The sequence below is a fragment of the Excalfactoria chinensis genome, chromosome 3, assembly GCF_039878825.1.
Source record: "Excalfactoria chinensis isolate bCotChi1 chromosome 3, bCotChi1.hap2, whole genome shotgun sequence".
Taxonomy (NCBI): Eukaryota; Metazoa; Chordata; class Aves; order Galliformes; family Phasianidae; genus Excalfactoria; species Excalfactoria chinensis.
This window is the reverse complement of record NC_092827.1, coordinates 80,847,341-80,919,228: the sequence shown is the minus strand read 5'-3', so window position 1 is coordinate 80,919,228 and position 71,888 is coordinate 80,847,341. Positions and strand designations below refer to the sequence as shown.

The window sequence follows — 71,888 nt, the reverse complement described above, 5'->3', positions numbered from 1 at the left end:
GTTCTCAGGCATCTTCAGAGAAGTGTGCTAAGGGGTCATCAGTCAGTTCAACCTCTGTTAGGTTTACTGAGGAGATGCTTTGTGCATTTGGCTTTTAGTGTCTCCATACCAGGGTAGACAGGGGAGAACTGGTGGTTTCTGGACCATCCCTCAGCTCAGACTGTGTCAGATCTTAAATTTATCCTGCTTTGAAGAAGGCAAAATTGTGCAAACCACACAACACTGAGGGGCAGAGCAGTTGCAGAGCACCTTGGTTGTCCTTGTGCCCATTGCATGACTTACTGAGGGTGGTTTCTATGTCAGAGCAACAGGGCAGAAGTGTTGCATAAATGCTTGGTCAAATTCTCATGAAATGTAGGAAGCCATAAGATTTCAAGATAAGACTAAAAAGAGGAAAAACTAATTCTAAAGCATAGGAAAAAGAAGGAAACTTAGTGTTGATCAGCGGTACACATGAGAAGAAACTGTGCTAACTTTATTATGCAAGAAGTAACTTGCACTAAATGGGCAGCCATTAAAAGGGGGAAATGCTCTTTTAAATGATCATGCTTTTCTCAGATAGGAAATATCCACAGGTAACATCGTAAATGGAAATAAGTTAAAACCTGACTACCAAGTATTTTGCATTGGTAAGGAGAGAAAAACAAACAATTGCTTGTCAGGATGTTCACTGTCAGGGTTACACAAGGAGCATGAGCCTATTTTGGAACCTGCCTGCTCTCTGTGTATTATCTCAACTGCACATTACAAATATGCAAAGCAGTCCAGTCGGTGTTTTTGAAGGGTGGATAAAGCAGGCGGATGAACTTGTTTAGGTGGAAACAGAAACTGGTTTCTAATCTGGTCTTTTCTTTTTTTAAGTACTCTTTCTCTGAACTTTTTGTTTCTGAAGTTTAGTAAAACCTGAGATTCACATGCTTCTGCATTTCCTGTTTTTTGACCAGTAGAGGAAACAGAAATACTGAAATACTGTAAGATGTTATTTTTAAAATATTTCCACACTGTACACCAGGAAGTTTTGGAAATCTTGAAAGAAGTCTAATCCTTCCAAAAACAGTTGGAAAAATTTACCCAGTCTTTCAGGTAATTACAGCTGTATCTGATGAGGAGCAAAATAGATAGACACCAGTCTATTAGCGTGAAAAATAATACTTACATGTGCAGTCACAGTTGCCTCTGGAGAACTTAATCCCCTGCTGGGAAATAGGTCTTAACCTGTGCTGCTACTGGAGGCCAAATGCCAAGGAGCTGTGGGAGGAGCTGGAGTCTGAGTGGCCATAGGAAACAACGGGTAGAAGGGTCAGTAGTGGGTATCAGTAGCAGCAGAAAAGGGCATCCGCTGCTTTCTGAACCGTGACAGTGAGAGTGGGATGTCAGCATGGGATGGATGGACAGTTAATCACAGAATCACAGAATGACCTGGGTTGAACGGGGCCTCAAGGATCATGAAGTTCCAATCCCCCTGCCTGGCAGGGCCACCAAACTTCCACATTTACTAGATCAGGTTGCCCAGGGCCCCATCCAACCTGGCCTTGAACACCTCCAAGGACGGGGCATCCACAACCTCCCTGGGCAGCCTGTTCCAAGACCTCACCACTCTCCTAGTAAAGAACTTCCCCCCAACATCCAACCTAAATCTACCCTCTTTCAACTTAAATCCATTTCCCCTTGTTCTGCTATTATCAGCCCTTTCGAAGAGTTTACTCCCCTCTTGGATATAGGTTCCCTTCAGTTACTGAAAGGCTGCAATGAGGTCACCCCGCAGCCTTCTTTTCTCCAGGCTGAACAAGCCCTGCTCCCTCAGCCTGTCTTCATAGGGGTGGTGCTCCAGTCCCCTGATCCTCTTCATCGCTCTCCTCTGGACCCTTTCCAACAGCTCCACATCTTTCTTGTACTGAGGGCTCCATACCTGGACACAGTACTCCAGATGGGGCCTCACAAGAGCAGAGTAAAGAGGGAGAATCACTTCCCTGTTGGCCACCCCCTCCTGATGGAGCCCTGGATACCGTTTGCCTTCCGAATACTGTTTGCCTTCCGAACATTGATGGAGTTTCTCTAAGAGAGTTGAGAAGAAGGCAGGCAGGCAGGAAGGAACTAGAGAAGCCAACAACAGCAGTCCAGAGGTAAAAAAGTTGCAGGGAGTAGAGAGCCATACAGTATATGCATGGGATGGATAGTCAAAATATGTTGTTTATAAGAAAGGAGGTGGGGAGCAGAACACAGGGGGCAGAGAAATATAAGCTATGGAGAAAAGAAGAGTAGAACAAGAATTTTTTACAGTGTTTTCAAGGAGTGTTATACAGAGGTGTGCTATGAGGTAGACGATAGTCAGAGGGTGATCCTACAATGAATTAACTGTCAAGTGTTAACATGATTCACTCTGAAGAGTGATAGATGTATGTATCCTAGAGAACACAGTCAAAGGACAAAAAGAAAAGCAAGACCTTAGTTCAGGTTGCAGTGTTCTGCTTTCAGTCTTTGTTTCTGAAACATGTTCTTCCCTTATTCCTGGAGCTGGATGTTACGTTGTCCAAGTTAACAGGTAAAGGGGAGAAGTTGCTACAGAAAAGCCAGAGTATCACTCAGTAAGAAGTAGCTGGCATATGAAGTCCAGTCTTAGTTTATAGCTGCATTGGTATTTTATGCTTTAAATGTTAACGTAAAGGTAGATAAGGAATTGTTCCAATATGTTTAACATTTGAAAGGGTATTTGGATTAATGGGATAGATAAGTGTTTTCCATGTTGTGAAATATTGTGATATGTTTTAGAAAACTTTCGATGGAACTGTATATGGAAATCATTTTTGAAGTAGTGTGAAGTTTACTTTTTGTTAAGCCATTAGTAAAACATAAGAAACTAAAACCACTCCAAAAAAGCAGAACATTTTGTATCATTGGGCAGATGCATTTTTAAGCTCCCTTAGCATATTCTAGTATGAAAATGTGCCTTCAGTCAGTTCTAATTTTAATGGATTTTGCAAAAAATCCATTTTAAGATGAATATGTATAAAGACATTAAGCTGTTCCTCAGAGGGATATATAATTAATAGAGAAGTGAAAAAGGAGGACTTGCTTTCTTGTTTGTTTGTTGTATGTAGATAATGAGAAGAAAATTTGGCAGAGCTCCGGTCTCCCTAAAACTTGATTAGGAGTACAGCTAGCAGCAGGAACTCACCAAACAACATACAAAAAAATTTACTTTTCCCTGCGCTTGCTTGTTTCCCTCCATAGCCCAGCTTAAGAGGCAGTGATCATCCCCTCTTGAATCGCAGGATATCTGAGATCTCCTCTCTTTAGAACTGCTTTCTTTCCTGCTGTATCTGAACTGCATTTCATTTACTGGAAGTCTTCACAGATATCTTGAGTCTGTCAGATTATCACAGAGCTCATCATTATTAGTCACTCATGAGATGGTATCTTTCCCTATACATAGATATCAGTCCTTAATTGTCTGTGAGTGTATTTTGCCATGAGCACAGCGGTGCACTCTTTACGACTGGCACTGTAAAAACAAGTCTTTTCTTAGTTGGGGTGTGACAGACTGCTGAATGCTGAAAAAAGAAGCTGCAGTAATTGGCTATTAGATCTAGATATTGTTCATTCTAGTACCCATTCCATTACTCATTTTACCTGTTTCCAGTCTATTGGTATAGGTGTCAAAATTGCAGGGCTGACACATTTAGCAGTTGCCTTCAGAGAGGCCCTTAGTAAACAACACAGCCATGCTCCATGGAGAGCTCTAAACACCATTAACCATGAATTAAATATTGTTTAGCTGTCTTGGGCAATAACATGGTTTGGAGTTTCTCTCCAGTGTGTATTAAATTCTATATTAAAGTCTTACATACTATAGATTTTTTGTATGTTTTTAAATTAACTCTGCAAGGAAAATTTTAATCAATTCTGTATTTATGCTATTAATCATGATATTAAGTAGCATATACAAATGACAGCAGTAACTTTAATTACTCTAATAATAAGACTATAGATCTTTAGTAAATATAGGCATGTACATTTTCAATATAATCTATTAAAACCATTTATTTTAAATAAATAATTATTTGTGGCAAAGTTTTTTGGAGAAACTCCTGGAAGGGATGACAAATGTAAGAACATGCTAAGGCAATATTGTATTACAAAGTTCCTTCCAATTTAATTAATGATCTCTAAAGTGTCTACAGTATCCCAGTTGTAAGAAAGAGATACTCTGAACAGGTGAAATGAGAGAGAGAGGATAAGGAAAAACAGAACAATTACCAATAAGTATGAAGCCAATTAGCCATCCGTCAGTATGTAAAGTATCCCTGTGTGTCTAGTAACCAGGCTACAAACATTTAGTTGCTTTTCTGCTCGATGTAAAAGCAGCTAATGACTCCAAACAGGATTTCAGACACCTATTGCATGTGCAGTAATGCTAAAAAGAGGGGAGGCAATCACAGTGGGCAGTCAATAAAGTACAGTGTGTACAAAGTGAAGAGAATAAAGAAATTTAGAGAGAAAATTAAGATGATACTGGGCTCTGATGGCAAGAACTGACTGATGGGATTTGAAACAGAGAAGGACTTTCATGAAGAGGTTTTTTAAGTCTCTAAATCACGAGGAAGTTTTGGTGGGTGAAAATTTTCTTATGTGATATAGAAGTAGTGATGTGAACATTAGGGGGACTGAAGAGAAGGGGGCTGCTGTGGTGGTAAAGCAGATAATGCCTCAGAGTTTTTGATGTGAGATTTGATCAGAAACTGAGAGAATTTTTTAGAAAAAAAGTTGGAGACAGATATGGCAGAATTCTACCATAGCTTGGATGTGTGATGTGATGGGAAGTGAAAGATGATCCTCAAATTATAACTCAATGGCAGTGAAAATTGTGGCACAGCTAATGGGGAGAGGTCAGAAACATTTAAGTGGAGGTGAAAGTCTTGGTTTCAGTTGGAGAAAGGCGATGATACGTGATTGTCTGAATGAACATGGGACAAGATGACTCACGGCAGAAGTAGATTTCTCAACCATTTTCAGTGGAGGGTTTATTACACTGGTAGATGAGGGAAAGAGGTCATGCTAAAGAGGTACAGGGGAGATGGTAAAGAAATAACTGATTGATATGCAACAAAAGCAAAGGGAGATGTGGAAAGAAAGTCTGAACTCTTGATTCTTGGAGGACAGTGATGAGAAAAACTCATCAGAGAACTTCTTGAAAACAGTTCGGTGAGATAAAATACACAGTAAACATCTGAATATTGGATCACAGTGAATGAATGAAAGCAAAAATTAATCCAGTAGTTTACTGCTGTTTGATAAAGTTTTTTTCATCAATGGGAACATGAACTTATAGTTGGAGAATATACTTAGGAGATGGGCCTGTGAACAGGAAAAGGCAATGGAAAGAGGGGAACAGAAATCTGGAGGAGGGAAGGAGGAAGTATGTATGAATGAGAAGTGGCAGGAGAAAACCTGATCAGAGGACAGACATATGTAGAAAAGAAGAAAGGAAGAAGAAAAGTACAAAACGGGAGTTTCATTGTGAGGATTTTGTAAGATTTCAGCCACTGATTTCATTTGGAACCAGGGAATAAAAATAAATAAATAAATAAATAAATAAATAAAATTCAATCTGTGGATATGGGATGGAGAAGAGTGAGCATCCTTTCTTAATCAGAACTGTCCTGATTCAGAAGATAACGACATGTCAAACATACATGGATATATTTCACTGCTGCCCTTACTGCTGCCTTGATAATGCTTCCTGACTGCGTTTTCTAAAGATATCAATGGGTTCCCATTAAAAGTTTCTTTAATTAACATTCTCTGAAAGAAAAACAAACAACAGGCAATATTTCAAGAAATTTTCCCTTTGAAAATGGACATTTGTTCTAAATGCAAAAACCTAGGAGGCTTTTAAAACCTCACATCTTCTAAAAATATATTGATATATGGGGCACAAGATCTGGAATTCTCAGATTTGTTGTCCTCATTTCATATATTCATAAAGGAAACACTATTTCACTGGCTGACAGCAATGGAGAAGCTGCAAATTCATAGTGCTGCTGCCTGCCACCCAGGAGATTAAGAGAGTAAGTGGAGAGGAATAGAATATCCTACTGAAACTACTGCAGGCAAAATGTAATATGATCAGTGAATGCAAATGAACCCTCTTACAGGAGAAGGTGGTGGAATGACTTCTTTGGATAGTATAAAAATTTCACATAGGTTTTAGGCAAATAGATAAGAGCGCATTGTTAATTTTAAGAGACAAATTACTTGAATAATTACCCGACTCTTTAAACACTTTCTTAATTATTCCAAGGCATATCTTTAGTGAAAGTGTGAGAATGACAAGCCAGAAAATTTTAAAACTTTTCAGGTATCCAAACCAGAGTTGCTGATAGCCAAGTTCAATCTGCAGGACTGATGTCTAGAAAAAGTCACATTAATTCCCCAGATAGAGAAATAAAGAATGAAAAATCTGGCCTTTTTAATTATTCAAAGCTTACAGTTCTTTATTGAAGAATCGGCCAGTTGAGCATGCACGTGCATGTCAAAACATACAGATAGATAGACAGACGCATAAATAGACTTGCTTTCTTTACTATCTGAAATATAGCCATTTTCATCAGTGGTTAGTGGTAGGCTTGCTTTTTATCATACATCACTGATACCAGTTGTTAGCTTTCTCTGACACTGGGTTGAAATGCACCAACATGGCATATAGGCTGGAAATGGGTGGCATTGAGCAGAATAGCTTTGCCACGCAATGATATGCTTCAGCTCTGACAGACTACTAGCCCAGTGTCAATCATTCTGTCTTTGCCAATCAAAAGCACATCCTTCTGGAGGCTCCTTCTGTTGACACTGGCACCCCAAACAGAGTGAAAGGTTCATGCAATGACATTTCAAAGATGACACACTGTCAAGGGCCCAGCAAAAAATAGCAGAACTGGACTGCATTTAGGAAAACAAGGGTGGCTAACAGGACACACACGTGATGACTACATCCCCAGAGGGGATGGGTTTGGTGCAAACAACCTTGAAGGACCTTGTTCAAGAAAATCAGGAGTCAGGATTAGATAACAGCATAATAAGATATGGCCAGGTACCCTGAGGTTCTTTCTGTTCCTGGCTGTAAAAAAACAAAAGTCCTTTCACCAGAGCTCTGTCTAACTTGCCAGAGAAAAGAGCAGGAGCTAGAATGAAAAAGTCTTTGGAGTTTCCACAGTCCTCTGTTTAATCACAGGGATTTGCAGGGCAGCTTATGATTAAAAAATCTATAATAGTAATAGAAATTATTTTTCTTCTTAGGTAAAGGTGTGTACCACCTATACCCATTTTCAAAAGCAATAAATAATGATTAAAATCATTTAGATAACAGAATATTTTCATATTTAGAAAGGCATATTCCTGCATGTATCCTTGGTTCACATAAATGCTCTTTACATGTTTCATAAGTCCATTTCAGTTGCTCCACATCTTCACTGCATTTCCATTTATTTCCATTCTTCCTTCAACTTCTTCGGTTTTCACCTGTCCTATATAGAAGGCTCCCTCCCCCAGCAACTTCTTCTAGTCACACCTCAGAGATAGTATGAACATTCATTTTTGACACATTGTTCTGAGGAGCAAATATGTGGAGAAAGAAGACTAAATGATTTTCTTTGTCCCTGTCACCAAAAGACTAGTTGGAGCAGTGAATCTTTTTTTTGCCATGATACCTCCTATTGACTACAGGAAAATAAAATCTCAAATAACAAAACCAAATTTCTTCAAAATTGAGAGTAGTGTCAAAAGTGCTGCAAAGCAGTTGTCTCTTCCCATGGGACACTGGCAAGAACTCAGCTACTCAGTCTGAGCCTAAGCTTTTCTGCATTGATGTCATTAGCAAAATTTTAATTGACCTCAATAAGGGTAAGACTAAGGCCTGTGTAAGCTATCCCCTATAAAGCTTAGTGCAGTAGATAGCTTTGTATTATGCACTGATCATCAGCTACTTGTTTGTCCTATGACTGTACTTTTAAAATTAAAATCTTAAGAAATATTATTTCTAACAAGTTGTTTGATTTAAGAGATAGAGATAAGCCCAAACTGGATGTCCAAGATAAAAAAAAATTGGAGCAAAAATCAGAGTGTAATAGATTTTCTTGACATTTTTCAACATGCTCCTTTGTCTTAGGAAAGAAATATTCATTCCTGAGACAGAGCTCCTTCCTCTGGTCTTATATAAGTTTCTTCATATGAGTTGTTTTCCCCTTTTGGGAATGCCTATCTCATTTGTTTGACTACAGAGGAAGTCTAGGCAGCACACAGGCTAGTTATAAAATGTTAGGTAGACTCATAGAATCATAGAATGTCTTGGGTTGGAAAGGATCTCAAAGATCATATAGTTCCAACCCCTTGACACATGCAGGATTAGATTAGACAAGCAGTGTGTTTGAACTTGGGACCAAGATTTCAGGAAACACATCCTCAAGCATCACAAACTGATGTGGGAAGAGCAAAAATTACTTACAGAACTATTCAACCAAATAGTTTGTGAAAGGTGAACGTAGCAAAATAAGTAAGGTGTAGAAAGAAGTTAATTGGTGCTCTGATTAGTTTTGTAAAAAACAAAGGCTATCATTTAATAGTTTAGGATTCTTTCAACAGTGCTCTTATAACTGGTTACAGTCCTCTATAGCCCTTTCTTGGACATGCTTGCACACTGGGTGTCTTCCGGACATGCAAGACCAGTATCAGCCCTGTATAGTCAAGAATGTATGTATTATGTAGAATTTTTACCATGCCTTTTAACAAAGCACAGATATACAATTTTTATTTGAAAATAAATAAATAAATAAAATAAATGGTACACTGAACAGTGGGTATTTTGTGTCAGAACATGGAACTGTGTGAGCTTCTCCTTAAGGTCTATGAGGTGGTTGTATGCTCTCTGTGAAGACATTTTTAAGCCTAAGAGGCCCTTAACTACATGGAATAATAACTTAGCAATGGCTGAAGAGTTGGGTATTTCTGCATGTACAGTCTTCCTGATGATAGTCTATAGACAGATTCTTCTGTGCCTCGTTTGTGCAGTGTTCTGGTTTGAGGCATATGAGGAATCTTTTTGGCTTAGCAACAAATTTTAACTTTGAGCCCCACTGCAAGGAATAGAATGCAACTGCTTTTATTAAAACAAATTGTTCAGTTGGACAAATGTAATGGCATAAAAATAGCATGCTGCTAACTTGCTTTTGAAAAGAAACTTGAAAGAGACTGTATACAGTGCAAATATTACATTGTACAAGCTTTACCTTTGAAGAGATGAAAAAAATATTGTTATGCTTAGTATTTTCATCTGTCTATTAACCATTACAAATATAGTCCTTGTTAAATACATGGGATTGCAAGCTTTTTACAAAGGAGTTTCTTTTAAAATTGCTCAGGCACATAAAAGGTTGGCTTATTCTACAGACTAGAAGTCAACTAACTCAGAACATGCGTTTGCATTAGTATTAATGAATACTATTTTTTCACAGCCTGCATACCAATTATTTCTATGTATACAAAAAAAAAAAAAAAAAAAAAAAAAAAAAAAAAAAAAAAGGAAAAAGAATGAAAGAAAAGAAGCATGAAGATTAAAGATACTAACTTAGAGGGATGTCTCAGGCAGAATGCATTACAAGGTCAAATCCAGCCTAAACTTCATTTTTTCTTTTCATTAATGTTTTTAGAAGGAGTCTTCAAACTTGTAGGTGGTGACTCAATGGGATTTGATATGAAGATGTGACACCTCATCTTAAATTCCCTAGCCACATTTCTTAAGTTGACAGGAATGTCAGGAAGTGTGCCTGATAAGGCTTGCTGTCCTCTCCGAGCTGACTAATCATACATGAAGTCTTGGCAAGAGATAACCAGATTACAGTAGAGCCAAAATGACATCACATCAACTCAATTTCATATCCTGTAGACACCAGTGCCTATCACCACTCCAGGTTGCTAACATCCTTGACACACAAATGGTATTTTCAGTCTCCGATGTCCCCCTTTTACCCTGTGTCTGTCACTCTGGGGTAAATCATGAACAAATTTGTCACTAAATGTAAAGAACCATTAACTCGTGGGCACTTTGTCATCTGAAGCATAATTTTATGTGCATGGCTCGCCAATCCCTGAACTCTAGCTATTTGCATAACAGTTTCCTATATGAATTTATGACGGAGGATAGTGCTGAACTTGTTAAAATTCCATGTGAATCTCAGCACAGAAAATGGACTGGTGCTTTAAATCTTGGAGAGTTGTTCACATCAATAATGAATTTCAAATAATTTATTCACTTCAAGTGTAAGTGGTTGGCATACAGTCCTTACAGCTGGTTTGTTGAGATAATTGATTTCCATATAGTTTAAAGATGGGGAAAAGAAACATATGACAACTACAGCGGGTTTTGAGGCAATTGTGAATGCCATATCAGTTTAATTATAGCTCCATCTTTAGCTGACATGGGTTCTATCCTATTGGAATTAAAATATCCCCGCAACTTGAAATGTAACAGTGATGATTTTTTTATGTTCTTCTACCTACCTTGTATGCTAGCTTAGGGCACTGTTACAAGTACACTTATAGCTTTTTTCAGTGGATAGTTAACATGACATGCAAGACTGGTCTGCATGACACAGATAACTCCAGGGAATAGCAACAAAGTAAATGAGATGCATTAGTATCTGGATGTGAACTGGGGGATATAAGTTCTTAGAACTTCTTGTTTAATTTATAGAATTGTGTTGGTTTTTTTCTCCTGTGCATAAGATTTCAAAATGGTAATCATATTCAGGAAATGAGATGTTCCCACTTCAGGTACTAATATCAATATGTAGAAGATAATCATTAACCAAATGTACTACTCAGCAGTGCCTGTTACATGTAAACAAGCTAAATGAGATGATAAAAGAAGAATTTACCTAAAAGTAGCTCTATCGGTGACAGAAACATTGGGAAAACAGGAAGGATTTATTTTCTGTGTGTTTGTTTGTTAGTTTCTTACTGGCCACTCAGTACAGAGCAAAAGTTTATGGAACAAATGGTATTAAAAAAAAAATTTGCATTGTAGCTAACACTATAGTGTACAAAACACCCCAGCTGTATGAATTCCAAGCTGACTACTCTCGCATATTACCATTTAGGAGCTGGGCTGCACATCCTCATGTAGAGGACATATGCAAAAGCTGCTCCAAAATTAATGCCTCCCATTATGTTGGCCCATAATGGCAGAGGTAGTTGGTGGTGGTGTAGCAGTGAAGGTTGAGCCTTCCCACCAATATTCCTTTTACATTTTGTTATTGTGCAACAGATGGCAGCAGAGGGGCAGTCTGACAGAATGGTTTTTGACATGGTGTGCATATGAAGCAAAGGTGTGTCACTGAATTCCTCTATGCAGAAAAAAAATTGCACCCATTGACATTCACTGATGCTTGCTAAACATTTATGGAGACCAAACAGTGGTTGTGAGGGCAGTGAAGTGCTGGGTGGTACGTTTCAACAGTGGCAGCAGTGATGTGAAAGACAAGCCACGTTCCAAGTGGCCATGCGTAGCTGTCAAAACCATGAAATGAAGAGTATCTCTATCAGCTCATCCACATGAATAAGATGATTGCAAACATGGACTGTGTACAGAGCTGAATATCTGATTCAGTGCATTGGAAACAATGGTGGCAACGTTGGAATATTGCAAAGTTTGCACCAGGTGGGTCCCACAAATGCTCACATAGGAACAGAAAGAACACCATATGCAAGTTGGTCAAGACTTACTGAACCAATGGGAGGCTGAAAGTAACAATTTCCTTCATCTACTTTATTTTATCACCTCATTACCAGTGATTAGACATGGTGTCGCCTCTACAAGCTGGGGTCTGTTTCTGTTTTAAGCTCTCAACTTCAGTTACTGAACAGCCATGCTCACTTTCAAAGGGAAAGATAAATATGTGAAGCACTAGACCTATGTCATTTAAACACATATGTCTTTAAACAACATTTCTTGTCTGTTGTTTAAATTCTATACCTGTACATAAGAATAAATAGACTATTAACCATTTTATTTAAATGATTTTATTTTGTTTTATTTTAAAGCTTGCATAGAATACAAATATTATATATTTGGGTGTTGCCTCGTTTAAATTTAGAGAACGAAAAGGAAAAGCCCTGTCTCACATTCAACTTTTGCCCTCCTGTGCCCAGGAAGAATACCCTAAAGCTTCTTTTCTGTTCTGTGATGTAAAGCACTGAAGCACTACATGCAGTGCAGTGCAGAGAATGCAACAGCGCTAAACTGGTGTCTAACTCATTCTGCACACATAGTGATAGTCATGTAGACGTCAAGAGTGTCAAGATGCAAAAGTGTTGCATTTTATCATATTTAAACAGCAACTGGATAGCTAAGTTGAGTGGGTTATATCATAGAAATCCACAGAAGTAAAACACAGGATTGTGAAATAAGTGTATCTCACTTATCCAGATACAGAACTAACCTTTTCCCAATCATCTTTCAGCATGAAAGCATTATTATTGCTGGAAAGAATAACAGAAGGAAGCAGGCACTTGGTACGTAATCCATGTATTTCATTTTTTCATATGAAATTCTGTACAGACAGACAATCACACAGGGAAACAATAAACAGAATACTTTAAGCGCTGAACATAGTAATATCAGTTTCAAAGAATGTATTTACATTTAACACTGTATAAAATAAAACAATTTAATTCCCATATGCAAAAATAAATAAATAAATAAGGCCTTTTCACTTTTGCTTATGAATCTCCTTTACATCCAGCACTGTATGTCAGTGTGTGAAATTCTCTCTGAACTATGCCACATTATGCCAGTTGCAGAAACAAACTGATGCAGTCTGAATGACGGGGTACATATACTGATGCAAACTGCTGACTTTTTTCAATGGGGAGTTGATCCACTTGGTGATCTTTTCCAAAATAATTCTTACTAACTTCACAATTTCTAGCTGATTACACCTGTGTCCACTATTTGTCTCTCCTATTTAAGCAAACAAAGAAAACAAAGAAAAAAAAAAAATGAAGTACTGTGGTTGGTATCTATGCATGAGCAGGAGGTCTTGATTTATTTGCTCTCCTGTTTGCATAGCTCTAACGATGGTTATTTAACTAGATTATTTATTATTCATAGACCTCTGTAAACACCAGCCGTACATGCTGTTGGTATGTTTGCAGTTCTGCACATGCAGCAATGGGTTCAGACTCTTTCAGAAAACATTTTGTAGTCACTTGATTACCAAATTAACATCTTACTGACTAAGGAATAAATTTGAAATCTTGACCCTATATTTAATTGTCCTTCGTATCAACTGATTTCAGAGTAACAATTAGGAATTTTAATCTTCACATCTGCCTACAGGTTGGGACACTCAGTTTTATGAAGAATCAACAATGTTGTGTTCAAGCTGCATATGCAAATAAATAAATAAATAAATAAATAGATCTATATAGAAATTAGATGGCTGTTTCTTCCTCCCTCCTTTTTGAATGTTTTGATCACAAAATATCTGCATCTTGATGTAGTTTTCAACCAATGTGAGAAGTGTTTTGTTTATAACTGATTATTTTGTTTTGCTGCTTTGGTTGATAATAAGAAAAGGGCAGCAGCTAAGTATAGAAAGACTAATTTTCACTGACTTTTATTTATTCACCTGCAAGAAGTTGTTTTCCAATTACTTATTACCTGTGGAATAGTACTGAAATTAAAATGAGAAGAATAGTCAATACTGCATACATCAAAAATTATGAAAATCTTCACTTGCTGAGAATAGTGAAATGTTTATTGGTTTATAGACACAGAGTCCTCCAGGGAGTGCTACAAATCCACACAAACTCCCTGCATCTCCGACATTGCATTTAGAGCTCTGATTTAGACAAAATATGTGTAAAAACTCCTGTAAGCAGGCAGCTCTCTGGTGACTATACTTCTGCAAAGGTTCAAGAACATAAATTATTCCAGCACAAGTCAGGAATAAATTATGCTCACTTCATGGACTCTAGAGCTGCTTGATCCACATAGCAGCAAACAGAAAAAAAAAAAAAATGATATGTTTTAGAGTTAGGGAACAAAAGGTTATTAAATCATCCTACATACATGTGTGCATTCTAGCATAGTTTTTTTAAGTAGCATAAAAGCAATGAAACTGACAGGAACTTTTGATAGCAGGACATGAAGTGATGTGAGACTTGCCTAGTACAGCACTTCCTGAGGTGCGGCAGAGCCAAAGCAGCCACCTTCTTCTCAGGAGAAACAGCTTTTTCCCTCACAGAACATACCTTAAGTCAGGTTGACTCTGTATCCCCTGCAAAGATAAAAGCACTGTGTTCTCTCTTCTTGTTTGTATCTCGTAGACTTTCAAAAATACTATAGACATTTGACAAAACAAAAGCAAAGAAAACAAACCAAAATAAAACTAAACAAAACTACCAACCAAACAAGTAAAATCAAAAACTGTTGCCAATATTCCATCTCTGACAGTGGCCAGTAGTGGGTGTTAACAAAGATAGCCAAAATAAACACAGCACCTACAGAGTGGTTCATCACTTGCTACTGTTATACACCCAGGTAATGCATCTGGACACTGCATTCAGTAACTGGAAGAGCTTCCAAGAATTTGCCTCTTTAGAGTTTACTCATTTTTAAGCCTTTGTAACACCTCATGGCAATGAGTTTCACAGCTTGGATACTCAGTCTGTGAAAAAATAAATAAATAAATAAAATCTTCTATTTGTTTTGGCATATTCCCTGATAGTTTCTTGTGTTCCCACTTCTTCTTCTGTTGTGAGAAATTAATAATTGTTCATATTTACCTTCTCTGTGTCTCCTGAAGTAATAATCCCACATATTAGCCCTTGGTCATTTCTTTCCCACATGGAAGTCTCATTTGATTTAAATAGTCCTCATTCAGAAGATATTCAATGTAGCTGACCATTCCTTCTGTCTTTCAGTATACTTTTCTAGCCTTATATATATTAGTTTTGAGTTCAGGTGGCTGTACAACACAGATTATGTGTCGACAGACTAGTTTCTGAATTGTTTAGTATCCTCCTAATAATTCATAATTGTTTTTGTTGCTGCTAAGCAGGGCTGACATTTTTATCAGACTCTCCAAGATCTGTTTCCAGAAATGAAATAGCTCATTTAGTGCTAAGTGCCATTTAGATGTACTTGTTTTCTCTACATGCATTTGTATTATTGACCTAGAATTTATTGACTTCTATCTTATTACCCAGATGCTCTCTATCAAGGGATTTTATTTTTTTTTTAATTCTTCACAGTAAGTTTTAGTTTCTCTACCCTGAGTAATTCTGTGTTAATATGGATTTCTGTCCAGATTCCTGTGGGTCTCCAGTAGTAACCTCTTTTCCTGTTGAAAACTGACCATTTATTCTTTCTTCCTTATTTGTTTCCCTTGTGCTTTTCCCAAGTGCGAACATTTCATGTTTATCTATAAAATCAAGCCTGATATGTACTGTCATGTTGCAGTTAGAAACATTGTTTTAGGTGATGAAATATGCAATTAGTCTTCCTTGCAATTTGTCTCTTCTTTTTCCTTCCTTCCACATTATTTCTTGATATAGCTCTTTCTTTTACGTTTCTGTTTCTTTTTCTATCGCTTCCCCTCTCCGTGTTGTGTTCATTTTCTCATACATCAACTGTCCCACCCAGTATCTTCTTCAGTTCAGCTTTCCTACAGTGTCTCAACCCTTTCTTCACTACTCACATCCCTTTATGCAGAGCTAGAATAACTGCATATGTATCATTTCTCTCCTTACCCTATCCATACCTACTTCTCTGGAAGTAGAGCCAACCAGATGCAATCTAATGTGATCCAAAGATGCTGAAAGTAGTGTAATTCTCTCCAGTGAAGAAAGTAGAGTTGGAATCAAGCTTTCGGATGAAGTATACTGATTTATATGAAGTTGATTTACTGGTAGATACTGCACGTATTCCCAGCACGGGTAGACAGTAGGGACACAATGTTCCATCTCCTGTTGATCTGTTAAGACAGATGATTTGGTCTTCATGATGAGGAGGGGTGAAATGCCTAAGTGGGTTGAGGTGTACCAGACTGAACTACACTTTTCAGGCTTATCTGTATCTCTGGTGAATTGCATGCCGAGACTGAATAGCTTTGGGGAGAAAACTTTGAAAGTTATGGCATTTACATCTTTCCTAACATTTGGCAAGTAAGGGATAGCAGAGCTGTCAGCATTTACAGAGAATGAATAAACCTGTGCACGAGGCAGGAAGCTGATTAACTCATCTAGGCTTGCTGAAGCTGCCTATATAGGAAACAGCAGCAAAACACAGCGCACTGAATACTGAAATAATTATTCTGGAGTATCATGCTCTTTGGTCCTATGACTCCTGCAAAGAAGAAGCAAACACAGTACTACATGTGTGACAGTATGATTGTAAGAAATTTGGAGCAATCACTGAACCAATGACATTTGTGGAGCCACTCATGGCAAGACACCATGATGGAACTTCTTACCCACCCAACTTTTGATGTACCTCAAGCCTACATCCTCTTAACTGGCTTTTGTATTCCAGAAATACCTTTTTTTCTTCACATATCCAGCGTACTTGTTTTATCAGTCATCATCCAGGAGCTGTGTTGCATCTGAGAGTCTCAGTAACTGGAGTATTTTTGTGAGGTGGGAATATATGGTGGTGGGTGAGAAAGTGGAACACATGATTTCCGTGGTTCATATTTTCGCCATTCTCCAAGTACTTTGCTAAGTACTAACTCAAATAACAGATAACAGGACCTAACTCCTTGATCTTCACAGTAGAATATCCACATTTCTGATACCACCTCTGAACTTTTTTATATATTCAAATATATCTTACTACTTCAATGACACTGAACTCAACAGAGATGTTTTGCACCAAATTAATTCTGTAAGAGTTGTGGACTGATGATACTCAGCACAATGAGGTATTCAGTGCAACCAGAGACAGTATGGAGGAGTGAAGATCCTGAAGTCAGCTATTTCAGTGGAAGAAGCCGAGGGAGTCAGCTGCTATGTGTTAGAGAGGTCGTAACTGTGATAATGACCAAACCTTGTGGCCGTGCTTCTTTTGCCAATGATTGTTTCCTGTGAGGTAAATTCTTCTTCAAGGATATTTCTGTTGTTGCAACACTTACACAAAAAAGTTCTTTGTACCAAATAACATCATACTTTTGCTGGAGGGTGTTCATGGTTATTTTTTCTTCAATGCATCTCTAATTTTGCCAAAGCCACCCGCCTTCTGCCATCTGTTAAGTGTCAAGAAGGAAGAATGTGGCTCTAGACAGCTAGACATTTTGAAGGACAGAAGAATATGTGGGGAGGTGAGAAGAATATGGAGGCAAATTCAGATCAACACTTTACAATAGCCTCTTTTATAAGATAGCCTAGGAATCATAATGGGCTATTATGTCTATAGTATCTAAACTAAAGGAGTTAGAAACCCACAGATTATGTAATTGCAACAATACTAAAGGGATACTAAAGCCTGTCTTAGTCTAATATATCAGTGACAGTAATAATAGAGTTATTGTAGTTACTCTTTTTAAACAGCACGTTTAGTCCTCGCAGAAAATACACATAGTTCATACTTCCTGTAAGAACAAAGGTGTATTATCATTTACCTTAACTGTTTCCATGTTTTCATTTACTTCCAATTATTTATTTAAATTGTGGAAAGAAAAACAAATACACAACATGTTAAGAAATGGCTTGACCTTCCTTCCATAGGCCACATCCTATATTCCTTGCATTCTTCAATTGCACTCCAATTAGCTTCGCTGGGAGTTGTGTTTGTGTGCATACCCGCATGAAATGAATATATAACTTGGCCTCACACAGCTCCACAGCACTGAACTGAAATCCCAGTAGAATTTCAGCTATGGTAGCAATCATATTTTCATGATCAAATGTGGGTCGCAAGAACATGTTTAACAGTTTGTAGAAAGTTTTCTTTAAAAGTTTGCAATCCCTAAATGTTGTTTTACACTTTGGTCCTTTGGTTAGGATTTAGTGGACTATTTCATATTTACCTTTCTATTTATTTTGTATAAGTGTACTTGTCTAGCACACATTTTTATGCCAGCCTTGCTTTGCATTTTTACAGTCTGCTAATTAGACCATTTTAACTAATTTGTTTGCATTTTGTATGAGCAAGTTGGGCTTTTGGATTGACTAATGTAATTGCAGCCAGTTTCTGCCAAATACAAATTACTCTTTCTAGTGTGAGCTGGAGAGAAAGGTAAATATTTAATAGCCATCAATACCCTCACAGCATTTTAGAGTGTGTTTTTTTCCTATGGAAAGTTTAAATAATTTCTTCAGTGCTTGATTGCACTTTAATGTTAAGAAATTATTTTTTAATCTTTTTTGAAATAATAATGAATTAGACATTTCAGCATCTCCATAAGGGTTTTATTTCTGTGCACTTTGCAGTTTTAAATTCCAAGCTTTGAGATCTGGTACTTCCACATCTAAAATTTACTCGTGTAGCTCTTTATGTATGGAGTGGTGTCTTCTGAAGTAATTTTTCTGGAATATACTTGGGTTTCACTGTTTATAAGTGGATAAGACAAGTCTTACCTCACTATTGAATTGTAGGTCTCTTTCTTATTTTTCCTTTTTCCTTTTTTTAGAGAAGCATAGGGGAAGGCAGAATCTGGTTACCAAACCTCAGCATTATTGATTTCTCTCTTTTGTACAGCAAGCCATATATTCTTCATCTGTGCAGAAGTGGACATAAAGGCTGGAATAGCAGAGACTGAAGCAAGATAAAGTTTATCCATGTTCAACCTGAATATTCCTGGAGTACTTGCTACCACTGAGATGGAGAAGTCATGCTTGTCAGGGGACAACAGATCTCCTCCTTACCTCCCTCCTTCCTCAGACCTTCCTTCCACCGAGACCTTTGCAGAGGAGAGCAGTCCGTCCGCCTCACCTGGGTGGTTGGCACCAAGATGCTCCTTTCAGATCACACTCCTCAGATCAGGGCCAACATTAAAACTCTGACAGAATTTGGTGACAGAGCTTTTTGTCCTGGTGCAACCAGCTGCAGTGTTGTCTCTGAATTTTACCTGGGTTCTGAGTGTTTCGGACTCTAATTTCTTTTCCTACATGAAGCTTTCAAATGCACAGTGCCTCAGGACTTAAGCACCTGAATTTCTTGCTGGATCTGGTGCACAGTGCTACTCTTGGCTACGCCAAAGTGTTAAGATAGCAACAGTGTGTGAGGAACCTCCATTCTGTGAAAAAAATATAATAAAGAGTTTTATGCAGAAAACATCAGTGTATCTTAGCTGCCAGTTTTCCACAAGGTGATGCAATGTGTTTTCTTATTAGCTAGCATTAAAGAAAGCTTCCTCTCTCTCTCTCTCTCTGAAATAACCAGAAGGTCTTCTGTTGACTATAAAAAATGTTTTTAGGGCCATCTTTGGCTTAAATTATGCCTGAAGGTAAAGGGGAGAATGTCACCCCATCTATCTCACCAGTTCCTAGTGTTAGAAAGTAGCAATTATTTTCCCAAGTTTCAACTGGAAAAAAAATAAATAAATAAAATAAAGTTAAATTCTCTGTTTTTCATGCCACCATAGTGCATTTCTAACCTTACCTTATCTCTTGTCAGTTGTCTCATGCATCTTGTAGCAGTCCTTGGAGGCTGTGGGAAGAAGCACCTTCTTTTGGCCATCTTATTGTTTCATCTGATGAAACTAAAATGACAACAGATCAACATTAAGATCTGGAACTAAGGAGACAGAAGCCAAAATATCATTTAGCTGAGCCCTCAACATGTCAGTGCTCATTTTCTTTTCCGGTAGGTTGCATCTTCACATAGTTTTAAACCAGCCATAATTAGTAATTAATAGAGGGAATACATAATCACTAGCAAGTGACAACAGAGGTTGATGTCATCATCAATGCAACCAGAATTTCAAAACTACAGTAACCAAATTCCCTCTCTCTGCCCCATCCCTGTTACGTCAAGCTTGCTGTAGAGCATGAAACAACATGGCTTCCATGGATGCTCTATTACTATCACTGCACTGCCAAAATTAATAATCTTTTTGTTTCTGTTATTTGACTGGCCTAGATGGACAGGCAGATTATTTAATCCATGAATGTGCTGTCCTGAGAAAGTGAAACTTCTGTTAGTAACAGGTAAGTTTACCTTCCTGAGCAGTGCTTGACAAGTTAGTGTTCTTGTCTTGAAGTGTTTTTACATTGTTTTCAGGGAACAGTACTCTGTGGTTGTAATTTATATTGAATTTCTAGAATAAAACCTTTTGGGTCCTAACCACAGGGGCAAGCAGCTTCTTGTGTGCCTTTATATTTGTTATTTTAGTACCGGTATTTTGTAACTAAAGAGGGATGATTTTCAAGTGGATTTGAGTATATATCCAATAATTATCTGAGTGTCTCTTTCTGGAGACATGTTGAAAAGTTAGTGAGATTTTGGTGCCTGTGAGAGGATCTAAGAGGATGGAAGCTTTGATGATATCGGTATGATCATGCAATAGGTATGACTAAAATAGCTTCACGGATCATCTCTGGAAGTGAGAATTTAGACTGTTTTGTCAGTTCTGACCGTTCTACAATTTATCCATGCCTATATTCCCTTTGCTGCTAATAGGATTAATCACACTAGTGCCACAATGGCACTTTAGCCTTAAGCAGCTGGCCTCCACACTGATACACAAGCGAGCATGTCAGCTACTGCTGACTATGATGCAGAGAACAAATTAACCAACAACTGGACTGACTCTGTTTTCAGCCATAGATAACTAAAATCTATTTTAATCATTTCAGTCACAGGGAAGGTATGTTCTAAATGTGTTGTGTCAAAACATCCTGAACAGTGACATGTAATCCCAGGCACACATTTTGTTCTTGATTACATTTGCAAATTCAACCTCAGTCCTTTCAAGGCATTTTGAATTTAAAGTAATATTGTTAAATGCTTATGTTCTTAGTATTTAACTTAAGCACTGCCTCAATAAAGGACGTCAGTATGGTAATTCATTTATTTACCGAATGTTCTGTCTTATCAACTGACAAATTTCACAGATCTGACTCCCCTCAGGAGATTTCAGTATTCTCCAACATACAATAGCAGGAGAAAAGGAGATCTTAAAAAAAAATAAATAAATAAAGTCTTTTCCAAACAGTTAAATGAATATGTATCCTATCTGAAATGTGGATGCCTCTCACCAGCAACATCACAAGACCCTCCAGTGTCTGCTCTCTGCTTCTGAACCCACTGTTTCCATAAAAGTTGATGAGGATCAATGTCTGCCAGGTCCTGCTAAAACCGTGCAGGGAAACAACTCCCAGATATCTAATTTTCTAAAGCTATAATAGGGTTTCTTACACTGACTCACCCTGAATGCTTCTGCTGTGTTAGCTTGTGTACCTAATTTCCAGAATTTTACATTTCTATGCAAAACTCTTCTTTGGAAATTTGTGGTTATTTCTAAGCCTTGTATTTTTCTACCGGAAGAGAAGCTTGAATGTGTGGGATGGTGCGTGAGTGTCTCAGTGTTGCCATAACATTTCCAGCAGGAAAATTTTTCATCTGAATGCTAAACATAGAGTTCTTAATAGTTAGTTCTTAAAAATACACATCCTCTCATAAATTTGTGCTCTGCCCATGACATTTTTCCATTAGGGATAAACGCACTTAGAAGGCACATTTCCATGTGAATGGCAAGATACTTTGCAATCATTGTGTGAACTAAAAGGGGAAATATTAATCATCAATTTTAGACTATTTTATTTATACCAAGAAATAGACAATTCTAATGCTAATTAAACTCTTGCAAGTATGTGAGCAGTAAAATGTTGTCCAAGATCAATTGTTGGTTCATTTTATGTCATTTGCACCTGTATTTTGGATTGAATAGACCAAACTGAAGATAAATAGGGGTAGAATATGTGAAAGTGCTTGCAAAGCAGAGATGTGAGTAGTTTGAAAGAAACAAAAGCTGAAGAAGAAAAATATATTCCGATTAGCTTGTAGTGTTGGTGGGAGAATTTCTCCTCACCTCCTGTGGGAAGTGGTACTAAAATATCTGTTCTCATAGAGTTCTACATTAACACAGGATTCATGCAAAAGTGGGAGCTTCAGTCAGTGTCTGAGTTTGTATCTCAAAGGATTTAGATCTACATCTGGCCACTACCTAAGTAATGCACTTTGACACAAACTACTGCTGGCATTGCTGCTAATTATAAACAATTGTTTGCAAAGTTGAGCATCACTTGAAAAGGTGATAAAGGCACGATGAGCATGATCCAGACTTTTCAGTTGTCAACCTGTTCTGTAATGGATGTAAGGTATACTTCTAAAAAAAAAAAAAAAAAAAAAAAAAAAAAAAGGAATGCCAGTTATGTTTGCAAGTGGCTTCAGATTAACAAGGGCACGTATAATCCAAAGTACTATTTAAAGGTCAGAGAAAAGTGTAAAGGTTAAACCCTGCTGGTTTTTTTTTCATGTTGGACTACAGGGAGTTCAAAAAGAAGCCCAAGTCTACTCTCAGTTACACTAGTGTGAATTTAGTATTCACAAGGGTTTGGACTTAGTTGAATTGATATGGATTTACAGCACAAGGGCTATCAGCTGTGACCATGTAGTACTGCAGTGCTGCTTTACTTCTTGACTGGGAGAACAGGTTTTGTCCCACTGCCACTTTCCCCTATAAGGGAAATATATATACATCCATGTAACTTTGCCCACAGAGTTTTCAAAGTAGAAAAATTACCTTAGGTACTCTGAATATACAGTAAAGATTGAGAATAAATACATTGGAAATGGTGACTTCTATATTAAATAAGCATATCTGATGCTCAGTATGTGGTAGTAGGAATTTCATGATCCCATCAGCAGTTCTACAGCATTTTTAAATATGGTTCATCTGGTGGATTACATTTTACATGGGCCAGTTTCTTAAGAGTGAGATCATCTTATTCCTATTCCTATAATTACCTATCAGGAGACACACCACTGAGAAGAAGAATGTCTTATCTCAAATGAGATTTCCAGCTAAGATCATCTTAGCAAATACATAAAAGCACTGTGACTCTAGGGTGACTTTACATTTTCTTTTTTACCTCTTTTTCTATTATTAGTTATAATAAAACCAATTTGGTAAAAAGTGTCCACCAGTATATGAGAATATTCACATCTGAATCTCTTCTTCCTGTGGAGATCCTTTAAGTATCCTCCTTGGGCCCCACTCACATTTCCTGAGGACAGCAGTTCTTCCAAGGGGTGTGTTGGTTCACGGTCACTCTTGATACAAACCACAGATACGATGCTGTTGAGCTGTAGGGCAGAGCCTTCACCTCTCTGGCATCAACACTACCCACCAAGAGCTCATCTGTAGTTGCTCTTTCATGGCCACATCCCTGAGCAGTAACTACTGGAGTAGGTTGCTTGAAGAAAATGTATAGAGTTTAGTAATAAATACACAAGGAGAACACAAACCACATTCTGCATATTCCCCTCAGTCATTTTCCCAGGATGGTATCTGGAGAATTAGCTGAGTTAAGAGCAACAAGGAGCCTTGTACAGTCTTTTAATTCCCAGTTGGTCTTACAGGCTCTTTACAATTGCCTGCTTCTGTGTCTTTTCCACAGTTCCTCCCCGACTGGCTCCTATCATTTCACATTCTCTCTGTGCTGTGTCTCCAGGTGCCCCTTCAGCACCTCTACTGTTCCCCAGAGCTTCTGCCCTTGCTTGCACCGAGCTATCCCACAGCTTTCTTCTGTTTATGTTTGCACTTCACATGTGGTTCTCACAGCACAGTTCCTTATCTGATTTCCAAATAACCTAGCACTGCAGAAAAGGTTCTTACAATTTCCCCCCCCCCCCCCCCCCCCCTTTTTTTTATATATTTTTCCGCTATAAAACTCTCTGAAGGAATCAAACAATGCTTAAGTCCAGATCCATTCAGACAGAGGGACCAAACATAAGAGGCCAACCTCAGAAGTGGTGGTTGTTTCTCAGTACACCCAAAATATTCCTAAGAAAACACTGCATGGTTCTGAAAATGAAGACTGGTCTCATGATGCACCTTACAACTCATGCCTTGATAAAGTGCAAGACTCTTCCTCTCTTTGATCAGATATCTGGAAAGCACTTCTGGCAAGAATGTTTGCCTGTGTGACATCAGTTTTTGTGTTTATTTTTTTCCTTTTCAGTCTTCACTAACATTCATACAGAAAGTTAAAACTACTGATAGAAAATAGATCCACAAGAATGAGAACTTGGGCAATGTGTATTCATTTTAAAAGTTGAGGAAATATTGATGGAAAGCACTTCTGCATTTTCCATTGGAATTACTGAAAAGATTTGATTAAATGTATAAACTTCACTTTGCTATTGAAGTTCAGAAAGCATGTTTGGAATAACAATTATTTTATTAACATACCGACATGATCTAGTCAAACAAAATTAAATGTGTTCTGGGGTAATAAAATGTAAAGCCTTATTTAAGTACTTTTGCTTTTTAAAAACAATGAAGAGAAAGGGATTTCTGCAGAAGTAGAATGATATTCCCACAAAAATGGCAAATTAAAATCGCTAACCTCAGCCTTGCCATAAGCATCCTTTTCCTCAGTAATGAACCAGCTGTCCTCAGAGGCAAATTTTGGTTTCTCTTGGCAAAAATACATAAAATACAATGTTACACTATTATTAAAATATGATAAGTTGTCCCTAAGCTGTTCCTACTTAATATGGGAGTAGAAGACCAAAAGGTTGCTCTCAGAATTAAAATCCTCAGAGTTTTCGGGACACAGGGAAGCTTCTGAGGGAAAAGTTTAATTTTAAATAAGGAATCATATTATAGATTCAGAGGTGTCAGTTTGTACTAGGTTTTCCTAACTGTGAAACATGGGCGATATTTCTTACCATGCTCAGAGCAGCTGACACGCTTTAGTTTGAAGAAACACTCGATTTTCCTTGTCCCCTTGATTGCTTCAGTGCACCAGGGTCTGCAATTTCAGCATTTTGTTGTGACATAGTTGTTATCTGCTACCTCAAAGTTTTGATGGTGCCGTGTATGTACATGATGCCTCATAAGCAGTAAGGTTCAAAATTGCTGAACTTGTGCACTCATGCATTACTCTACTACATGCATGAATAATCTAGTTAATGAAAAGATGGCCAGGGGAAAGTATAGCCTTTCTGTAAGCTTGGGATGTGAGGGGTAACACGGGCCATGGTTGGCACTGGTAAGACCTAAAACTGCCACTGACCCACTGCATGATTCTAAGGAAGTCATTTCACCTTTCTATTGTGCTTTTCTTCTCAGCCTTCCTCTCTCCAACCCGCCAGCCCTTCACAGCAAGATCTGTCTCTTACGATATGTGTCTCACAGCAGGAGCTCAGCTGGGGTTTCCAAATTAGAGCTGATTGGGAATATTTCAACAAAATGAATTTTCATTAGAAAGTGTACCTTTGTTTCTGTGCAGTTCTACAGCGTGGTTGAGAGGATGCTCACCCAATATGAGGGGATGTAAATTCAAATAACGACTCTGAAGAATATGTTTTTATAAGAAGTAGATCATCCGTAGCAGGAGCTGTGGAGTGCAGCCTGCCCTAGGATAATTATCAGTCTGTGGATGAATTGGCACATTCATCTCTAGCTGGAGAGACAGCAGGTTAGGAATCTGAACCTGAGTAACCTGTATGTTATGTTGGTGAGATAGTATGCAGTCTCTTTCTCCCCCACCACCTCCCCTCTCTCTCCCCCCTCCCCACCTCCCCCCCCCCCTTTTTTTTTTTTTTTTTTTTTTTTTTTTTGTGCTGGTTTATCTTCTGAAACTTTCTAAAAGGGCTGGATTTGCTGCAGGGAAAGGACTGGAACACCAGTGAAATCCTGTGATGTTTCATGGTGTGTCTTTAATTAGTCTCACTTGATTCTACTCTGAACTCTACAATCTGTTAACTGCGAGATCAGACATATTTTATCTTGTAAAATATTTATAGTCTAAAGGCGACAGACAGGTTCAGAGTAAATCATGACCAAATACCTGAAGAGAGCTAATGATGAATCTGACAACTAACGATGGGATCTGATGACTACTAGGAACAAGCTGTACCAAATCTTGGACACCTGCAGCACTGCGTTCTGTTCTGGGGCCCCTCAGCATAAGAAGGACATGGACCTGTTGGAGCTGTTCCAGAGAAGGCCATGAGGATGCTCAGATGGCTGGAGCACCTTTCCTGTGGAGACTGGTTGAGAGAGTTGGGGTTACTCAGTCTGTAGAAGAGAAGGTTCCAGAGAGACCTCATTGCAGCCTCACTGCACCCAAAGGGAGCCTGAAAGAAAGATGTGGAGGGACTCTTTATAAAGGATCATAGTGATAAGACAAGGATTAATGGCTTTAAATCAGAATAGGACAGATTTAGATTAGCTGTTCACAGTGGGGTGGTGAGACAGTGGCATAGGCTGCCCCAGGAAGCTGTGGATGCCCCATCCCTGGAGGTGTTCCAGGCCAGACTGGATGGGGCTTTGGCCAACCTGGTCTACTGAGAAGTGCCTTTGCCCATGGCAGCAAGTTTGGAACTAGATGGTTTTTAATGTCCCTTCTATCCCAAGTATTCTGTGATTCTATGAAGACATGAAGGAGATGGCAGTAGGCCTGTGTGAGCAAAGAGATAAGTAAAGTAAATCATAAGAAAGTACAGTAGAGAGAACAGAGGAAAATAAAGCATGGAATTAGGGAGATGGTATGGGGTTTTAGTAAGTTTTACTGTGTTGTAATGAGAGAAAAGAAACAAGTAGGAATTTCCAAAAGTGATAAAATTACAGCTTTTAGAATATTTCCCTAATAGTTAACCAAGCACTAATGTGAATGGAATACTCCAAAGACAGAAGCACTCTAGAAATCTTTTGTTTTTATTTAAAAAAATGTGATGAAGCAGATCTTCCCTTTCTGCCAGCCTAAGTTGCTAACAGCTTAGAACACCAAAGCAGTACCAAAATGGCAGCACTGAAGGTGTGTTTTCTCCCTTTCGTAGCTCCACTTCAGCTTCTTTCACTGACTGCCAGTCTAAAAGAGGTTGCATTTTTAACCCACAGAGCAGCTGAGTCATATTCAATTCAAATGCTGGATACTCTGTGAATAGTTCACAAGAGTATGACTATACTACCTCTGTGACATCTTCAAAGAATACGCGAAGTATCATTTGCTGAAATAGCAGCTCTGTAAATGCGTCTCCAGAGGGCAGGATGGTGACCCTTATTACTTCTTCAGAAACAAACAAATAAAACCAAACAAAAAAAGAAAAAAAATCCACTCCTTTTACATGGCATAAAAACCCAATGAACTATAGAAGCTGTTGTAGAAAAAGGGTTTGCCCGTGAACCTCCTGCTTTGTAAACTGAGATTTAAAAGAGAAAAAAACAAAAAGACAAACAGGCACTGACCTGTGAGCGAGAGTTAAGCAAACACGTAGATGAATTCAGAGATGCCAACCTGTGATGGGGAAATACCCAGCGTAAGCACTGAAGAAATGTTTACAGAGGAAAGATCTGTGGATTTTCAGGCAGTGGAACAGCGGTGGTTACCTCTTGCTGAAACACTGTAGCCGCAACGAAGTGGCAAAGACGACAACTGACATGTCAGAGACACGTAAACCCATCTTACAGGGCTGACAATTTGGTATGATTGCTCTCCAAAGATAACTTTATAACTTGCTGAAGTGTGATTTAAGGATGCCCTGGAGCAGCACTAACCTGTGTACCTTTCTTGTGGATAACTTTTATAAGCTATAGCTTTAGTTAATAGCTTATGCAATTTTTCATTTGACCTACGGGTATCCCATGTGGGTGGGATTTTCAAAAACACCCAAGCCCAGACCCACAAAGGGATTTACACAGGGATGATTACACCTATAAAGCACACAGGGAGTGGAGCAGAGTCCTGGCTCCAGCTTAGCCTGTGACCTAGGAAGGAGGCAGGAAAGGGGCTGCAACACCCTTAAATGTTCACACAGAAATCTACCCGTGTTCAAGCAAAATTGCTCTGGCCATGTGTTGACGTCTTCACTCTCTTCCCTCTGAAATGAAGTAAAATTAGGTGCTGGCCAAGTGTTCTTGAATAGACCAGATTGAATCTTTATTTTTCCAGTTTAGCTTTGACCCTTTCTAAACCATATTTACTAAGAAGTATTTCATCAAGTAGACTACACCAGCTGGAAAAAAAAAAAAAAAAAATAAAAATGTGTGTTTTTGTTTTGGTTGTTTTGGTTTTTTTTTCAGATGAATTATTGTATATAGACACAAGAATAAAAAGAATGATAAAAGGTATAATACAATATCCAGTCTAGTCCCACTGATGTTAGATTGCTAAATCTGAATCAGCCAACTATCTCTGTGTGCAACTTGAACTGTAGATCTCTGAATACACCATCCCTTTTTCATGCTAACAAAGAAGGGTTCACTCTTCGTAAGTGAAAACAGTAGTATAAATCATATCTTCCATGAAAAACAAGCCACAAACAGCAGTATTTCTTCTGTAAATAAGCCTTTGAGGAAGCTGATTTATTTCCATTTTTTTCCTTTTCAAAGCTGAACTGTACCCTGTGTCATCCGGAAGGTGGTTTCAAAGGCCATAAATGGTCAAACTAAATAAATAGCAGAGAATATCCTTACAACAACATGCTATAAAATAGGCAGAATACTGTCAACTTCTGCATGAACGCTAGATGTCAATTGGCTTCCTCAGACCCAGAGACTTTTCAGAGTATCTCTAAAATGTAAAATGAAGGTTGAATGGGCCTTGTGGATAGTGGGCAGTTACCTCCTGCTTTCTGAAGGCAGTGCCTCTCAGAGCCATGTCCTGGCCCCAGCCAGTGGCCAAATTTACACTCCTAAATGTATGAAAGGCAGTAGAGTGTCTCAAGGCTACTTAGACCTCAAACCAGGCTGATCAAGTGGTAGCAGGACATGCTACATGTTATAGCATGCTATGTTATAGAACATGTTATAGGGTGCTCTAAGCTTATATAGTTCATTTGCCTTGAAGATATTTGTCAGAACAGCTGATGAACAAGCAACACACTCTTTCCTAAGACTGGCATGATTTTAAGGTAGTCAGAAAATAACCTTTTCTTCAGTGTATTTTGTAGGCATAGTGATTTCAGGTCATATCCTGAAGAAAATCATCACAAAGTATTTGATCACTCAACTCCTAAGAGTGAAATGTGGGTCCTGTGGAATCTGAATGGTTATAAGTGTGCACAACATGGAACAATATGTTTGTAATGGGGTAGAAGTTGGTACAGTGAATGGAAAAAGAGCAAAGCAGATTCTAACCTAAAGATCTTGCACCCTGGCTCTTGATAAGAAGTCAAATAAAGAACTTCATTCTGTTTGGTACTCCAGAATGTGAGACCTCTTGTCCTCACTGATAAAGAAAGCAACACTAATACATAAGTAGCAGAGAAATCAAAACAAAATAATTTCAGACACTTTCTACTTCATAGGAAGAACTAAACCAGTGCGGTTGTCCCTCAGCATCAAAAACCAAAAATAAATGAATAAATAAATAAAGAGAAGATTCTCTGTCAGGTGAAATGCACCAATCACCATTTGCTGCAAACGTATGTTGTTGTTCTAGTACTATATTCTTTTTGCACTCTGTAGCTCTCAAATGAGGAAAAATCTGAGGATGACACTTTAGGATAATAGAAAGGGGAAGCAGGTTTCTTTTTAAACCTCCCTAGTTTGGAGAAGTAAGAAGATGTGTCTTCATTGTAAAGGCAGGGAAAACAAAGGAAAAGTGACTCTAAAGTAGCATCTGCATTCAGATTTGAAGTTAATCTTTTCAAAACCTTACACATATATTTTGTGGGTTTAAGAATTACATTGGAACAAGATAATTGTGAACTACTTGAAAAGGAACAGAAACATGAAAGCAGTCTGGGGCAGGTGGGTTGTATTTCTGAGTCTGCCTTAAAGTCAGTCATTCTTCCTCTATTTCAGGATCTGGTCTAGAAGAGGGTACTATTAGTATTTCCTCTCACCTAATGATTGTCAGTTATTGTTCATTTTAATCAAAGGTGCCATCAGAGGCTGTTTCTTAGTGTATATCATTTCTTTGGCCAGCACAAAGGGATTTGTGTTTTTCTTGTCATCTTTGGTGCAGAAATAGTATAAATACATTCAACGTTGCAGTTATAAACAAAGTCTTTAAAATAACATGTAAAACACATATAGTATTAACCTAAGTAGTGGAAATCAGGTAACAAAGCACAAAGACAGAAAGAAGGCATAAAATTAGCCTTGGCCAAATGGTTTCTACCTCATTTCTTTTTGTCCCGCTCTGACTGGTGTAACTTATAATTAGGCTCTGCCTGCAGTGGTGTGGTTCCAAAGAACTGTGGATTAAGGAGAAACTCTAGAATTTCTCCATAACTTGACAAGTTATAACCTGAAAGCTACACTTAGTCCATTAAAGATTTTTCACAGTGACATTTTAGTGCAGCTAGGGAAATACACCACTTTGCCATTTATCATTTTCAGGGCATGGACAATGAAAAGGAGGTTACTATGAAGAACAAAATAAAATGGATTACATGTATAGAAGTGAGGTGAAGAATGGTGATAAATATACACCACTGAATGTCAGCAAATGTCACTTGAGAAGCCATTTGCAGCTACCAGAACTGCCTTCCAAACCAGCAAAAGTAGCAAAACCAGGCAAAACAAGTTGGGTGTACTCACTTCCACATGAATAAGCAATAAACCTCTCTGAAGTTCCACCAGAAAGTTGTTAAACTTGATAGATGAATCTTTTCAAAATTGCTCTGTTGCATATAGTATATGGCAACAAAAGACTATGGATGGTTTAAAGTGAAAAAGAGAAAGCCTTGCTGAGAACACAGTGATTTAAGCATTTTTGTTCAAACATTCATATTCTGCTTTGTATTAAAGGGACAGTTTTAACAAAGGAATGATTCATCACATCACTTTTTCTTCCATTGCTCTTTTTTCACGTTTGAGTTTCATCTGACATTCAGTCTATTGCATTATTACCATTACTCCTTTAAATCTATTTGCCTTTCTCCTTTAAATCTATTTGCCTGTTGGAGTAGAAGTCCAACAGGAGTTTTACTTTAATCAGTTCAGGGCTGGTAGGCAAAAATGTTGACCCAAATGAAAGCTTATCTGCTGTGAAACTTCTAATGGTAGCTGTCTAGCATACTAGGTACATGTAAGCGAAAGATTTCTCTGGTCTGTCGAGGAGCATCTCATTTGTACATCTATGGATCAGCTTCATTGTGATTTTTGACATGTTGACGTGGAAAAGGCTCTCATTGTGAATGTTATGATATTTGAGAGACAACGTGAAGATTCCTTCAGGCTTCTTTTCAATCTGTCTGTCCGCTGCCTCTTGAACCACTGCTCTTCAATGATAATAAACTAAAGTGAAGGTCTCTGACTCAGAATATATCTCTGAGGAAAAGTGAGAGTTCTTAAAATTTCAGAAACTCAGACTTTCGTATTTAATTTTCCATGAGATTCTTCCTCCCAAATTCTAATTTATCTTAGTAAAATCAGAAACAGACTGCATCATTTGGATTTCATGAGACTGATATCCCCAGATGCCACACTCATGCAAATTTCAGATCAATTTTGTTTTCATTAGTGAAAAGCAGTAACATAAACAGGGTCATACAGAGATTCCTTTATTCAAAATATTTCCTATGTATTAAGATAAACAGCTTGTAGAACAGTTTCTGTTAAATTTCTTACCGTATATTCCCATTAAATATATAAGGATCAATCCTACAATGACATCCTAAAACCCAGGAGTTTAAATCTTTGAACAGAACAAATTTCTTCTACTTACAGAACATGTAGATGGAATACGGGCGAACCTTCCTTTCTTGGGCAGGGTGTTTCAACAACAAAATTTCTTTGTAAGAGTCTTCACTCTATTCGTGTAAACTCAAAATCAAATTTGATCCTTTGTTGTCAATCTGAACCCTTTATTAAATTAAATGTAAAGCTTGTTTTATAGATGAACAATGAGAATCAGAAAACAAACATTAAATCAATGAGTTGTACTCAGCACTGCATGAACTTTCCCAAACTGCTCCCTGCCCTCTCTCCCTGATTCTTTGAAAACTGAAGTAATCTTTGAGGCAAAACAGGCATTTGACAGCATCCATCATACAGAAGCTCTATAGCAGTTGTGCAGCTTCCGTTAGTCTTGTTTTGAATCTCTCTGTCAGTTTGAGTAGACACAATGGCATCTCAAGTAGCGATATGCTGAGGAGACAAGGACTGTGTCAGGTGCAACAAAGGGGAAAAAATGTATCAGTTTGTTACCTCGCCATAAATATGAGAGCTCCAAAAAGTTTCTCCTTTTACATATAAATGTGTAGTTCAATCAGAAACACGGAAAAGCTTATTTACTTTAAATACGTGATGTTTAATCTATGTTATGCAATAGTACAATTAATGCTCTTAAGAAATTCTGAGATGTATTATATATGTACACAGTCATTTTCAAAACAGACAAAAAATACACTTTCTAACAGGGGATTTGAAAAGAATTCTACACCAAGAAGTATTCCCTTAATTCTTGAATAAATAGGCAGCACATAAGTAAATATGCTGATCTAGTAAAAAATACCAAAATGAAACTTCTGGTTTGAAGCCTTCTTAGTCTAATGGTTTCAACTTTTAGTCCTTCCTTCCTTGGTCTTAGGCTTGAAAGCTGCTATCCACACCCCAAACTTGGTGTAAGCTACTGATTGTGTTAGGAAAGCACCCGACGGCTTTGGATCAGGCCCTCTGGCCTCTGGTCTTGATCCTGCAGGCATGGATCAGCCCAAAGCCAATCTACACTGTACTGTACCTTCAAGTCCCTGAAATGCAGCTGTTGAAATACATGCAAAATCTCTGAAGCTCTTAATCAGATGGGTCTTTGCCTTTGGAAAGAATGGAAGTTTTGCCTAAATAAAACAGTGCACAATTTGGATCTGTACAGATGGTAATAATAAATAATCATAGTTTCTGTTATAAGGAGTTCTCTTTAATACGTTCATCTTTCTAAATAGAAAGTTCTGGGACAGGGAGGGGGGAAGATCATTTTTTGTCCTTTTTTATTTTAAAGGCTAAACACTGTAATGCTAGCTAAATAGAAATTCTTGTCTGTTAATAGGTTCCTTTAGTTTGTAATAAATAGGAAAGCTAATTACAAAAATTTGGTAGTTGGTATGCATTAGCTTTTGTGAGTCCTTTCTTTACAGGCTTCATTGACATTCAATATGGCAAGCTTCCTTTGAAACATATTTATAAAATAACTACAGTATAATTAAACCAACAAAGCCATCTTTTAAGTAAGCTTAATAGCTCAGTTCTCCACTCTGTACATTTTTTTATTTTAAGGAGGAAAAACAGTTATGCTCCAATTCTACTGTATATTTCATTTGGCATCTCATATTTCCTTTCCATTTGCGATCTGTGCATATCTAATTCTTGACAACTGTGATTGCTAGTAAGTGTACATGAAAAACATGCTTCAGAGGATCTTCCACGGGAATATTTTTGTTAATGAAAAGTGAAACATATCTTGGCAAATACAATATATGTGATACATATATGCATATATACATATTTTAATAGCTAATACTGGTGTCATTAATAAGCAAAAATGGATTCATATATATGGCAGGTAATAATCGAAGTGGATGCTATTTAATAAATGTAACTTAAAATATTTTAATTATATAAAAGCAATAGGTAAATAAAAGCAATTACATTTAATTTTGCTTTCAGCCCGTGAACATTTTCTATAAGCTTTAATAGAGGTGAGAGCTTGTGCAGAAGGCTAATGGTAGAGTCGGTGTTAGCATTATTCATTAGGGTGTCTAAGTAGTACTTATTCTGAGATATTTCTCTGGAAGACGAAAATGTTCTTGGTAAGGGTACTTGGATCCTGATAACCCTAATTCATAACAATATCCCCCTCATTCAGAAAATTAAAGTTTACAGAGTCCTTGGCAGTTTGAAAATCTTCCTACTATTTAGAATCAAGATTGTGTTTACTAAGGACAAGCTAAGAAGTGATAGCTCACGTTATAATAAGTGGAACCTCATAACTGTTTCTTAAACTCTGTCCTCGATAGGCATAATAACACTGAGACCACATTTACGATATGGTGAATAAAACAGTTGACATCATTGTTATAATCTTTATTTAAAACTGTTACCAAGGTTACAAATTACCATCACTGTGTGCAACAGGTCCCACTGAAGCAGTATCATTACAGATTAACTGTAATGTGTAGGATTATAATAAAAGGCATAAGGGATTATGCACAAGCAAAAAATGCTAGAAATAACACAAATACGTCTACATTATACAGCACATCGCTTTGCAAAACCCCTGTTCCTGATGCTGAAAATACACAATGTGGCTTTTTGCTTAATTTGGGCATTTAGATGTTAGATGTTAACCATATCCTGAAGCGCCTTTACCAATGTCAGAACAGAGGGGGTAGGGTTTATCTCAACCTATAAAACCTGTGGAAATGCTCTCACATATTCTCCGCTCTTAGTAGAGCACCTGGTTTACAGGAAAATATGTCTCCATTGTGTGAGGCGGGGCTGCAATACAAGAAAACAGCCTGTGGCTGCGTGACACACAGCCTCCAGGCTCCATGCAGACCCTAGCCTGTACCAGTGGGTCGGTGGACACCAGCCTTGCCCCACCACAGAGCCCTGGGTATGGTGGCTGCCACCTTCCCTGGCCCCAGAGGTGGGGGGTGGGGGGGGGTTGTTCTTGAGTTACAGGGAGGCAAAAAGGGAAAGAGAGGGGGTAAGTGATCTTCCACTGGCCACCCCTGGCTGGCACCTCCACCTCCCCACTAAGTCCTGTACCCTGCCCTCAACTTAATGACACAAATCCGAGCTCTTAAAGTCTTTGGGACTGATCGTACTCGCTCATTTATAAATAATGATCTCCATATAGATGTATAACAACAACATACCAGGAGTGTTTGGGAAGAAATCCGATTAAAGTCTATAGCATTTTTTTTCCCTCTCTCTCCTAGAGCAAAAGTCTGGCCACAGGTCAGCTGCAGCGGTCAGCCTAAGCCGCGGGGTTAAAGGGAAGAAAAAGCTCCAAGCGAGCCACTTTCCCTCCGGCAGGGGCTGCCGGCGAACGGTTCGACCCACCGGGCTGCGGCCGCCGTCCCTCCCTCCAGCCCGGCCTAGAAGCCTAGGTCGCGCCGCCGGCGGGCGCGCTGAGTGTTTTGCGGGGTGGCAGTCGCTGACCCGCTTGGAGCGTGAACTCCGCGGCCGCAGCCGATTTCCCCCCGGCGCCAGCAGCCCCTGAGCAGAGGCGTGGGGCCGCCCCGCTCCGCCCGGCCCGGGGTGGCGGTGACGCAGAAAGATTCTTTCCTTTCCTCTTTCGGGCGATTTAGGGGAATAGAAAAACAAACATCGGGCCCCTTCTTGAAACCGGAGGAGAAAGCTCAGAAGGGAAAGAGAACAGGGCACATCCTTTTAGAGGAAGGACAAGGGTTCTCTCAGGAGGGAAAACAAAAGATGACAGTGGTGGCTGTAACCCCACCATGAACTAGGGACCTCCCGGGCACGCTCGGAGCGCTAACCTCCCCGGACTTCCCATTACCTCTCCATGACACTTCACTAATGCTCACACAATGGCCAACTGAGCAGTTTAAGTAAAGATATTTTAACCTGAACTAAACATTGTCTCCAGACAATAGGATGCAAAGCAACATCTGGTAGCACACATAAACAATGCTGGGCAACAGCATATGCTCAACGTCTGGAAGTTTATGTCAACACTAAGCAGCCAAGAAGGCTGTCGCTGCTCGGTATGAAATCTTCATAAATAGCAGTTTGCTGCTCTTCCAAGGTGAGCAGCTCAGAACCTTCCTCCCGGGACACCCTTTTTAGCTTGAGGTTACGCGGCAAGAAATCTTCGGGCCCCACTCGTGCTCCCTCCCTCCCTCGGAACGAGAAAACACGAGGCGGCCCCGGGGAAGGAGTAGGGGCAGCCCCGGGCTCCCCGTCGCAGCTGCGGCTTCAGTGGGCACAACCCCGGCCGCAGCCGCTCTTGGAGGTGGCCGACGCTGAATGGCCAGCTTCAGGGAAGCGCCTCTTTCAAGAGGAGGCTCTAGGCTAATGAAACAACGGGAGATGACTATTGCAAACAGCTGTTCCTCATACATATTTCATTATACAATCAGATAATGCGTCTTACCACCTTCTCAATTATTCACAGATAAACATTATCAAGACGTTTTGACATCTGTCTTAGGGCCTGCTATTAATTTAGTAATCACCGTGGTTAAAAATATATGGGCACTGCACCTCACTAAAACTCTGATTTCACTTACGGGGACAACTTCCTTAGCGGCTCGCGCTAAGCAGGACGAACTACATCAGGACAAGAAAAGCCCTGAGACGGGGGTGGGAAGGGAACATCCTTACACTGCAGCCCTCGGGTCGGGCTGGGGGTCGTTTGTCGAGCCCAGCGCACAGACCTCGCCGGCAGGGATGAAGCGCCGGAGGAAGCCGGTGCACCCTGCCCTCGGCTGTCCAAGAAACCACCCGGAATAGTCGCGTTTGCTCCTCCGGTCGGGCTCTTGGCACCTGCGCTCCCGCCCCTCGGAGGGCACTCATCGCGGCTCAGCAGTATCTGCTGCCTCCCGCTGCACCCCGGTGCCGGTGGCCGCTCAGTTCCCCGGAGACACAGAGCCCGCGGCTGCCTGGCCGGACTCTCGCTTAGAGAAACGTCGGGGAAGTTGGACACAAAGTTTGTTTCTTTGCTGCTCGGGTTGGTTGTTAAATCACAGGGTTTAGAGTGTCGAGGAGTCTGAAAGCTGCCTCTTTGGTGTCTCTTTCTTTGTAATAATCCCTTTTCTGAAAGGACATCCCCAGCAAACAGAGGCATACGTTCACAACCACTAGATGCGACCCCACGAACGAGCGAAAGGGGAGAATCGCACCTCGCCCACTTCGTTTCAGAGCTCTATGGACTCAATGAAACCACCGCCCTTCTCTTTCCCCTTCCTCACGCTGCCGTTTTTAACCACGAGCTTCACACGAGAGCAAAAACTCCCTGCTTCACGAACCCCCAGTGCCCAGCTAACGGGATGCGGGCAGGAGGACGAGCTCTTTTTCCCGTCCTGCCACAGCAGTTTCGTCTGCATACTTCTTCCCAAAGCTGAGCTCTCGCCGCTGGAGCGGAGCTTTTCTGCCCATAGGCACGGAGCGCAGCTTTCGGACTGTCCCGCTGCTCCCTCCGATCGCAGCCGTTGCCCCGGCGGTGACACTCGGAGCTGTACCGGCGGACGTGGCTGCGGGGGGGCTCCACTCAGCGCGTCCCGGCGTGCGGCTGTTTGCCTTAAAGCCTCAACGGGAGTCACGGGCGTGAATTTCACTTTAATTTTGCGCCAAGAAGAAAAAAAAAAAAAAAAAAAAAAAAAAAAAAAAAGGAAAAAAAAAGCTCTTGCAGGTGGCAGAAGACAGAGAGGATCTCGGGTCAGTAAGGAGAAGATGCTCTGGGAAATGGAAATCAAATTTCTACTGCTCGCTCCGCAGAGCTGAGTGCCTCTCCTTCCCTTGAACAACGGGAGGATGAGAGGTGAGCTCTAAGTGTCTGTTTCGAAACTACCTTGAAGCCACCATTCTTAAAGCCAGAACCAAGAAAATGGGGCTGTGGATGTGCGGAGGGGAGACCCTTCCACCCCAGCACCACTGATCGTATTTTCCAGTTCCAGAATAAAAGCAGAGCTGCGCTGCTGGCAGCTCCCTGCCAGACGTTCCCGCTTCGGTTCTTCTCCCCTCTCGGAGCCCCTCCGTGCCCACCTGGCTCTTGACCTCAGCCCTCCGAAGCCTTTTTGTGGTGTCAGTGTTGCACTCTCTGCCGGCGCCCCACTTGCTGTCCCCACCCCAGCCGCAAGACGTCCTTCACCCTATTGATTGCACTATGGCCAAACAGGGCGAAAAGACGAGAATTGTATTCGACAGATGCTGCTCACTCGTGAATAACAGGTTCAGTGCATACGGTATCTCTCGCCATTATCCTGTAAGTTAATATTGAGTAGCAATAGCTGTCTAAATATCAAAATCTATTTATAGGGGATGCAGAGCCATGACCTCCCCATCTGACCTTCAGTAACTGCAGGCTGGAAAACAGGGCAAAGGGGGGGGAAAGGAGGAAAAGCCCGATATTACAGAGATGCGCAGGGTGGGGCTGGGCCGACCCGTCTTTGTTCCGCAGTCCGCGGGGGAGCTGGGACCTTCGGGACAGCACCGGCCCTGAGGGCCCCTGGAGGAGCGGCTCTGGCTGACTTCGTGTCCCCGCTGGGAGCGCACTGTGGCTTCGGCCTCATATGGCCATCTACAAAAGTTGGGGATTTTTCATGTTTAAAAAAAAAAAGGAAAAGAAAAAGAAGCCCCCGTGGCAGCCCCCCAGGCACCCTGTTCTCCTCCAGGTCGGGAGGGAATGCTTCGTGGGGTCCCATGGGATCAAGCACCGATATTACAAAGCTCATTCCCCGCAGGGAGCGATCCCAAATCCCACCGCACTTCTGCCTTTTGCGGGACCGTCGGAACACGTCCAGCCCGAGCTCACCGCCGTGTCCAACTGCCAGGCCGCCCTTCCCCCGCCCAGCCCGACCGCTCCCGGCTCGAACATGGCGCCCGCGAGAGCGGGGAAGCGTTTCTTTCGCTGTTCGACGGCTGAGATGCGCTCCCTGAAGGTCACGGCGGGCGCCGCGCCCCTTGGCAGCCGTACACGGCGGGGCCGCGCCGACGGCAGCGCCCGCAGCGGGGACAGAGGGGAGGCGGCACTCCCGGAGCCAGAAGCACCCCGCGTCACCTCGGCTTGCAGCTTCACCCCCGTGCAGGAGGGAAACGCACCTAGTTTCCCTTTTTGTTTTAGTAGGGGAAAAGAAATACGGGGCCTCCGAGGGTGTCGTGCCTCGTAGGTGGAAATGAAATGGCTCCAATCTCGCCCGTGACCCCGTGAGATTTCGGGAACCCCAATAAAACGAGAAGAGTGATTTATTTCTTTTTCAAACTAGTCCTTGGCGTTTTCGTCCCGCTTGGGGAAAGTGTCTGGGGGGAAAAAATCCCCCCTAAACTAAAGGCAGAGCACTCGGAAACGGTCTCCTTTTAAACCTTGGGGCTCGGTACTGCATCAGGCTCAGCGATATTGCATTCCTGAGAAAATAGAGTGGGCATTAGGAGAGGAATCTCCTCTTCCTAATGAATATTTACCCCGAGGTCATTACATCCGTAATGGTCCCCGCTCAGCTCACCTTGCTCCCCTCTTTCCCTGCCAGGGGCTGGGATTTCAAGCACAATGCCCTCGGTTTTAAAGTGCCGCGTACCATTTAATGGCGGGGTGCAGGCGAGGTTAGAATATTATTGACTTCCCGCAATATATAAGATGGATACATTTAAGACTTTTAACTTTTCTGTTGCGGTGACACGCCGTATTTTTATGAGATACCTATTATGTAGACAGAAGCATTGTGCTGGAGCTGCCTCACAGTTGCTGGATCGTTTCTATCAGATGAAAGATTTTGAATAGTTTTCTTTCAACAATGCATCCTTTTGGTCTCGATACAAAGCATGTAGGCATGGTATACACTTAAACAGCTCTGTCACGGAGCGAGATTAAACAGAGTATATATCGGATTCTGTCGGCAGCATAATGCGCGCGGAGAACAGAATGGAGCTCCCCTCGCCGCTGAAGGAGCCCATTAAGGGCTGATGTCCTGGCTGCGTCTCCCACATTTCCCTTATCTGCGAGATTCGCTAAGCTGTTAAAAATCTTTACAACCGGGCTTTAAAACCGTCCGTTTCTTACGGAAGGACCGAGTTTGATAACGGAGTCCTTTAACAAAACCGCTGCGCTCTGCCCAGGGGGGGGTACATTACGCGTAATCTGCGGGTCCGTCTCGACGGCCGAGCGGCGTGCAGGAGGGGCACACGGCACCGCCGCCGCTCAGCCCCGAGCCCCGCGGCCGCCCCCGGCCTCACCTCGAAGCGGGCACTGCCCCCCCGGAGGGGAGCGGGCGGCGGGGCGCTGCACTGCTTTGAGCTGCGGGCGGGGGGGGGTTGCGCGGAGCCGGCCTCAGCCCCGTGCCGGGGGCTGCGGGCGGAGGGCGCAGCCCGCGGGGGCTCCGCGCCGCGCGGTTCCTCCTTCAGTGCTCACTCAAGCGACTTGAGCGGAGTGCACGTGCTGAGCCCAACTTTCCTCTCCCCCTCTCCCAGCTTTGTGCTCTGCGCTGATTGAGTCCCCATATTAAGCTCGAGATCCTTTCTAAGCAACTGCTAAGAAGTCAAGAGCATCCTTGCCTGCTTTCTCTCCGTGGCCTTTCATGCCCTCAATTTGTTATTCTACTGACACTTTTCTTAAAGTTAGCGCCCAGCATTGAAACATTAGCGACAAAAGCCCTGGAAAATCTCTCCCTCCTCAGCGCTAAATCCCCTAATGGGTCAGTGCGCCTCGAATTTTTATTTGATTTCCAATAATCTCTCGCGCCTAAATATTAAACCTCCCTCAGCCCAGCACCTCACCTATGGGATATTTTTTCAGCTTCGCTTTGGAAAGAGCGGACGCTCCGATCTCCCCCCACGTGCACCCTCCGATTTATAAACGAGGGCATACAGATGTATTCGTGTGCATCAGCCTCCCCGGATCTGCGCTAACGCTCTCATTCTGGATCAAAACAACGCATCCCGGCGCTCCGCTCCACAAGCTCATCTATCGAACGAAACTGCGCTACAGTTGCGCCTTCTCCAGCAAACCTCCATCTCTGTTTTACACAGTTGTTAAATATCTCCTCATTTCATTTCTCAGTTTCAATATGCATCACGGTAAATGTTACTTGGGAGGTCTTTCGTGTCTCCAAGCTCCTTCGGCTCATCTTTTCCTTTCTTTTAATCTTGTTATGCGAAATTACGTACAGTTCTCATGAAGTCCAGCGAGTATAACTTTCTTTTTTCTTTTTTTTTTTTTTTTCTTTCTTTAAATAATCTAGATTTTTTAAAGTTCTAATCTTGGAGTTTTACAGAAAATCCCATTTATTTAAAGTCCATGTTCCTACCTCGTGTTTTCTGGTTGAGGCTCTCTAAGTCCTCTTCACTTCATTACGCGGATTGCGCGAAATGATTCTTCAGCTCTGATTTAAATAAGTTTTAGTGTGAGCTCCGAATGACCATTATCCCTTAACCTGAGGTCAAGTGAACGGGAATTTACATGACAAAGAATAATGCCCATTTTGTCCGATATGAAACAACTTCACCTTCGGCATCATTAAGAAGAATTTAGTACTTCTTTCAGGGGTTGGGATTTGTTGGTTTTGTGGAGGGTTTTTTTTGGGGGGAGGGGAAGGAGGAGGGGGTTGTGTTATTTTGTTGTTGTTGGTTTTTTTGTTTAATTTTTTTTCCTAGTAAACAGTTGGCTATGCACGGTGCCATTTCCCTTTTCTAAATCCCAATACAAAGGCCAACTTCTCTCGCTCTCGAATTTCGGCATTATTTGTAGAGCAGAGCCTTAAGTAGAGCACATTTGCACCTGCTGGTATTTAAACTTCAGCATATCGGCTGGGGAGGACTTATCAGTGCGGCGCACTGCCTCGAAACAAATTAACACTCTCCATTAAAGTCAGAGCGGGGAGGAGGGAGATGTGACCATTTCAGACGCTGTCCCGGATGATGTCCCCAGCATATCGGAGGGAATCACTCGGTGGCCGTATAGCGGCAATCCCGCTTGGCCTCCCCCTCGCCCAGACACACGATCTCCCAAATTTCAGCTTCTTTCCGGACACTTGAACGCTATGAGCACTTTCCTGCCCAGAGCGGTGCCCTGGGGTGAAGGCTGCAAGCAGGCAGACAGACGTACACACGGCTGCAGCCCGGGGTTCATATCCTCACCCCCGTCAGAGCCCTTTCCCCCAAATCTGTGCCGTGCTCTCGGTGCTTCTCCCTCTGCTACGGTCACTCGCAGCGGAGCTCGCACACACGCACACACACACACACACAAAGAGGAGGCGAGGAAGTGAGCTTAATCCAAATATCAAACTTACCGTCCGCAGAGCGTCCCGCCTCGCCAAAGTTCAGCTCTGCAGCTTTCAGAGCTGCGCCCGGGGGAAGGGGCTGCTGCGGGCTGAGGGCCACACGCAGGTGCCGGGCCCACGCCTCTGCCCTCCCGGGGTCGGGGATGGAGATCCCTGCCCGTCTCAGGCAGCTCGGGATCGAGCGACCCGAGAGGGGCAGGGATCCCCATCCCCGGGATGCCCTCGGGCGATGCGAGGGAGGGAGAGGCGGCCGTGCGCGCTGCGGTGGGTGTCTGTGCGTGCAGTGCTTGTTGACGGCTGCGGCGGGGAAGCGGCAGCTTTTCGTGTTTACAACCGGCTCCGGCTCCGAACGGGGAGATGCAGTTCAAGCAGCGCTCCTGCGTGTTGTCTAGCTCTTAACCGGAGCTTTGCTCAGTCATCGAGAGCAATAGAAAGTATATGGAAATCAATATATAGACAGTGTGGAGGGCAGATAATGGATTCGAGTCAGTGAGTGTTATAATCTGCATTATGGGCTTCCTATTGTTTAGACCGAGCACAAATTTCCAAAGGCTGAAATGTTGCTTGGTTGTTGTTTTTTTTTTTCCCCTCTCTCCCTTCTTTTTGGAGGGCTTTGTGTGCATAGGGGGAGGGGGCGTTAAATCCTCCTGCCACCATTATCGCCCCCCCCACCCCCCTCTCCTCCCGCCCCATCTGATTTTAAAGGTAGTGCTTTCACGGCGAAGCTAATGACTTTCATTTAATTGAACGTGCCCTGATGTAGCGGATTGTTCTCTCGGCCCGGCGCCTTTGTTGTTTTGTTGTTTTTTTTTTGGGGGGGGGGAGGAGGTGCGGAAATAAAGCCAATCAAACCTTTTGTCACGGCCCTATTCTCCCTCAGGGTCTCCCAAACATTTGTTTGAATCATTCACCTCGAGAACCGAAAATACTAATTGATTTTAAAATGCCAGCCCGGAGGGACGGGGAGCTGGGCTGGATATTACCGGCGAAGAGCGAACCTCCACCTGCCCGCAGCGGAACCTCAGCACCGCTGCCCTCGCCCGGAGCCGAGGCCGGGGTCGGGCTGCTCCCCACGGGACAACGGAACCGCATCCTCGGTCCCCCCTCTGGCCCCTTCCCCTCCGCGTTTCCTCGGTGGTTGCGGCCCGGGCAGGGGTGGGCTCCGCGAGGCGGGGAGGGGATCCCGGTCCGGGCGGCGCGGCCTCATTCAGGGAAGAATTTTGATGCGATTCATTAGAAGTAACGAGTTGACATAAGGTAAATCTACATCGAGGGGGCCTTTCTTTGAGTGCACGGGGAAGCTTCATTAAGCAGCGCTAACAAGGCGTGCAAATGCTCTGATTGGGCAGCTTGCTCGGAACGCCGGGGCCTTAGCAGGATGCCCACCTAATGAGGGTCACCACAAGAGACTGATAAAATATTCACATTTTCCATCGCACCGGGAACTTTGCACTGAAGGAGAAAGTTGGGGCAACTGCGCGGCTGTATGCCCCAGGGCGACAGAGCCGGGTGGGAAAGCAATCGGCCTCGCAGCCCGGCGCTCTCTGCTCGCTGTGCTCCGGACGTGTGCTCGTTGGAACCTTGGAACCGGCGGCACACTACTCACGCCTCCTCTTTTTTTTTCTTTCTCCTCCAGTCTAATTATGTTTAATGCGCTGATAAATAAATAACTTGTCTGCGAGGATCCACGCTTTTCCTCTTTTTTTTTTTTTTTTTTTTTCTTTGTGTGTGTGTGTGTGTGTGGCAGAATTATTAGGAGCAGCCCGACGGCTCTAATGATGCGTCAATCACCGCCGCGTTGCCTCTCGCTGCGAACATGTCACCCTCGGTACACAGCACCTCTCCGCTCCTCGGCGCCGCACTTAAGGCTGTCCCCTCCTCCCCCCGCGATGCATTTCTCCAAGTTTTCATTGCTAGGTTACGATTTCTAATTAGAGCTAAGTATTTCACTTAATATTTAATTTAGACGCCCAGCACGAGTATCATACCTAGATCAGTCAATCAAGTGTCCCTTGCTGATAGCGCGGCACCGAGAGGAGTTGGGCTGCGCTGGGAGCGGTGCTGCTCTGCGCGCAGGTAACGGGCGGTGTTGGGGGCGGCGGAGCGCGGTGTGAGGCTCCCAAACCCACTCCGTGCCGCGAGCCGCGCTCCTTTCCCCCTCCTTGAAAAATAAATCGAAATGGGTACCTCGTGCTTTCCTCCCGCAGCGGCTGTGTTCCCGCAGGACGAAATGTATGTGTGTGAAGCGGTGAGGGGGGAGGCGGGAGGGGGGGTTGGGGGGTGCACAAAAGTTTAACTTGGGAGCTGCGGCGCTGCTTGGGAGCAGCCATAAAATCCCCCCCTCGGCTTCTTAAGCCAATCCAAACCGTTAAAGAAAAAAAAAAAAAATTCCCTTGCCCACATGTCGCTGAGCACAACCGGTTCAGCACACATTGCATCAACAGGATTGAGTTACGGGAGCCGAATGGGCCACATCTTACACACCCATCAAATGCGCATTCATTTATCTCGGGAAATCGGGGCAGAAGGGAGAGAGAAAGGAAGAAAGAGAGAAAGAGAGGAAAGGAAGCAGGAGGACACACGCGTTTGTCAAGACGGCAGCTATTCTGATCTGTCAGCCCTTACCACTGCAGAATGACAAAAAAAATCAATTACATCCTCATGAAAATAATAATCATAAAACCGGGCCGGGCGAACGCCGTGGCTCCTCCATCCCCTGCCCCTCTCTCCTCTTCTTCCCCCCACCTCTCCCTCCCCGTATCCACGCTCTCCGCCCGCCGCTGCCTCGACCCCACGGACCCCCGCTCCTTCCCGGAGTGGAGTGAGCGGCCCCTGCGAGCGGCGGCGAAGTCCCTCCCGATCCGGGATGTAGGGGCACCAACGAGGCAGCAGAAAATCGCAGCCTCACGGGAGCTGCCATCAAAACAAGCGGTGAAATAAAAGAGCTTCCCTCTCTGCTTCCTTTCCTCTCCCCGGAAAAGTCCTTCAGGTCGGCGGCCCGGCACACACAACTTCGCTGGGCTCCCTTCGATAGACAGCACAGGCTCGTCCCGGCTTATTGAGGGGGAGGTGGGTTTTTGTTTTTCGGGGTTTTTTTCTCTCTTTTTTTGGGGGGGAGGAAAAGGGAAGGGGGGGAAACGGGGGGGGGGGGGGGGGGGGGGGAGGAGGGGATGTGTCCCTGCCCTGCAGAGCCACATGTCATTCTAGCAGCTAAAACAATTAATCATGTGGGATCAGGGTGACTGCAGACGGCGGCCGGCAGCGCCGAGGGGGCACCACGCCTGCCACCCCCCGCACCCCCAGCCCCGGTGCCGCGGGGAGGGGAAGGGCCGGGGCCCTATTCTGCACCCCCGGGACGGTCCCCCGTGGGACCTCCGTCCACCCGTAGGAAACTTACAGGATCCGGAAAGGATTTTCCCAGCCGAGAGGGCAGTCTCTGCCCAGCCCCATCCTTCGCCGCGCTCCCGCCGCCTCCGGCCGCGCCTGCTGTGCGCGCAGCCCCACGCGGCCCCGCGCTCCGCGCAGCTCCGCGCCGCTGCGCCCTGGGGGCCGCGGGGGTTGGGGGTTGAGCATGCCCGGTGGTTGCAGCGCTGCGCCCTCCGAGTCCGGGCTCGGCATTAGGCGATCCCATTGACAGTTTGCAGCCAGCAGCTGCAGTCATTAAAAGCCATTTACACCCTGGCCTCCTCACACAAAGATAGAGCGCCAACAATTATCTGCTTGCACATTTCAGGACATGAGAGTGTGTCCCTAACAGGCTTAGGGGAGCGCTGAAGCAGCGACCGGGAGGGGAAAGCACCGAGGCCGCTGCCCGGGCTCTGTCCGCCGCTCTGTGGAGATGCTGGGACCACTGCAAATCTCTACGGATGTAGCTGCGGGAGCTCCTGGCTGGCGGCGCTCCTTTGCTCCGCAGGCGCTGGGAGAGCGGGGTTGCAGGGGGAGCTCTGTGTTGGCCGATGGGGTGAGGTGTGGCTGGTTTAATACGGGCTCGAGGCCGGACACATAGGGATACGTGCACACAGTTTGCATGCGTTGCGATTCCATAGAGAGCAGTGCTGAGAGGGGAATTGCTTTCAGCAGAAATGTGGATCCTGTGTGACTTGTGTGTCTGGAGAGAGAAGGAAAGAAAGAGAGAGAGGAAGAGAAAAAATAAATAAATAATGAAATAAAGAAGGAAAGGAAAAGGGAGAAAAAAAAAGAAGATAGGAGAAAAAGAAGGACAGAAGGAAAAAGGAAAGGAAGAAGGAAAGAAGGAGAGAGGGAAAGAGGGAGAGAGCGAGAGAGAGCAAGAGAAAGAAAGAAAGAAAGAAAGAAAGAAAGAAAGAAAGAAAGAAAGAAAGAAAGAAAGAAAGAAAGAAAGAAAGAAAGAAAGAAAGAAAGAAAGAAAGAAAGAAAGAGCAAAGAAGGAAAAAAGAAAGAAGGAAAAGGAACAGGAAATAGACAGAAGCTCTGCAAAGTTCTCCAGGAGCCCTACAGGAGGGATGCAGCCTGCAGCAGAGGAGCACTGTATGATGTTCCGGGAGATTAAAAAAGAAATGCAGGCCCGTTTGGAGTGTAGAAGTACACTTTAAGGTAGTTTAATTCGCAGCTTGTGGGGGGAAAAAAAATGGAATCAAATATTAAGAAACTCCCGCAGGAATTCACCCCACCCTCCTCCCTGTAATCCTTTACATAAAAGGAAAGGATTACAAAGAAAAAAATTTTGCGTGTGTGTGTATTAAAATCTTTGGCTAAACATATTGTTGTCCAATTAATACCTCCGAGTTGGGTTGTGTTGGGGCTGAGCTGTCTCCTTCCCTCCTTAGCGGTGTAACTGGAAACATGAGCCGGGAGGGAGGGAGGGAGGGAGGAGGGAGCCCGAACTTTTCCCCAAGTCTGTTAGCAGAAGTGTTGAAGCGGATCGCTAAAATGAAGCGGGCGAGCTATTTCCACCGGGAGCGCGGAGCCGCGTAGCACAGCGATGACAGTTTAGTGGAAATCAGATGAATGTGTAATACAGCGAGCTCCTTCCAGTCCAGCAGCTCTCCCAACTGCACCTATTCATCTGCCACTTGGAATTATTTCCCGAGGAGCGCGCCGTGAAAGGCTCGCAAACCGGTTCGGAGCCCCGCTAAAGAACTTCTACCACCCATAGCAGTATGATGATTATCCTTCGGATAGGGCGAGTCACGCTATGTTTTCACATTTTAATTGTAATATCTCTCGTCCCCCCCCTCCTCCCCTCCATTGATGTCTGAAAGTAGTTTGGGCTCCGAGCCTCACCCCTCGATCTCCATCGGAATGCAGAAAAGATCTTTAAAAAAGTTTTGAATTCCTCAATGATTTTTCTTCTAGAAAGGCGGCTTAGGATAATTATTTCAGCTTTATTGAGGGCAGATTAGTTGAAGTCTGGATGCTGCGTTTCAATACTCGTTGTACATGCCTTTACAATGTCGGTATTGTTTGCTACTGTGTGTGAACCTATTCAAAATATACACTTTTTAACACCAAGCAAAGTCCTGTCTAAATATACACAGTAAGTCTGGAAAGATGTCCATGACCCGTACAAATCTCTGTAAATCACACTTCCATAGCTACAGAAACCAAACAAAAGAGTTACCAGCTCAAGATGCTGATTAAATCTTCTTAAAAGCAACATACCTAATAATAAATATAGTTGCGCGGCAGCGGGGGCAGGCGGCCCGGCTCGCTCTTACCGAGAGATGGACCCGAACCGCCACATGGAATTTCTTTGCTTCTAATTAAAAAAAAAAGAAAAAAGAAAAGAAAAGATAAAAGAAAAATAAATGAAAAAAAAAAAAAAAAAAAAAAGAGAGAGAGAGAGAGAGACAGAGACAGAGAGAGGGAGGATAAATAGAGGTTGCAAAAGCTCTTTCTCTCGCCTCCTCCCTTCACACTGAATCCAGGGAAGTTGGTGGCAAGAATTGCGGGGAAAAGGAGAGGTGCGGTGTAAAACCCCATCTGGGCGGGGGTGAGGACCTGCCGCAGGGCCGGGCTGCGGAGGAAGGAAGGGGAGAGCGGAGACGGAGGGTGGAGGGGGAGAAGAAAACAAAGTGGAGTGCGAGAGGAGAGAAAGGAGAGGGAAAGGGAAGGCGAGGGAGCGAGGGGAGGGCGAGGGAAGCGGCCTTGGGACGGGGGGCGGCGGGGAGCGGCGGACGGGGAACCGGGAGCGGGGAGCGGAGCCGAACTCCGCGGTGCGTCCCTGTGGGGAGGGGGCGCGGAGGGGAGAAGGAGTGGAGAGGCTGCGGGGGAAGCGGGGCTGAGCCCGGGCTGCGCTGTGTGCGCCGCTTCGGGGAGGGTCAGCGGCATGAGGATGGGTCTAATGATCTCATCTTTCTTTTCTTCCCCGGCACTATTAGTGCTCAGATAGGCAGAATGAAGTGAAACTACGTGCAAATCATGTGTAAATTGTCTCAGTTAGGAGCCCTTTATCCGAACGCGTATCCCAGCCTGGCCCATTTACTTTCCCCCCGTATCTCCTTTAGCTTTAACGAGGCTCGTTAAGATCACAATAATATTCCACCCTCTAATTGCTCATCCCATTCAACAAATATGTGCACACCGCTTTTCGCATTATTTGATCCCTTATTTAGGAGGGGTGTGGAGGGAGGGGGGGGTGGGGAGCCGGGGAGAAGGGGAAGTGCTGAGATGAGGAGTTGCGAAGATTAAAAAAAAAAAAGAAAAAGAAAAAGAAACCCCACCACGCTTTTCCAGCAGCCGCCCCGCTTCCCTCCCCCCCGCGCGTTCGGGCGAAGTGGTAAAAACCTCTCTTACGTACTCCGTAATGATTGGCAGGGCTGACAGTGATTGGCAGCGGCTGCCATGGCAACGCCACAACGACACGCAGAAGACCAATAGAAAAGCGAAACAAAATGTTTCGGCGCTGCACTCACTGTGGATTTAGGGGAGATATTATGAGGCTGTTGTCATTAGGGCGACCGCTGTCGAATCACTGAATCCCGACTCGGCGGCGGCGCGGGGCCGGGCGCGTGTGAGCGCGTGAGTGTGTGCGTGAGTGTGTGCGCGTGTGTGTGCGTGCGTGTGCCCCGCGCCTCTATGTGGCTGCGTGTGCGTGTGCGGGTGTGGATGCGTGCGCGGTGCGGGTGCCCTTTCCTCCCTTCTTCCTCCCTTTCTTTCTTTTCTCCGTGATTGCTCTCCCCCTCTCCCCGGTCATCCCATGGTGTTCAGGTCCCCGCTAGAGCTCTATCCCACCCATTTCTTCCTGCCCAACTTCGCCGCCGACCCGCACCACCGCTCCCTCCTTCTCGCCAGCGGCGGCAGCGGCAGCGGCTCGGGCTGCAGCCCCGGGGCCGGCGGCGGCGGCAGCTCCCGGGCGCCCCACGAAGAGTTGTCAATGTTTCAGCTGCCCACGCTCAACTTCTCCCCGGAGCAAGTGGCCAGCGTCTGCGAGACGCTGGAGGAGACCGGAGACATAGAGAGGCTGGGGAGGTTCCTCTGGTCGCTGCCGGTGGCGCCGGGGGCATGCGAGGCCATCAACAAGCACGAGTCCATCCTGCGCGCCCGGGCGGTGGTGGCCTTCCACACGGGCAACTTCCGCGACCTCTACCACATCCTGGAGAACCACAAATTCACCAAGGAGTCGCACGGCAAACTGCAGGCCATGTGGCTCGAAGCGCACTACCAGGAGGCCGAGAAGCTGCGGGGCCGCCCGCTGGGGCCGGTTGATAAATACAGGGTGAGGAAGAAGTTTCCGCTGCCCAGGACCATTTGGGATGGCGAGCAGAAGACGCACTGCTTCAAGGAGAGGACTCGCAGCCTCCTGAGGGAGTGGTACCTGCAGGACCCTTACCCCAATCCGAGCAAGAAAAGGGAACTGGCTCAGGCCACGGGGCTCACCCCCACGCAAGTAGGCAACTGGTTCAAAAACCGAAGGCAAAGAGACAGAGCGGCGGCGGCTAAAAACAGGTCAGTGGGGCTCGGGCCCGCTCGGGCAGCGCCGCGCCTCCTCCTCCTCCTCCTTCTCCTCCTCCTCCCCTTCGTCCGGGCACCCCTAGACTGTCTTGCCTCGGCGGCCGCGGGGATGCGCGGCGCAAAGTTGCGCGCCGCGCCCCGAGCCGCGCTCCGGGCTTCGGTGGGCTCTCGGGGCGCGGGGCTCCACGCGGGCGTGGGCAGCTCCGCGCGGCGAGGCGGGGGCAGCTCCTACTCCGCGGCCGCAGCGGAGCGCCTCCAGAGGCGCCGGGGCTCGGATGGCTTTGGGTTTCCCCCCGCTGTACGGCTGCGGCGCGGCCCCGCCGCCGAAGGGCTGAGAGCAGCGGAGTTCGGCCGGGCGGCTCCGCAGCGCTCGGTCGCGGTCCTCGGCGCGCACCGCGGGAACATCGCGCACTAGCAGCCCGAAAGCGTTTGTTTCCTGGAGAAACGGGGAGAAAAGCCTTTGGGAGACGGGGAAAGGTCCCTCTTCCAGTCTCCGTTTTCCAGCTCTCAATACACGGCGAACCGGCTCTCCGGCCGTGCGTTCGCTGTGCATTGCGCTGGCATTTGTTTGAGCGTCTCTCGGTGTCTTTTTATGATTATTGCTGCCTTACCACGTTAAACGCGAGGCTCCCTGCTATTTATTTCTCGTCACCCTCCGGTAAAGTTATTTTGCAAATGAAAACGTCCCCTTAAGCCCGCTGGCCACGCCGCTTTTAATTTAATTGAAGTTTGCTTGCCGCTGGAAGCGCGTAAACAAAACTTCTTGTTCTTTTAAATGCTGTCTCTGAAATTCCTCCTCATTATAGCAGTGGTGCTATTGATTCAGGATTCTGTAGAAGTGTAACCCCAAAGTGCCTCGCCAGTTAATTTCCATTAAATGGGAAACAGATCAGCTCAGGGCTGTAAATAAACAGGAGTTGCCCACGGATGCTTTTGTTGACTCAACGCTGTTGACAGCAGATGAATGCACCAGGAATTGTAAATGGGGGAAAAATCAAAGACGCTGAGATTAGAAAACGTAAGATAATGAGAAGTGCCGAATAAGGCTGCGCGGTGCTGCTGTGTGCGGGCAGCTCCACGGGCAATGCCATGCGGGGAGCGGAGGGGCGAAGGGTGAGCTCTGCTCCCGCGGGCAGCGCCGGGGTTAGGGCTGCGGCCGGCGGCTCCGTGCGGGATGCGGAGCTCTCCTCCTATCCCCGATAGAGGCTTTCTTTGGCTTCGGGAAGAGCGAGCGGGCACGGAGCAATATCCACAGCGCGACAGTGGATGTGAAAATTATTTATTACCTCTTGAAATGAAAGACAGACAGACAGAATGAAAGAAAGACAGGAAGACATGTTCGAAAGCAGTGACCCCTAAGTGTTGACGCTGAAAGCTGCAGTATTTTAAAGCTGAATTTGGCTTTCAGATGGAAAAGGGGTTTCAATTCCGAGCGGTGAGAAGCACCGCTCTCCGCACTCGCGCTGTTTTATTGCACTCACAGCGCTGTGCCCCTGGGACAGGACCCCCGTCCCCGGCCGCTCCCTGTCTGCAGCCCAGCTCTCGGTGCCCGGAACCCGCCCAAAGCGGCGACCAGGCCCGCATCAAGCCCAGGCTGAGGACGGGTGCGTGCCCTCCCGCAGCGACTCAAGCTCACTGTCCCCTTCCCCGCGGGGCCGCGGGAGCAGCGCGGAGGCCGTGCGGGGCCGCTGCGTGTCCCTCCACGCGCCGTCCCCTATAGAACCGTGGCCCTTCTATCTGCGGTACTCTGGCTGCCAGGCCGGGTCGGGCTCCGGGGGCCGGGAGCTGCCGGGCCGGGCCGAGCCCCGAGAGCGCGGCCGGGTCCGGAGCCTCCGCCCCCCCCACCCCACCCGGAGCGGGCGGTGTCTGAGAGGGCCGCGGTGTTGTTTTGTCTCCCGGCGCGCTGCAGGCTCCAGCACCAGGCGATAGGACAGAGCGGCATGCGGTCGCTGGCAGAGCCCGGCTGCCCGACGCACAGCTCGGCCGAGTCCCCGTCCACGGCGGCCAGCCCGACCACCAGCGTCTCCAGTTTGACAGAAAGAGCCGAGACGGGCACCTCCATCCTCTCGGTAACCTCCAGCGACTCGGAATGTGATGTATGATATCGGAAAACAAACAAACAAACAAATCACAACAACAACAACAATAAAAAAAAAAAGAAAAAGGAAAAAAAAAAAAAAGGAAAAAAAAAAAGAGAGAGAAAAAAAAAAAGAAACCCAACAACAACAACAAATCCAAACCCATCCAAGCGAGCATCCTCTCCCCGACCAGAGCAGAACAATCCGAGGCAACCTAGGAGCGGGACACACACACACACACACACACGCACACACACACAGCGCGGAGGGAAGCCGAGGCCCGGCCCGACCCAGGAGCAGAGCACACAGACAGGGAGCAGAGGAGCCACCACAGCACCGCCTGCCACCGCCACCACCAAGAGATGGAGCTCAAACTTCAGCAGTCACAAACGCTGGTGCTGCAAGCAAGGGGGGGGGGGGGGGGATTGAGGGAGGTGGGGGGGGAGGGGGGCGTCGGGAAAGAATAATTATTATATATATAAAAAGAAAAAAAAAGGCAAAAAAAAAAAAAACACAACAAAAAAAGCAAAGCAAAAGTGACAATTGTATTCTTTTTAGGACGAGCACGATTTCTCCTTTGCGCTTTTCCATGGACGCATTTTCACCCACTTGCATGATGATGATGATGATTAAATTTGTATCTGGGAAAGAACAACAACACAAAAAAAAATCTCTATAGTAAAGGAAAACAGAATCAACAGACAAAGGCAAACTGCGATCGAATTTGTACAAAAAAAATTATTAATAATAATAATAATAATTAAAAAAAATAATTACAAAGGAACTCCTTGAAGAGGGAAATAACAAATGTTTATCACCTTTCTGTTGGTCCTCTCTCTCTCTCTCTCTCTTTTTCTCTCTCCCCCTCCCGTTCTCTGTTTATTTTGTTGTTATTTTGGTTAAGTCCCGGCGAGGGCCCCGCCGAGCGGCACTGTTCTGCTTTTCGTTCCGCAGACAATCATTTTCTTCGTAAGCACCTTTTTTTCTACACTTCTGTCACTGCCTGTGTGGGTACTGGTTATAAATGTGGAAAAAAGAATAGTTATGACTGTAACAGATTTTTATTTTTATTTCAAAATTTTATATGAATTATGTATATCTTAATGATGCGGTCATTTTCCCAGTTTGTAATATATGTGTAGAAATGCTTGTATATGAGATTTGCTCCGCTCTTTCTTTCTCCCCCCCCCCCCCCACCCCCCTTTCCCCATCCCAACCCCCCCCCCCCCTCCCTTTCCCCGTCTCTCTCCTCCCACCCTTTCTGTCTCCCTTTTTATTTTCCTTGACTCGGTGTTCCTTGCACGAACTTAGCTGTCAGCTCCTGACGGGCTGGGTTTTCTAAAGGGACCTCAGCGATAGAAAAAAAAGGAAGAAAGAAAGAAAGAAAAAGGAAAAAAAAAAAAAAAAAAAAAGAGGAAAAAAGAAAAGAAAAGAAAAAAAAAAGCAGCTTAGGGTGCAACTGTAGTTATCTTATGCAAAAGCTATTTTGAGTATTTCATAGCAGCTTTGGGGGGTCTCTTCTTAAACTCCACGTAGGACGCTTAAACTATCGTTTCCTTAACTGCGTGTTTATCTATATGTACAAACTTTCTAAATCAAATACAGTATTCCATTTTCTTATCTATCAGCGCTGTCGGTGTTTCTGTCCGCACGGGGAGCGGCTCTACCGGCCCGGCCCGGTCCGCAGGCCCCCGTTCCCAGAGCACTGCGGGCCGAGAGCGGCGGCGCGGCGGTGTCCCCGCGGCTCCCTCGGGCGCCGGTGCCGCCGTGCTTTCGGGTGCGGCAGGGCGGCTGCAGGGCCGCTGTCCCCCGAGAGCGGCTCGGCCATAGCGGGTTTGTTTTGTAGCTTTAAATGTAAACAAAAACATAAACTCCTGGCCCCGAGCGGGCTGCGGCTCCTCCCCTCGAACCCGGAGTATATTGTACTGTGTTGAAAGAAGCCTTTATTTGCATGGGTAACAGTGTTTCAGCATCTCTCTCTTCTCTCTCCCCTCCCACCCCCCTTTATTTTTTGGTAAATTTTCCTCTCTCTTTCCTTCTTTTTTCCCTTTCTTTTTCTTTCTTCTTTTTCCTTCTCTTTCTTCCTTCCTTCTTTTCTTTTATTTTCTTTTTTTTTTCTTTTTCTTTCTTTTTTCTTTTTTCTTTTTTTTTTTTCCCCACTAAACTTTTGCTTTGCCCTGGGCAGATTTTTCCGCCGTGAATTAAGGAGAGGTAAATTCGAAACCTGTTTTTACTTGAAAACACGATTTTGAAACTTCCCGGGAATTTAGGGAGAAACGTGCCCGGAATTTCTTGACCATTTCCAAACTAATTCGGACTTCGGATGCACTTTTGTGCTGCCTGAGCCCTTTTCCCTTCCTCCCTCCGCCTCTTTCGGGGCTGCTCAAGGCCGGGTTACCGAAAACCTCTGGGCTTCCCCATGTATCCCCCTGCCCTGAGAGGCGGCCGGAGGAGCCGCCCCAGGTGCGAGAGCTCAGAGCGAACCCGTGATGGAGACCGTCAAGGAATAAACTGCAATGTAAATACTTCCCTCCACCTTTTGTACCCCCGAGGAAGCGCTGCGCGTGTCTGCGCGGAGCCCTCACTGCCAGTGCGGCGGGGGGGATGTCCTACTCCGGCTGTCCCCGGTGCTGCCCCTCCGGTGCCGCAGCCCGGCTCGGCCCAGAGGCAGTGCCTGCGCTGCCCACCCCGTCGGGGATCGCTCAGCGACATTCCCCCCCTACCCCTGGCGGCTCCGGCAGTTCGTAAGGAAATAACGCCCGGCTGTGCGGGGCCGGGATAGACGGGAGTTGCTGCTAAAAGGGATAACAATGGCGCTTCCGTGAGTCGCCGATGTGCGAGAGGGGCCTCGATGCCCTCCCTCTCACAGCGCTTAGAGGGGAGAAAAATGTCCCGGGACGGGATGAGGGCCCCCATTACCGGCACCAGCGTCCAGACCCGGGCTGTTCTCCCCTCCATCCGGCACCAGACAGGCCCTGGGAAAATCTCGGCCCTCAGTCACCTCCAGGTGCCATTGGGAGTGCAATCTGTACTGATGCTGTGCTGTTTTTTAAACACAGTATTTATTCTCATCACCGATAGCAGTTCTCATCCCGCTTTATTTTTAACGGGACTCAGTACCTGAAGGGTCTCAGAGGCGTATAAGTTTGGGATGTTTTACTTCCCCTTCCCCCATTTCCACATCTCGGAGCTGTTAGGCAGAAGGCGTCGAGCTTCAGCAGCAATCTTAGGGCTGAGCCTTATGCTGACATTCGGGGATTCATTCCGGTTCAGCCCCCGTTGTGCGGGGGCACCTGGGGGAGCCTAGAAATCTCTTTCAGTTCTTCTTCTTTGAGGCTCCAGCTTCCCTCGAAGATCTCTAGTAGCAGATGTCCCTCATTTCTCCCTAACCCCTTCCCCTAAAAAAGGGAGAAAATAAGAGACCACTGTTGCCAGACACTCAAACCACAGCTAAGTGACCGGGGCCGGAGGCTGCTGGCCATTGTGTGCGGTGAGAACTCCCATGCGGCCCGGACACGCGTGGGGGCGGCAGGGGGCAGCGAGGGCCCCCCGCGGGTCGGGATGCCGGGGCGCGGCTCCGAGCAGGGCCCAGGGAGGGAGAAACGAGGTTGTTTTCGGATTTGCATTGAAAACCTGAATGGCTGATTGAGGTGTAAATCTATGGAAAGCCGCGTTTAAGCCTCCTCACCCGCTAAGTCCGTCTGCCCCGGTAAGATAGGGCCTATCGGGACTCACCAAAGTGGAGGGCCGTCTCTGCCCTCCGCCCGGCCGAGCCTTATCGACAGCCGCTCTCCGGCATCACTTTATTGCCCGCGACAAGCCCGGCCCGTGATGGCGATGAAATTAACTCGGAGGCTGAAGCGCGTGGGATCGATACTGGGGCGCGGGCCCGGGGACGGGAGGCAGATGGCCGCGGCTCGACGGCAGCGGGGCCGCTGAGGGCTACGGGGCTGCGGCCTTCGGTCCGGGGCAGCTCCTATAGCTGGGCAGTGAGAGCCGCCCTCAGCCTGTCTGCCCGCTGCCCTTCGTGTTTAGCGTGCCGGGCTGAGGTTACTGCCCCAGCCGACGTGAAAAGAAATGCGGACGTTGGTGCCCTGGTATTGCTCTGATTTCCTCGGTTAGCTGAGCACAACTTTCTATTCGTGTTTATTCATGCAGTTTCTCATTGAGCTCCACATCGCGCTGCCCTGGATTCTGAGTGTGGGGAGAGGACGGACAAACGTCGCCTTTTTGCAGAGCGCACAGACATGCGGAGCTCCGAATGCATCTGTGGCCCTGAGCAGCCCTGCAGGGACACACACAACTCTGTAACCGGTGTATAACAAAATAAAAAGGAGGTAGAGCGGGAAACAGCAACCAGCTGCAGCATGGCCAAGAGATGGAAAGGCAGGGAGGCAGAGGGGGGAGAGAAAGAGTTGGGGAGGAAAAGCACCGAGGTGGCGGTGCCACACGCTTTGCTCTGGCACAGCAGTGAGAAACTGGACACTGCCGTGGGGACACTACAGAGGCTGAATGCTGCTAAGGGGGGATCTGTGTGTCTGTCTGGGGGGCCGGGGAGGGTGGGGAGGAGGTGGGAAATGTCTGTTCGGTTTGGTTCTTGGCATTATTCTGTTCTATTTGGAAGAAAGGTGTTTGCAGAGCAGAGGGATCACGGGTTGTGGGAGAAGAGAGAGACAAAAAGGGTGATGAATAAATGAGGGTTCCATGGAAATATCCGGGGGAGAAAACTCAGAGCTGTGGCCGGAGCAGCTCCTTATGCCCCTTTGCTGAGAAAAAAACTACTCTCGAAGTCACCATTTACAGTATCTAACAGCAGCCTGCGAGTGACTTTAATCCCAGCCCTAGCTATTAGAGGAGGTTTAGCTCTCCTGCAAATATTTGCTTTTTTGTCCCCATAGAAACATCATTAGGAGAAGTTCATTTAATAATAAGGTCAATTAAAGAGTATTTTTCAATGAGTGGAGGAAAAATTGCTTTCCTACAGGAGCAGCCTCTCCAGCAACCCCTGGCAACAGCAGCCCAGTGCTGAGGGGCATTGCCACATGGGGGGTTCCTGGGGGGGCTGTGGGGCCCGGGGGTGCGGCTGGGGGTTCACGGTGATGGCACAAAGCCTGTATGCATCGTGTGTGGTTGTGGGCACACTCAGACCCAGACACACGCCTGTTTCCAGATTAAAGTAGCTCTTGTAATGTCTTGTAGAACACTGAGTATTCCTTTTTAATACCTAAATAGGTCAGTAATGTGGTTCAGTAACATTGGAGGTGTCTGGATCTTCCCTCTCTTCAGTCTGTGATAAAACATTCTTTAAGACTATTGGGATTTTACACTGTAATTCTATTAAATAGTAATTGAGGGGTCGTGAGAGGCTATGATACAGGATCAGCAGTGTGTAAGCCGCCCGTTTGAACTTTAATTTGGAATCCCGGGCAGATGGGATCATGGCCTCTTTGTGGTGCTCGCAGATTTAAAACTCGCCGGCACATGGAGGGAAAAACCTGCAATGCAGTGTCATTCATTAAACATGAAAGGTTGTGGAGGGGAGGCTGCGCGTCCGGACGCAAAGGTGAAGGCAGAAACACTCCTTCCTCCTCTCCAGCCGTGCCCCCAAGTATCTCAGTCACTGATTTTCCACTGTCACCAGAAACAACTCTCCTTTATATCGCCACCGGGGAGAAGTGCACCTGGACGACTCCTTTATAGAGAATCACGATTCACCTGCTAAACTTCAATCCCACTTTGGGCTGGCGGAAGGCATCTTTATTCACTGTTATTTACCTCGAAGCAGTACAGCACTGCTTCGCCGTCTTTCCTGTGCTAGGCGCCTCGTCTGACTGTTTCCAAGCCGTCCCCCTCAGAGGGTGCCGGAGCTGAGCTACGGGCACGGCACAGGGGAAGGAGCTGAAGCCTGAAAGCGGATAGAATTGCTCTGGGAACTGCACTCCCCCATCCCCCATCGGAGGATGGAGATCGGTGCGGTGGGGCCGCTGTGCGCTCCCGGGGGTGCGCGCTGTGGGACCCCTAGGCCCGAGGCCACCTCGTCTGAAAACAAAAGAGTTCCCGAGTACCAGGTCCTCCTCCCCCCCCGCTCCTGCCCCCCCCCCCCCCCCCCCCGGCTGTGTGGTATTAAAGAGGCGCTCCCATTGTTTATTTCTAAATATTTGTGAAGCAGACAGTGTATGGGTTAACCTAATTAACACATCCGTACTGTATATTCGTGGACCAAACGGTATGGCGAATTTCTAATGTGATGGCTGAATGCGATAGGCATTGCTGTGCTCCGAGAGATTACGGCAACACTGGAGCATTTCCAGATTGTAGATGGTTTTAGATGTTGAATTTCCAGATGAGTATTTACCATCATAACTAATTTAAGACCATTATTAAATAGAAATTCTCAGCAGGGCTCTTTAATGATGGAACACGTTACTAATTACAGAGTTTACGCTCTGTTTTGGCTAAGCAGTCTAGAGGGATGGGATTGTGCTCTGCATGCAAAGCCAATATTACTAACGAGGAGGCATCATTCCCCGAACATTTCAATCATACTATTAAGGAACGCCGCTCCTCACCCTATCTGCACCGGGAGGCAGCGGGAGCACTGTTTCCCGGGGCGGCGGTTGCTGCGTCCCTCCGGAGGGATGGCGGCACTCACGTCGAGGCCCTGACTGCGGAGCGAAGACTCCTGGAGATCCGCGCTCGGCCCTGTTCTTGTCCCCGGGTCATCCCGCACGTGCAGGCTGGCACTGCCTGCCCTCGCCGTCGCTCCGCAAAGACAATAGCCCTGGAGACGGAGCGCGGCACCTGGGATCCACCGCTTATTTACTCATCTCCGACGTTGGCCACCTGAAATTACGCTGAGTTTTCCCTGACAACGGCAATTTTCTCCTTCCCCACCCACTTTCCTACCCACCTCCTCCCTCTCGCCAGGTTCCTCAGCGCTGTTGCGCTCAGCCCCGATGTCAGCTCCGGATCTTCACTGCCCTTGAGAGGACGGCAGGCCACTCCGCCTGTGCTCACTCTCGCTATCATTAATGCGTTTGATCCGGGCGATTAATAGTACCGGTGCAGGATCACAATAACCTGCTATTACGTTCAGTGGCAGCTTTGCCTGAGTGAAGATTTTTGGGACTGGCTTGCTCCCTCTGCCTGCCTCACAGAGGTGCATTATCATTCTCACTACAGATATACGCAGACATGGATATATATATCCACAGAAACACTCACACGTGTGTTCTCCTTTAACACACGTACGTATTTGCAGACAGGATAAATTGTTTTCCACTTTCCCCCCTGCATGGCGTTGCAGAGCATACAAACCAGAGAGGCACAGGGACATGGGATGGTGGCCACAGCCTGGAAAAGATTTCCCTTTTCTGTTGCTTCAGAGAACCCATTCCTGCCATCCAAAGAATCATCTGAACATAAAATCTTCTGATGGATTTGAGGGAAATTAAATTGTCTTTCCCCACTGCTTACCTGCCAGAGAGTCAGGCTGCATTAAAGGTTCTAAATGGATTCTCTGGTTTTGCTTATCTCTGTGTTTGACTGCAGTGTGTCTTGTTCAGTAACACGCAACATGGCACTAGCTGGGGCTGCCACACTACTCTGGGGCCTTTCTGCTTCCCAGAACCCTGGGGCCGGGCACCGAGCACATCTCTCCCGGTGAGAGCCCACCAGCGGGGGGCAGCGGGGCCGGGTACGCCCCAGACGACACCTGGAGGCGGGCGGGACGCGAAGTCTGGCCGGGCCGAACCGAGCCGGGCTCTGTCCCCCAGCCGGGCCTCCCCGTCCCCCCACGGCCGGGACACTGTGGCCCCACCGGGCCCCGCCACCACCGACGGCGCCTGAGCCCGTTTGGAAACTGACTCATTCTGTAAATAATCTTTGACGTCCCCACAAAGCCGCCCTCCGAGAGGAGTTTATTAGCACGCAGCCATTAAAACACATGTCATGTTAGCTTCCCGGTGACATTTGGGTGACACATCTCTCCCGATGAATTGCTAATTGTCTTCCCGCCCGCAGTAAACATCCCGCTCCATTGTCTGCGATCAGGAATGGTTCTGCTGCAAAACTCGATCTCCGCACGGCCCAGAAACCGCACCGCGTCTGCCCTGGCTCCCTCTGCCGCCGCTGTGCCGGGGATCCCGAACCCTGTCCCTCACCGGCCCGGCTCGACGGCCTCTGCTCCCTCCCAGCCACCGTGCCCCGGCCCACAGCCCTGCAGCACCCTCGACTCCTTCCCGTCGAGCTCCCTCCGTTGCCGGCACCGCAGTTTCCCGAGCTCCTCTGAAAGGTTTATTTTGTCTGAAACAAAAGGTGTGCGCTTGCCGGGCTGGGGGGAAGATGCCAATTCCCAGCGAGGCGCGGCGGTGACATACGTCATTGTCGGCAGTTTGGATGTGAAAAGCAGAGGTGTGCAAGGCCGTCATTTCCTCCTCAGCTCCAGAGAGGAGCTCTCAGCTGAGTGGCTGCCGGAGCTCACCCTACCTATGCACATCGGGTGTCATATTCATAGCCGCTGCTCGTACACTGACACATAATCTCTCGCCCTTGTTAATTCTCAATAGATAGAGAGATAACTAATCCTCCACGCCAGATAGACGCGGGAGGCTGACGGCACTGCAATGGATCCGGCTGCGGATCCGCGCGCTCCGACGGCCGTGGAGCACTTCGAGGGGCTCTCTGCCGGTGGAGCACACGGAGGCAGAGCCAGGTGCTGAGATATTGCCTGGGAATAACCATCCGCGTTTTCTCTACACACCTGAGGCTGCTTTGGCTCTTAAGTTTTGTGTACGACACTTCGCCACAGTGCGTCTGAGTTGCACGCAAACAGAGCTTTACTTAGAGAGGGAAATGATGGAAAGGAGGAGGCGAAAGAATAGAGAGATTCGGAAGCTTTAAAAAACAAACAAACAAAACACCGAAAGCAGTCTTTGAAGTGGTGTAGGTGCTGGATGAAAAGGGCTATTCGGCATAAAGAGAGATCTCCGTTCTCACGCCCGCCAGCATTCGCAGTGAGGGTTACCTGGGCTCTGCTCGCCTTGGCGGTGGTTTTGTGCTGCTTTTTAGCGCAGATGTTTGGTGAAGGAAAGTCGTCAAACAAAGCGAGATGGGATGGCTGCCCACCCTACCCATCGAGCCTCTGCCCTCCCCTAACCCGATGTGTCCCCGGGGCAGAGATCGTCCCCGCCGGCTGCAGCCCAAGAGTTGGGAAGTGCCGCTGTCCGCCCCGTGGCGCAGCGTCTTTGCAGCCCCGAGCTGCTCAGCACGGCCGGAGCTCTGCCCGGAGCGGAGGGTCCCTCGGCACCAAGCCGCACTGAGAGCGGTGAGTGGCATTGCCTTACATATGGGGGGGAAACCGCCTCCGTCCGTGTAATAACAAACCACCTCTCGGAAACCCACGTCTCTTTTAGCAAGTCCTTGGGGGCACAGAAGCTTTTAGCCCTAAAATTGAATTCCTCCTACTTTGTGACTTCCCTGTGCCCCGATGTCCTGAAACCGTCCGTCCTATCTGCGATCTTTGTGCCGCTATTAGCAATACAATACGCATTGATCCGCACAGGAATGATCCCGGATGAATTAACTCCACAAAGCCTCCCTCCACACACAACCCCCCCACCTCCAAAAAAAAAAAAAAAAAAAAAAAAAAAAAAAAGAGTGCATTTCATCCAAGTTTTCTCCTAAGCTGCAAACTGTAATTTGGGGGGAGGTGGAAAGAGGGACACGGGACTTGATGACTGAATGTGGGTCAGGAGAGGAAGGCAGCTGGTGCTCCCAGAGTTTTCCCTCTGGCTAATGACTTGGTCCTACGCTAGAGAAGTCCCTAAGACTTGTTTTCATCTGCGGGTCGAGAGCAAATGTGCAAGAATCCCCGCACGTTACACCTCTCAGCTGCGGCCGCGGATGACTCAGCCGCTCGGCTCCGCGCTACCGAGCGCCAGAGCGAGCCGCTCACCGCGGGCGCTGGGGCTGTTTGTTAGGGGACGGCTTTCCGAGCTGCATTGTTCAGCCCGACGCCTCCAAAATAAAAACCTTCTCACCAAAATAAAGCCCGAATCTAGCCGTAATCAATACTGATCTGGAACCAATCTGTTCCTGCAGGCTGCGTGCGGATCCCGGGGCTGCAAGTGCTCGTGATTACACCGAGTGGGAGGGTCATTTCCTAACAAGGGTGCTCACTGTATCTGAGCTCCAAATTATCCAGAGAGGACAGATGGCCCTTCTGATCTTATAATGAGAGCAGGGAGTGATTATCGGTCTGAACCAAAAAAATGATGCTCTGCTGACATATTTTCACAGTTCTGAAATCTGTGCTTGCACTTATGCCTCGCTTCATATCCCTCTTCGTTTAATTTAAGCATCGTTTGGGATTTTGGAGGGCTGTGTGAAATCCGTTTATTTATCTCTGTCTGCGCGTCTCCGCCTCTCCCTGAGAGTATCTATCTAGGACATGTGTACAGACACAAAACAAAGGAAAGCGAGAGGTCACTTCACAGGAACTCTTAAGCCAAATCACGCTTGGCAAAATATTTATATATAAATATATTTGCCAATAATTAAGAAGCCCAGCTGCCTCCCGGATGCCTAGGTTTTCTGTTTGCTTGTTGGCACTTTACTGGGGCTGCTGCATTCCATCCAATTACTGCAGCCCACGGGGAGGCAGCCCACACCCCAGCGCCATTAAACAAAAAAGAAAGAATACTTGTGTATGTAAGTGCGTATATCTATACATTAAATTAAAGCACGAATTAAAATGGGGGACTAGATATTTCAAAAGCGTCTGTGGTGAGAGAGTAGAACCCTCTAAGGAGGACAAATAAAACCGTGATGGACAGATCTTTGTTCTATTTGCAGATTATTCTCACTTTTCAGCCTTAAAGTCCTTCCCTACCCAAAACAGAAAGTGCTCCCTCGGGAGGCCCAGGTGTATTTCCGAAAGTCCTCCGGTTCCTGCCGGGAGTCGGCTCTCTCTGCTCAGATCTTAGAGAGGTGAGCTGGCAATTGCAAAGAAGTTTGGTCAGGTTAAACAAATTACATCGGGGGACTGTTTCGTAGTTACACAGTCATTTCACCCTCTTATTTACACTGTAATATTGCATTACCCTCTAATTGTCGCCTATAGTTTTCACTCTCCAAATATGAAAGACAAATATTGAATCCATTTGGTGTTGCAGCACTTTCAGGCGGAACGGGAGGGCAGGGAGAGCCGTTTCGGCGTGTTCGTGCTGCCATCTACTGCTCGCACACCCGACAGCGGCTCCTTCAGCCCACAAACTTTTCCCTATTTTCATCACTTGGAAGAAAAGTCTGCGGCAAACAAGGGGAGATGCAGATAAAGAGGAGGAGCCTGGCTGATGTCGCCAGTAGCACATGGAGGTTGCCATTGCATTCGTCGTGAGCTCTTTTTTCTTCACTGGAGCTGTGTTTCCTCCTCCCTCCTCTGCAGAATCCAGCTCTAGATGGAAGGTGATTTTGTGTTGGGTACCTTTTATTTTTGTCTTTATTTTTTGTGTGTGTGTCAAGAGATTCCAGTTACATATGGTGGAAAAAAAACAACAACAAACCAAACCAAATCAAAACATCACACCATTTGATTTGCAGAAAAATAGTTTTAGAAAGCTTTATATCGCCTGTACCATCAGTGTCACCTTTGAAGGCAGCTATTGCAAAGCTTTCCCTTTCTTTCTTATCAGACCCCATCCGAATCCTGCCCCAAACCCCAGAGGGAGGTGTGCCATGCTGTATAAGCAGTAGTAGTATAGTTTGGTGTGTATGTTGTCAATTCTTTCTGTTAAGCACTTTGTTTTCATAGCAGAAGTGTTTTCCCCGAGGTATCATCTCATTTGATTGTCTGTTTATTTCCATATGACTGCTGATTTGAAATAATGACATCATCTAGTGATTTTATCCCATGAAATACACGTGGCTTACACAAACAGCTCCTTGAAGAGCTGTATATTAGGCTAAACAGATAGAGGAATACTTACCGTTTCTACCTGTAGTTTCCCTGGGTCAGATCCACACAGTGCTGAATTATCTCTTTAATAGCTGCACTTCATTCTCAGTCTTTTAGGTCCCTGTGAGCCCTCTGGTAAAATCTCTACAACATTTCCATTACAGATGCTCCCTGTATAGCAACCACCTTTGTGCTGAGGAGCAGTGTTGGGTCCAGCAGTCACCTCAAATCAAGTATCACTTTCAAGAGTCTACCTGCAGAACCTCACTCAGATGGCACTGTCTCAGTCTCTTGAAAGCGCTGTCACCTCCATGGTCTCATGGTAAACAAGGGCACCTGTTGTTGGTACCAGGGTGCACCATGTAACTGAATGTAAGAACCTGAAGTCTGAAACTCCACTCAGTAGGAGGAGACTGACAGTGTAAATGCTGCAACACTGAACTTAAGTCACTGCACATTTCTCTGAGGGGTTAAAGCTGAACAGCATGTTCTCCATGGAAGGAAACAGGCTTGGAGAGGATTTTTTATATCTGACATTATGCAGCTAACTAAGAATCAGAGCATCAACATACAGACTGATGAAAAGGGGGTTGTGGATGCCCATTCCTGGATGCATTCAAGGTCAGGCTGGATGTGGCTCTGAGCAGCCTGATCTGGTGGTTGGTGACACTGCACATAGCGGGGGGGGGGGTTGAATTTAGATAATCACTGTAGTTCTTTTCAACCCAGGCCATTCTATGATTCTATGATTCCTCTCTGCTCTTGACTTCTTTGCTATCTGACACAATCAGGTAGTACTGCCCTTTGCATGATACAGGTCTCATAAAGGATATGCAAAGAACTACAATTCATAAGTCAGTGAGTCTTAAAGTAGGATTAGGAGATGTATAATACTCCCTAAAGGCACACACCGGTTTTGCCAAATTGGTCCCAATGACATACAGACAGAGGAGTGTTATGGTGCAAGGTGCTGATCATCGGAGCCTTTATGAGCTCGCAGAAAGACACATCCATCTCTCTAACATCTCTGGGCGTCACTCCATCTTTAAGTGTGTCTATTTCTGATTAAGCAGTATGGTGTTAGCCACACCTGTGGGAAGAAGATGTGACAGCTTTTGGCTCCTGAGAGACTTCAGCCGAGCTGGTCACCTTGGTTGGTGTCTGATGCCTCTTACTGCTGGTGATCTGAGTTTGAATGCCCACAGAGATTCTCTTAGCACATTTGAATAACATCATAACATAAACAGAACAAGATATTAAAACGTGTTTAGAAGGACTGCTGAAACCAGTGTGACACATTTGTAGTACATTCTGCTTTGCCGGTGCATCATCCACATCACTGCTGTGGTCTGTGATCATTCATTTTTTAATCCAATAGTCACTTCCACTTCCACTCGCAAGATACGCTAATGCACTATGATACAGTGTGCAGCATACACTGGCTGTGTGCATTTAACCTGTGTGCTGCTCTCAGATACCTGTGTCTCATAGGTTGAACAGATGGCTGTCGATGTTACATGATATCTCTGGTTAAATGCCTCTCTGCACATGAGAAAGCTATTTTGGGGCATGATAACATATGATCATATGGGTCCTCTGTGCCTGAGATGCAAGCACAGTTTCTGGAAGCGAAGACAGATTCTCAGCCTGAGTCGGGGTGGTCGAGAAATGTTTGTACCATTTTATGTGTCTGAATGATTCAGAAATCATGGCAATGGGCTCTGCATTCAGACCATTGGCTAGATTACTTTTATTCAAAAGAATCATTCTTTTTTTTTTTTTTAAGCAAAGACATCATGAGCGATTCTGAAAAACCCAGTGGGAGAAAACACTGTTATTGTTGTTTTAAATAATGCTCAGCATATGATACCGTGAAGCATCAGTGGTCTGAACAACACACTGCATCACTAACTCATAGTAATATCATTTCTTTTTTTTTTTTCCAGGATGGTTTTCAGTACTTCCTGTACTTACACGTAAGTGCTACTTTTAAGTCAATCAATGCCAACTGTACAGCATAATTAGAAGATTTTAAAACCGAAGGGTTTTATTCTGTGGAAATGTTCACATTTCAAACTGTTCTCCCTTGACATCAAAATAGGCAAAATTCTGAAACTTTAGAAATTCCATTCCAAAATATTCAATTTCCTGAAGACTGGAGCATTTCACGCTGTTATGGCTTTCTTTTGACGTAATCATTTCAGATTTTCTACTCTATTAATCTGAAATATTAAAACCAAAGGGAAACGCTTCAGCAACTTAGAAATGAAATGTTCCCGTATTCTTTGCAAATTTCAGAAACCAGTTTTGAAATTGACAAATTATAACATTTTTCACTGGTTCTAATTATCAGGCACTAAAGTGGGTAGAAGGATAAGAGACTGACTGCTCTACAAAATAATAATTTATAGTGACACTGATCACTCTTATTATGATGATTTACGTGCTAAAATATGTGTATAAGTCATGAAACAAGGAAACATGCTTTTAATTTAAACAGTATTCAGAGCAGGACTGTTGAGATATTGAGATCTTAAGAACTCCTTATGCATTACTCAGTCTAAGCTGAGATCCCCACAATCTGATAAAGCACAATGAAATCGATAGGATTTATTTATCTCATTTATTTTTATTTGAGAAGAGAAAAGCAGTATTCCATTTACAGTCCAAGGATGATCCTTGGTGTTTAAAACTACAGAGAGGTTATAAATTGCAAACCCTGCTCCTGGTGTTGAATATATACTCGGGGATGACACTGGCTTCCCATGTGCACCGGGCCTACACAGTGCTCAGCTGGGATTGTCACTCCAGAGAAGATATATTTAGGCAGTATCTCCTAAAGAATCATCCATCCAAGTGTCATGTTCCTAAATCCCTTGTAGAGCTTTGTACCCTGATGCATAACTATTCAAGTGCTCAAAAACTTTTCTGCACCTTTCCTCCAAGTTATATTCAGATAATTTCAAGAATTTTTTTTTTCTGTCCATTCACCTGAATGATATCTGGTGAACCACCTTCTTCTTTCCATGCCTGTACCAGTGGGAAGCATAAAATGGAGCCTTTTTTTCATAGGAGACCAAAGAATATCTGAGCTAAATTTGATGCTGCACACTGGATGGATGAATTTTAAATGAATGTCGGTGATATGCACTTTCAGAAAATGCTCCTTGGCCTGCCTTTCCTTCTAATATACTGAACTGACATCTTGTCTGCCCCGCATTGTCTTCTGGTGGGGTTAATTTAATCCTAGCAATCTTAAGCAGTGTAGGAAATGCTGTGCATTTTAGAGCTGAGACTTTGACATAATACAAGTTAGACCTTGTTAAGCAATCTAGATAATCATGCGTTCTGTGGCCTTCAGATATTCTTGCTGCAACACAGAGGTCCATAGATATTTAGAACAGGGAGTCAATGGCCCATTTATGCCTATTTTATGTAGCACTGGTTTTCTTTCCCGAGGTTTGCTATTTCATGTATGACTGATGACTGCAGCATTTTGGTTTTCAAATAGGAAATATCTGTATTTTTGTCTACCGAGTTTTGTGTAACACAGAACCATTGAGCTGATCAGAAGATGAGCTCTGTTTTAATGCTTACAAACTGGAAGACATCAACAAAGATTAGCTAGAGAAAAATAAAGAAATAATATATGACAGTGTTGAGAATGATTCCCAGAATTTTAAATACTTGTTAAAGGCTTTGCTGTATTTCACTTCAATAAACATCATGCTCCAGTTACTACTTGAAACCATAGGGGCATTATCCTGTGCAGCACTTATCAATATTTTAACATGTGAAAGTCAAATGATGTTGAAACATTGAACTATATTTCCATCTGTGCAAGCTAAAATGGTACAAATGCATCCCGTGTAATGGAATACTACATCCCCAGTTACTTTCTTACAAGTGATACCTGATTCCTCTGTTTTTTCTGTAGCTGTTTCCATTGCTCTGATGGTGCCCAAAGGAAGATTGTTTTCTAAAACTAAAGATTATAGCATTTAAGGAGGCTTTTGTTTGTTTGTTTGTTTTCTTTGTTTTTACCTAACCTGATATAAATCCAGAGAAAACAAATGCTTATAACCTGGTATTAGAATTGGTAACTAATTTCCACTTGCCTTTGCCTTGATGTTAAATCTGTCTTTACACATGCAATTGTTGTAGACATGGATATTGGTACTGACAAAAAGACCCTGATATTGGCTGATGTACATAGCAGGAAACAGCAGAAATGCGAAGGCTTCTTCAAAAGTAATGCCCCCCATTTTTATTTTGTGATGTTGGCCCTCACCATCAGAGGCAATTGGTGGTGGTATGGCAGCAGAGTGAATATTCCCACCAATATTCCTTTACATTCTGTTGCCATGTGACAGATGACAGCGGAAGGGTAGTCTGACACAGTGGTGCCTGATGTGGAAGTGTGCATGGAGTGAAGGTGTGGAATTGGATTCCTCCACATGGAAACAATTGCATCCACTGATATTCAGAGATGCTTTCTGAACTTTTCTGGGCACTGTGAGCACAGTGAGGTGGTGGGTAGTTTTGTTCATCACTGGTGAAAAAGCACAGCTGGTGATAGTGACAATGTTGAAAAAATAGTATTTTGTAGCTGAGAATTTGCTCTACCAACTATTGTTATTGCACTTGTATCTATTGTAGTTTCAATTTTTTTTTAAAAAAAAAGGAGGCGTTACTTTCAGAGCAACCTACAAACATTGCTCCTGTAAGAGGTTCTGGGAGCTTGTGCCCCTGGAAAAATGATGATTCTCTCTTTCTCATCAATACAGTGTCATATGGCAATCAGGGTTATGACTTTCAGTCCCTATCCAGCAATCAACAGAAAGTTTATCTTCTTTGGTTTCATATCTTCATACACTGACCTTAAATAGCGTACACTGAATACAGCTGATCAATGGTCATAATTTTCCAGGGCTTTTCTGACTCTGTTTATATATATTTTCATTCTCTTTGCAAAGATACATACTAGCAGCCTTTTATTGTTTTTCAGCAGTGTTTCCAGCAAGGGATTTCAGGGTGCTTCCTACCCACCTAGAACTGGCTTGATCAATCAGCCTGTCAGTAGCTATAAGTGAATCTACTAGAAGAGGTAAAATCATTTGGTCCATAATTTTCTTATGCACTGTGTACTCCTGGAGTATTTTCACAGCTGGCACAGTTACACAGCAGACATGGTGTGAAAAGACCTAGGCTAGATACCCATTGTTGTAGGATAATCATAGTGCTGGAATATAACATAATTTTTTTTTTGCAATACTCTACTTTTTCCACGAGTGCTTATAGAGTGGACATTTTCCCTTTTTGCTTTCCATTGGACCCTGACATCTGCATTTTCCATTAGCCTGTCTGCCTGGCTTCCTCTTTTGCTTTAACAAGAATAGACAGTGCTGTTCTCTGTCATTATTGTGACCCTTTCTCAGACAGTTCATCTACTCTCAACTCTTTGGATTAATTGCTTGGTGTCTCCCTGTATTCTTTTACATAAGCTGCAATGAAGGCAAAACAGTCATGGTAGTGAGAAATGACAGCAGTGACTGGACATGAGACAGTATCTCACACTTTTCTTCCAATACAAGCTCAGTACCAACATTCATGATTTTGCAAAAAATTTAACCTAGAATCCCAGCATTCCTGGAAGTCTGAAATCCAGCCCTCCTGTTTCCTTAATGTACTCAAAATGCTAGGTGATGCTGTGAGCCTGCTTAGAAATATCACACTCCTTCTTGTACCACAAAAGATGCAAATCTTCTCCATGGATGAGATTCAATGTAAGTAAATGTGAAGTGATGCTTAAGGAGAAAAAAAACAGTCCTTGTGCAATCACAGTCTAAATCTCCAGTATATCACTGCCATGAATATTTTGTATTGTTTTCAGCCCTTCCTCTCTAAAAGGTTATAGAAAAACTGCAAAAGGTTCAGATAAATGTGACAGAGATAGTCAAGTGTAAGGAGTAATACTGTATAAGAAATGAAGCTGGAAGATTCAAAACAAAGAGAAGAAAACATTTTCTTACACAAGTCCGGAAACTGTGGAAAATTTCTGCTGTAGGATGCTGTGAATGGCAAAACCCCATCCTAGTTCAAAGAGAGACAGAGTAAATGAATTAGAGAGAGCTGTCCACCAAGATCCATTAAATACAAATTATTTTCTGTCTGTAAGTCCATGAGTCCATGAGCATCAAGATGTCTGCTATGGAAGTTTGCTCTCTTAGAGACAAGTTACTGGTCTGGGTGGGAGTTTGCTCTGACTCGTGGCAGCCACTCTTAGCATTATGTTAGAATCTGCATTTCTAAATAAAATGATAGCTATCCAGCGGCTATCCATTCCAGATAAAAATGCAAAACCATATTTGATTCCCTTCTCTTTGAATCTGGCAGATGGACCTGGCTCTTCCATTGTGCCTGGAGTCATGAACAGCAGAACACATACTCAATCTACCGCCCAGACTCCACTCTAAAAGGTTTGGTTAATTGCCAACAAGGAACAAAAACATATTTTGCATTTTTTTAGTGCTGTTGCAAAGGGGACGATGCCTTGAAATGCTGGGTACATGTTACTTCCTGATGCCTTCTGTAACAGTCTCTCCTGTGAAATGTATTTTTTTTTTTTCCCCAAGCTCAGATGAGAAGGATCCTGTGCCTTGTCAACTTAATTTCCCTTCCTGCTCATAGAAGCTGTTTTTGATGAGGTAGGTGGCTGCTTTGGTCAACCATTCTGTGAGTATTAGGATGGGCTCTGGGATCCAAAATATAGCAGAAAGTTATGCAGTTTCTATACATTTGGATGTCACTTAGTTTGGCAAGGTCATCCTGCACCTGGAAAGGCAGGTAGTAAAATAGCAACCTGTTTTTCTACGTAACATATGGTATCTAACCCCATTGGAGGCTTATGCTTGGCAAGCAGAAACACTGCAAATTTGATTTAGGCACGTATTCAATAGTAGTCATATGGTTTCCACACGCTATGCTTTGGAGACAGGCCAGTGTGCACAAGCAAGGGGATATACAATACCAGTAGTATGGAATTCTCTTCCTCTTTTCAGTTTTCACTAAAAATTAGGTGTCTTTATTGGAGAACACAAACCATTCCTTCTGACAAAATAAACCCTAACCCCTGGACTTCCATTCATCTTCCTTGCATGCATAAAACAGGTTATGAGGTCTAAAGGATCAGAACAAGGACATAAAAATGCACTCATACACTGTCTTCTTTATTCACGTTTAGTTCACTTCATAATTCACTTCATTATTTATTTCAGTAAATGTTATCTGAAGTTCAGAGGTATGTAGCAGTCCTAAAACAATGGCAGCTGTAAGGAGTTGGCATCTTTGAAAATAAACCACATTACACATCTGTGTTTGATGTTTTTCTACCTCAGTTTACCTGCCTAAAAAGAGTAAAATGGTATCTGCCAGTTGATGTGGCTGGTGCATTGTGGGATTAAACTGGTGACTGGAAAAAAGTTTTTAAGTTCCCATCTGAAAGACAGTATGTATTTGTGAGGTGTTACTGTGTTTAGACTATGAGTGATAACATGCAAGTTCAGCTTCTTCACTGCACTATGTAAAAGCAGTGTGTTAACCTTCTGGGTGGAATTGCAGTTTCAGTTCAGGATGGATTAGCGATCTCTCAAAATGTATTAATATATTCGAACATGATCAAACTGATGGATCTGTTTAGTCAGGAGACAAGCTGCCATGGTGTCATTGTCACAGGGAGCAGGAAAGTGAGGAGACTGTGTCAGGGATAGAGTGGAGACAGCAATTACAGCTA

The 71,888-nt window shown here is 44.6% G+C and overlaps 1 protein-coding gene and 1 long non-coding RNA gene across 3 annotated transcripts; one reads left to right on the top strand and one right to left on the bottom strand.

Annotated features, from left to right (window-relative positions):
- Positions 1-18,440: 18,440 nt before the first annotated feature.
- Positions 18,441-45,662, bottom strand: LOC140250117 (uncharacterized). 2 transcript variants are annotated; one of them, XR_011903112.1, is made up of 4 exons: positions 45,528-45,662; positions 23,198-23,469; positions 19,652-19,751; positions 18,442-19,286 (listed from the first exon to the last, which is right to left on the bottom strand). It is a non-coding gene; the product is annotated as an uncharacterized lncRNA (long non-coding RNA). The 2 variants fall into 2 exon arrangements; XR_011903111.1 differs by lacking the exon at positions 23,198-23,469 and having other exon boundaries at positions 18,441-19,286; positions 45,528-45,646.
- A 3,489-nt stretch (positions 45,663-49,151) lies between these two features.
- Positions 49,152-52,281, top strand: SIX3 (SIX homeobox 3). Its single transcript, XM_072331980.1, has 2 exons — positions 49,152-50,056; positions 51,972-52,281. The coding sequence occupies exons 1-2, from the start codon at positions 49,308-49,310 to the stop codon at positions 52,162-52,164; spliced, it is 942 nt and encodes a 313-aa protein (XP_072188081.1). The 5' UTR covers positions 49,152-49,307; the 3' UTR covers positions 52,165-52,281.
- The last annotated feature ends 19,607 nt before the right edge of the window (positions 52,282-71,888 follow it).

Bases quoted from the DNA above. Each gene is read 5' to 3' on its own strand.
- SIX3 (XM_072331980.1), top strand. From the start codon at position 49,308: ATGGTGTTCAGGTCCCCGCTAGAGCTCTATCCCACCCATTTCTTCCTG. The intron at 50,057-51,971 runs GTCAGTGGGGCT...GGCGCGCTGCAG, and splicing joins GCGGCGGCGGCTAAAAACAG to GCTCCAGCACCAGGCGATAG.